The sequence below is a fragment of the Pristiophorus japonicus genome, chromosome 5 (genome assembly GCF_044704955.1).
Source record: "Pristiophorus japonicus isolate sPriJap1 chromosome 5, sPriJap1.hap1, whole genome shotgun sequence".
NCBI lineage: Eukaryota > Metazoa > Chordata > Chondrichthyes > Pristiophoridae > Pristiophorus > Pristiophorus japonicus.
In genome coordinates, this window is record NC_091981.1 from 214,898,859 (window position 1) to 214,970,947 (window position 72,089).

General features: G+C 45.2%; 1 protein-coding gene across 1 annotated transcript; it reads right to left on the reverse strand.

Annotated features, from left to right (window-relative positions):
* Window positions 1–2,011: 2,011 nt before the first annotated feature.
* cmtm8b (CKLF-like MARVEL transmembrane domain containing 8b) lies at window positions 2,012–58,441 on the reverse strand. The gene is made up of 4 exons (XM_070880051.1): window positions 58,319–58,441; window positions 10,868–11,041; window positions 6,196–6,315; window positions 2,012–2,374 (listed from the first exon to the last, which is right to left on the reverse strand). The coding sequence occupies exons 1-4, from the start codon at window positions 58,439–58,441 to the stop codon at window positions 2,288–2,290; spliced, it is 504 nt and encodes a 167-aa protein (XP_070736152.1). The 3' UTR covers window positions 2,012–2,287.
* Window positions 58,442–72,089: the final 13,648 nt, after the last annotated feature.

The following is a 72,089-nucleotide window of genomic DNA, read 5'->3' on the forward strand; positions in this document are numbered from 1 at the left end:
ACCACCAAAATAATGAGTAAGGAATAAGCTATGACCAGGAACTGAAAAATTCTTCAAACACAACAAACCATTTTAAACAAAACTCTAATCTTCACTTGAATTATAAAATAAATTATCAGGTCTGATACAAACTCATTCAATAGATACATGGAAAAAAATCAGCAGCATCTCTGGGGCCACATTTAGTAAGGACAGCCAGTCTCTGATTAAAATATTGCAATTATTCTTAATAGACACATCATCACAATATAAAAGAGAGTTTTCAGACACTGTCAATTTCAGACGAGCTTGTTGCCAAAGTCTATTTAAAGCTGCAACTACTTGGCATTCAACGTACAACTTTTCAGTCTACAACCTATATAATATGGCCAGCAGCATTTAATCATACAATAATTTGATGAAAGCACCTTTATTTTGGGTAGATGTGCTTTTTAGATGGTTTGTGCGTGAACTATACCAACATCTTGGTTATATGAAATATTGAAACACATAAAATGAAAATATTCATTTAATCTCCACACAGAGGAAAACAGGACATACTTTACAGTAAACATTGCAGCAATACAATATTGGAAATTAATTTTAAATGGTTGGAAGGACCAACTTCCTGTTTTACAAACTTGCAGTATTCAAGATCAAAGTAAACATCAATGAACGTGACATTTATTGTTGTTTCACAGCTGTCAACATCAGGGAAACATTCAGAGTGAAATGTCTGATTATTAAAAGAAATTAGGAAAGGGTTTCTCTGGTTGCTATATATGTAAAGATGGGTATCTTATGCACCATAGCAAGTAATAATTCTGTACATTTTCATTTAAAGGCATTTCAATAAACACTTAATTACAGACGGCTGCCATTTACTCCACCATTATTATTGACAGTCATTTCAATTATTGCTGCAGCTTGTGAAAAACATGGACAGCATTATTTTCTGCTACATAAACTATGTTCATTGTTGCCTTAGTTGGTAAAGGTGCTCCCCAGCGTGGAACTGAGATTTACTGATCAGGAAGGTCACAGGTTCAATGCCCTGTCTCTGCTAACATAGCTGATCTCAGATACGGCAGTGGTAGTGATGTTACAATTGGCCTCTCTCAGTAGCTCAGTATGTAAATACACAATGCAAAACTGGAGTTCTAGAGACCAGGAGAGTCCCAGGTTTAATCCTGACTCTTGTGCTAAATTTGCGGAACAAGCACCATGTGCTTGGCTGTTTTGTATTCCATGATCATATTACCTGCCAACACTCACTGTGTAAGTTCACACGTGAAGAATGGACAAGGTACAGGATCGCAGCAGGATTAGTACCCTCAATAGAGGATGGGAGAAAATTGGGAGGGGGAGGGGTAAAGAGAGAGAGAGAGTATGTGATATAGATGCCATTTGTGACAATTTTTGTTTAAACCTCGGGCAGATGGAAATCTTTCAGATCATTTTGCTAAAGCACATCATATCACAGTCACAGTAACAATCAGCTGGCCACAAGTAGCTATGGTTTCTATGGAGAGGGCAAATGCAAGGCAATGATACATGATAAAACTTCCCAGTCGTTAATTTGGCAACACATCAGAACAAAACATGATTAATTCCAGTTTTAACAAAGTGATAACATTCATAAAGTGAAATCTTTATGGTTCAAAACTTAAAAAAATACACAAAAAATCTCTCTGGCCCGGTGGTGAATTCACCGTCTGTGATGCAGGTCCCAGCTTTGATCCACAGTCTTGCTGGGACAGCAGTAGGGACCACGACAATTGGCCACAGCACCCCTTGGTTAGGAAAAGGAAAAATCAGCTCGGATTCTCCCTGCAGATTGTCATTTGGAGGCTCCCACTGAAAGTGTGCATGCTGGGTGTGGACAAGGTGACACACGACTGAGATGTTCCCCATGTTTCCCACAATCAATGGACTGCCACCACGCACCTGCAAGACTCAGATGAATAATGGCCAGTTGGATGAGGTATCAGTGGGAGACCAGCTTTGTGGAACTGTATCCCAGTGAGGATAGCCAATGTTCCAGAAGGGGAGCAGAAGGTGGAAAATGGAGAAATAAGACCCAAGTGTTTATACTCACAACCTGACACGAACATTACACTAATGTTATTTTCAACAGAACATCTTAAATAAAACTATTCTACAGACATAACTATAATGAAACACTGAGCCAAGGTAGCAGTCACATTGGTACAGTACAGTACATATATATTCGTTATAGGGGCTATTCACATTTCCATTGTTCACACTGTGTTTTCCCGAATTACCAACAGGTGCCTTTAGAATACCATTAAGGTCCTTGGTCCCTTGCTCTCCAAGTCTGAAAGCTAAGATATGTGTTGCCAGAGTAACAGAGAGTGACCATGAAAGCAAAAATCTGTAACAGAAAAAACACAAACTTTAATTAACTTCATCCTATTAAAATATACTGATTTTGGCATGTACCTTACTATATTAAAGCATAACAAATAAGAGAGATGTAAAACACCATTTAAAAATGAACTGAAATGCTAAAATGTAACGAGTCTGGCTGAATAGTGATGATATGTATATGCACACAGCCCACCCTCAGGTTGGAAAGGCAAGAGTTTGTACTGAAGAACTTAATTCCTTTACCTCATTGCATTCCAGGCTCAACAGTCTCCGTTTCATTGAACCCGCCCACTTACATTGGGGGGCAACTCCATGAATTTGAAGGTAGAGGCGGGGGTGAGCAGGTGAACCCATGCACTGAATATTCCTAACTTTTGTTCTTTTCTCCACTAATTTTCTTCCCTACTCTCCTGACGGCACTGACTCACATTGGGGTATTGTTCTCTGAGTGCCGAAAGAAAGTCTTGCATTTATATAGTGCCTTTCATGACCACCAGACATCTCAAAGGGCTTTACAGCCAACAGCCCTCCTTTGCAGTTCCACAGTGCTCTAGTACATTGTAGACGTGGCCATTCCTCGTCCATTAATCTAGACAGTGAATGACAACAGACTATTCAACCATGGGAGACTTCACAGCCAAACTAGAGTATCTCTTTACCCGAGATCGGCACATGTGCAACTCCCAGCGGGACTCGCTGGCTAACTACCAGCAGCAGAAATCCTGGTGATTTTTCCCTCCCTAATTTATTTTGGGCATTTTGGTAGCACTGGCTTGGCAGTATTTTTTGCCACAGTAACTATTTGTACTAAGTCTCCCTTCTGCACATGCGTCTCCCGACTGATGAGGAAACTGCTGGGATATTTTATCACTCCTTGCCTGATGATTTTAACCACCATCATCTTTTACTTCACTCCACCTCACTTGGAGTTTGCAAAGTATTACTTGGACAAAAAGGGCGAACAGCACCATGAAGAGCTATGCGCAGAAGCGAGAGTTAGAACAAATATCACAGACTCCGTCCCCTCCCTAGCGCAATTCCTACTAACCCTTTACTGCACATGTGTCCAACACCACGTGGCCTCCAATCCATCCAGCAGCAGCCCCGAGCAGCTGAGCACATCCGCTGAGCCTCCCATAGCACCGAGCCCCGAGCATCCCACAGCTCCAAGCGGGCAGAGAGAGAGGTGGCGGCAGAGAGAGCTTGGGGGCAGGGCAGAGAGCTTGAGGGGGTGTGGGGGGGGGGGGGGGGAAATCAGAGGGGAGAGGGGGAACTCAGAAGATGGATCACATTCTTCCTACACCTTGGTGCGTGCAAGCTTGATGCATGTGTTACAATGGACATTGTTGGGGTGGATGAAATCCAGAAGTCATGACACTGTCACTATTCACTTCATACCCAATAAACCTGTTAATAATCTGCACACAATGCCCCATCTATGGGGAGGGTAAGTTCTTGCGCTTGGGTAAGGGATGCACTTACACTGGGGTAATGGATTTCAGCTGGGGGAGGGAAGCACTTACACAGGGGCAAGGGACTTCGGCTTGAACTTGGCGGCTTTTGAGATCTATCCTCTGTGGCTTCTGAAATCAAAATGGATTGAATTGCAAATTGGAAATTCACTTCGAACTTGGTTGTTTCTGCGACCGCAGGCGTGACTCCAGGATGGTATGTTACCTCCCAGGATCAAGGATGTCACCGAGCGTCTGCAGGGCATTCTGGGGGGAAGAGGGTGAACAGCCAGAGGTCATGGCCCATATCGGGACCAATGACATAGGTAGAAAACATAAGAACATAAGAACATAATACAAGAGAGATGAGGTCCTGCAGGCAGTTTAGGGAGCTAGAAGAGAGATTAAAAAGTAAGACCTCAAAAAGGTAGTAATCTCTGGATTACTCCCAGTGCCATGAGCTAGTTAGTACAGAAATAGGAGGCTAGAGCAGATGAATGTGTGGCTGGAGAGATGGTGCAGGAGGAAGGGCTTTAGATTTCTGAGGCATTGGGACCATTTCTGAGGGAGGTGGGACCTGTACAAGCTGGATGGGTTGCATCTCAATAGATCCGGGACCAATATCCTCGCGGGGGGGGGGGGGGTTTGCTAGTGCTGTTGGGGAGGGTTTAAACTAGCTTGGCAGTGGGGTGGGAACCTGAGAATAGATTCAGTAGGGAGAGGGGTAAAGCTGGAGTTAGAAAGCAAAAATGTAGAAAGTGAGTTTGAAGGACAGAGGAAACGAGCTGGGAAAAAAGGGTAAAAACACAAATTTAAAAGCTCTTTCTCTAAATGCATGTAGCATTATAACAAAATAGATGAGTTAACGGCACAAATAGATACAAATGGATATGATCTGATAGCCATTACAGAGACGTGATTGCAAGGTGACCAGGACTGGGAACTAAATATTATGGGGTATTTGACGATTTGAAAGGACAGACAGAAAGGAAAAGGAGGCGGGGTAGCACTGTTAATAAAGGATGGGATCAGTTCGTTAGTGAGAAACGATATTGGTTCAGAGGATCAAGATAGTGAATCAGTTTGGGTGGAGATAAGGAATAATAAAGGGAAAGAGTCACTGGTGGGTGTAGTCTATAGGCCCCCTAACAGTAGCTGTACAGTTGGACAGAGTATAAATCAAGAAATAATGGAGGCTTGTAATAAAGGAATGGCAATAATAATGGGTGATTTTAAACTTCATATTGATTGGACGAAGCAAATTGGCCAGGGTAGCCTTGAGGAGGAGTTCATAGAGTGCATCCAGGATAGTTGCCTTGAACAGGACATTGTGGAACCAACCAATGAGCAGGCTATCTTAGATCTAGTACTGTGCAGTGAGGCAGGATTAATAAATGATCTCGTAGTAAAAGATCCACTAGGAATGAGTGACCATAATATGGTTGAATTTCAAATTCAGTTGGAGGGTGAGAAAGGTGGTTCTCAAACCAAGGCCAAGGTCCTAAGCTTAAATAAAGGAGACTACAAAGGTATGAGGGCAGAGTTGGCTAAAGTGGACTGGGAAAATAGACTAAAGGGGGCAGTTGATGAGCAGTGGCAGAAACTTAGAGATATTTCATAACTCTCAACAAAAATATATCCCAATGAGAAGGAAAGACTGCAAGAGAAGGGATAACCATCCGTGGCTAACTAAAGAAATAAGGGAGGGTATCAAATTGAAAACAAAGATGTACAATGTAGCCAAGACATACAAAGGGGCCCAGGGGCAGCACGGGCCAGCCCACACTGCGATAAGTGTACGCACTAGGTCCGTGCAGCAGAGCTGGTCTCCAGTCGTCTTGGGTAATTCTTGCCACTGGACCAAGACCTAGCTCTGTCAAGCCCATGTGGTGGCTGGTGTGCAACAGCCACCACACGTTAAAAAAAAATCCATGCACAGGCATCTTCCACCCTTGAGGACGTAGTTCGAATCCTTCATTGAAACACCTGTGAACTCATCCTTTTTTGGCATGGAAGCAAGTTATCCTCGTTTCGAGGGCCCGCTTATGATGATGATGACAAGTTAAGTTGGGGGGAGGAGCGGGGGGCAGACTGTGCAGAAACAGAAGCTGCCAATACGAAGAAGGGAATGATCAGAGAAGAGGCCATCTTTCTTTCTATTAGGAATTTGTCTTACAGCTAGTTCACATGACTGGACTCCATATACCTGCAAACGAGCCTGGTTCAACGGCAACTCTTCAGATGGACATTACTGTCAGTAGTGAGTTTGGCAAATGAGAGTCAGATTTTTAACCTGCTTGGCTCTTGTTCACCCCTAAAGCATGGTATAAGTTCAGAAGGAAGAAAGTATGAGGTGAATCTAGGATGTACTTACTGTGGAAGCCACCCAGCAGTTGTAGTTGTGTGTACCTTCTCCAGCTTGGTTAATTGAAACCGCATCCACAATTGAGGCTAAGAGGTACAACAAAGCAGCGCTGGCATTAAAACACAAACCCTGCAGTTAAAACACACAATATTATTACCCCACTTAAGAACTAGATTACTACGAATATATACATCCTCTCACTAGATACACTTCTCCTGTGGAACTGGGAGAAGAATGTTAAATTAATATGGCATCTTTCACATATTCAGGATATCTTAAAGCACTCACAACCAAAAGAATTACTATTGAAGTGTTGTCACTTATGTAGGCAACATCCACACAGCAAGGCCCGACAAACAACTGATATGAACGACCAGTTAATCTGTTTTTGGTGCTGCTGGTTGAGGAGGCAATGTTGGCCATGACTCTGCTGTTCTTCAAGCAGTTCACGGGTTCTTTTATGTCCACCTGAAAAGGCAGTCAGCTCCTCCGTACTGCACTGAAATTTCAGTCTAGATGATGTGCTCAAGATCTGGAGGAGGCTTTGAACTCTCAACCTTCTGACTCACACTTGAAATGACCAGCTGATGCAAAAAAACAACAGGGGTTGGTGGGAGCTCCCACGCAACTTTGTAAACAACATCCCCAGTAAGCTGCATTACCTCCTGCAGGGCTGCCCCCCCCCCACTGCACAGCCCATTCACATTTTTGCGCATACACGGTATCTACAATGTTATCGTCATAGGTGGTCCCTCAAAGCGAGGATGACTTGCTTCCAGGCCAAAAAGGGATGAGTTCACAGGTGTTTCAATGAAGGACCTAATAGTCCAGATCCCAAATTACATCGTGATGGGTGGAAGATGCCTGTGCGTGGATTTTTTTTTTTATAAAACGTGTGGTGACCGTTGCACACCAGCCACCACACGGGCTTGACAGAGCTAGGTCTTGGTCCAGTGGCAAGGATTACCCAAGACTAACTGGGGACCAGCTCTGCTGCACAGACCGAGCGCACACACATAGTGCAGTGTGGGCTGGCCCGTGCTGCCCCTGGGCCTTCACCTCTTTTGGGTCACAGATTCATGCCTCTCTTGGGCCCCGGTCACTTCCCTCTATGGACTCTTGCTGCTCCTTCGCCCCTCCTGCTGTGCCTGCCTGCACTGCAATCAGCGACCTGGCTTCATAGCCATCACCCTCCTGCAGCAGCACGTGCTGCTCCCTGCAGTGGTATGCCCCTGCACACTGCTCCCTCCAATGGCCCCGGCCTGCTGATGGTCTTGCAGGCCAGGACCACGCTAAAAAACAATGTAAAAGCCAGTGAACGGCCTGCGCAGGACCTTGCAGATGATTGCAGTTGTGCAGTTAGTGGGGACATTGCTTGTAAGGGGCGGAGCCTCTGTCTTCTCCTTTCAAGACCAGTGATGCAAAGGGGGTGGGAATTCCCTACTTTGGCAGTTCCTGATCTCTTACCTCAGTGGGATATGGTGAAAGGTTGGAGGCCACTATCTCCAGTGAGATGTGACATATCGACCTCCAGAAAGGCACATGTCGGCTCCTCCGGGGAGTCCAGGCCAGGGAAGCACTTTTTTGAACTCCAAAAAATAGATTTTAAAACATATTTTCAGCAGGGGCTGAAGGGCAAATAAACTTTTTCTCCAGAGAGGGGAAGACTGGGTAACCACCCCTTCTCACCCCAGGTGGCAGAACATCCAGCAGCATGGTACCAGCAGGTGCCATCTCTCGGACTCTGGATACTTAGATGGAGGCAGCACCTGAGGGAACCAGCGGGTGCAATACCAACATAACTACCATGTAAATCCAGGGGCAGTTTTGAGAATATACACAACCAGACATTTCCTGTGCAAAAATCTTTAGTAATTCCACAAGTTAATATTTCCATTGCTCCTGATGGGATCATTCAATCCAATGAAATTGATCTACAAGATCATGCTGGAATGATGTGTTACTGATTGTCAATCACAAATGGAGGGCATACAAGGGAAATAAGATTTATTAAATTACAATGCGATACTCAACCTTTGCCGGTAGCTGGGACAACAGCCCTGATTTTGTGACACTGAAAATTTTGAGTGTGCATATGCCTGGGGTGCAGGCGCCAGACTGTGTCTCAATTTGCAATACAAGCCTGCTCCCGACTTTGAACAGGCTGCAGGCACAGGATAAAGTTGTCCAAAGAGCGTGGCCTGGGATCACAAAATTGAGCCAAGGAGCATTTCTTAAACAAACAGCAGCAGCTCACCATACAAGGGGAAGTTGTGGTGGGGACAGAAAAGGTGCCCAATTGTTCACAGTGAAGACATGTAGGCAACACTACATGATGCTGAAGAGTTGGAGGTCAAGGTGCAGGACGTGGACCAAGGGAGCATGGGCTGCGGGGGGGGGGGGGGGGGGGGGGTCTATTTATTTAATGTTGAAGTCCACCCTCCAGTAATAGTGCAAGTGCCAGATGAATGACTGACATCGCCGACAGAGTTAATGCAGCTCCTTGTACCTGGCTGCAAATGAGGAAGAAGTGGGCTGGCATCATGAGGACAGTGAAAGGTAACTGTACTCCTCCATTTTGCTCACGTTTCTCGTGGAGCCCCATCAACTCGGTCACAAACTCAAGTTGGAAATTCCCTCCCACCCGAGAGATACCACTTCAAGCAGTGTACACAACCATTGCCTTTTTACATGCACTCTTTCATTGTGTCTAAATTGCATCGCATACTTTTCTTAAAGGTGGAGGTGATGCTGAGGAGTCTAAGCAGTTGTGAGCTTTTTCAGTGGAGTCAGCAGCCACTGATTCAGAGGTGAGGCCTGGTTTCCTGAAGCACTTTACTCAGTGTTTCTTTCCTTTCAAATCATGTGGACACCGTGGACTGTCACAGAATGATGGCACTATGACCTGCTTTCTGGAGAACAGCTACTGACATGCAGGATGATGTTTCCCTTGTTGGATAAAACCTGAATATTCATGAAAGCCATAGGATTGATATGAAGTGCCCGGATGCCCATAATTCCTTACCTCTGGCACCAGGGAGGCAATATACTATTAGGGACTACCAGTCACAAGCGCAAACAAGGCTGAGTATAGAACCGCCCACTACCACAGCCTCTTACTCTTGTAATCTACTTGCCTTTCATCCCTCTGGGTAGTCCATTGCTCCACTGTGTCACTATGCTACTCAAGACCACCGTCCTTTAAGTCCACCTCATACTTATTGCATTATATGTATATATTGGACAATTCCAGCAACTCAGGGGATCCACACACCTGCAAGTCCTGCCTCCCTCTGCTATCCCTGCAGATAGTCACCCACTTCTCTCTTTCCACACTGTCTCCGTGTCCTGAACTGTCTAGCACTGCCTCGAGGGACCACAGTCCAGAGAATACCATCCAGACGCCCCCCCAGCCTCCCATCCTCTGATGTTGCAGAGGGTGAAAAATGTTCTCTACTGCAAAGAAGGTTGAGGGGTGATCTAACCAAAGTCTTTAAAATAATAAAAGGTTTCGATAGGTTAGATACAGAGAAACTATTTCCTCGAACAGGGGAACAATTTTAAAATAGAGCTAGCTATTCAGAAGCAAAATCAGGAAGCACCTTTTCCACATAGAGTAGTGGAACTTTCTTCCAAAAAACTGTTGAGTCGAGACCAATTGAAATTTTCAAGACCAAGATCGATAGATTTTGTTAGGTAAGGGTATAAATGAATATGGATCAACAGCAGGTAAATGGAATTGAAGTACAGATCAGCCAATAGAATGATGTAACAGGCTCGAGGGACTGAATGGCCTACTCCTGTTCTTGTGTTCCTATGACTCAATTTACCAATAGTTACTGCAAATGAGCTGCTCCTGGATACGCTGAAGATCCATGATGGCCCACGTTATGCATTCCACACACATCACAAGGGTTCCCTGCACTACTTAATGCTGCAGATGGTGTTAGCCTGAACTCCCAGTAGCAGTAAACTCTTGCAGGAATCAACCTCCACTTACTCACTTCACATAAGTATTAAGTAAAAAAAATAAAAAACTCATGTCCAACTGTGCCTCTATACTGAACTCTAAGGCTGAACTTTCACTGAGGCTAAACCCCCCACTTTCACACTCCACTGGCCCACCTTCGCTCAAGATTAATACATTTACACATCATGTTATTGGGGGAGCCCTGCTTGAAGGTGCTACTGAACTGGAGTTTGTGGGAGCGGAACTGAGGTCAGTGGATAATCATTGGCCCAAACTTTAGCATTTGCGCAACATATGTTAATTCAGCTGCTCTCACTCTTCCCAGCTACGTCCTCCAGTTAGCTTATCATGAGCTACAGTTTCATTCCCATTCTGCTCTTAACTGATCTCAGCCAAAGCAGAAATTGGGATGCAAAAATCTGACCGGAACTCCCGAGCCAGGGAAAGGAAAATTCAACCAGTGGTCCTGCTCCTGATAGATGTACATGTGCATGTCAAGTGAAGGCAGATCAGGTTCAGCTGCAATGCTCCAACATGGTAGCCTGCTAATGCTCAGCCTCTAAGCTCATACAGGAAGGATGAGGTACAGGAGGGGACCCAGCACTCGGGGAACCATTACCCAACATGAGTCAGTACCTTCAGGACAGCAGGTGAGAACATTGGGGGAAACATCTTGAAGAAATTAGAAAAAGCAAACAGCAAGCCACTCACCACTGTGGTCCATGATACCTGAGGAATCTTAGTATAAGCCATAGTGATGTAGAAGATTAAAAAGAAGACTGTGAGCACCCAGTAAAAGACTGCCACAAACATCACCCAACCAAAGGCAGAGACGGAGAAATACTCTGTACTCGCTATTAATATCCACACCAACAGTCCAAGTACCTGAAAAAAAGAGAATAGTTTTCAGTGAAAGAGTTGCACAAGTTACTAGATCCGTCGCTCACGGTCTATCCTGCCCCTATCTGGATTGGAATGGGAAATGAGCTGGGCTCAACTCATTGCATTCAGACTGCTTGGAAAGAACACATGAACACAAAAATGTTTGCATTTGTTAACAAACACAGGGCAATGACATAAGTCACATTGAACATATCATTACATCTCTTGTCACTTGATGAAAGCAATAGTTCCTATTCCTTCCCAGATAAAAACACCTTTGAACAAATTTTTCATGAAAATAGTCTCCTTTAAGTGAGAGTTCAGCCTTGCTGTTGCTGGATAAAGATCAGGGCAAACACATCGTTTGTGAAATATTTAAAGTATTAATGTGTTAATTCCTCAATGTCACTTATTAGTCACATACAAATAAAGGGGATAAGAAAAAAAAACTGCAAATACTGGAAACAAATAAAAACGGAATGCTCGGCTTTGAGGATTGATGACAGGTGTACATCACAAACGATGTCTTTTCTCGGGAGATTGGCAGGCCTACTGTGGATTCTAGTACTTTGTTTTTGTTTTTATTTTCCGTATTTGCAGTTTGTTTCTTTTTATTAATTAACTTGTGCTTAGTATTAAGTATTGCAACAGACATCTTGGAATTGTTACGAGTGGATGACATATTATAACCAATTTAAACAGTTCCCTATGCAAATGTATGCACTCAAAATATTATTGTTACTGATGACTAAAGCTACATTTACATTGCAGGCTGGGTCTCAGGAGAGCAAGAGAACTGAGCCATTCTTCCCCACTGAGTTTTGTAATGTGCAGCTGGTCTTGTCAACCAATTGCATTATGGGGGGGTCCTCAACAGTCTGTTACATTATGGTTGCACTGATAACATCACAACATCATTTCTGAAACATGCTGCTGCCACCACAGCAGTATGTTTACTGGCCCCTGTAAGATACCATCGGCAGCCTGCAACACCCAGTGAAAAACTGGTCTTCCTTGCATTGTCCTGGTCTATTTAAAAAAAACTGGCAGGTTGCTGTGGCCACTGGCTGTGAAAGACCTTTACGATGGGAGTCAATGGCCGAAGAACAATATAGAAGTAGTTACCCACACCAATAGGCCATATATAAGCAGTTCTGTAATAAGCTAAAGCTCTTGGCGCTGTGAAGTATAACATTTCTTTTCCCCCAGACCACTCTCTTTAAAATATTCATTTCTGCTGGGCTTAGTTCTAAGGATAGCCTCTAGGATTTCCCAACTGTTTATTCTTTGTGTGACAGCTCAGGCAGCGAACACTCGCAGGTTGCTCAATCATGAGAACATTCCTATTGGAAACATTCAATTAACTGCTCTGCAGATGGAACAGATTTAGGAGAGCAGAGAAATCTTCGGAGGAATGTATGACTGAGACATTTGAATATTTAGGAGGTTGCACAAGCTGTGTATAGAGGTGTCATAAGTAGAGCTACTGGTACTGACCTCAGTCACTGGGTCAGACTGCAGTGAGCCAAGTATTAATGTTTGTATAGCTACTTGAACCTTTGAATTTATCTTCTTTCATCTTTACCTGTTTCACGATTTTAATATTTTAATTCATTTTAATCTTTCTCATTTAAAAAAAAAATTCTGCTGCATGTCACAAGCAGAAAATCTTCTAAAGATAAATCTAAAAACTTTCAAATTTGCTCTATTTTTATTTTTGCTGTAATACCTTATTCTTACCGCAATGCATCACTTGGAGTAAAACATTTCGGGGTAGAAATTTAGCCCGCCAGAAACCTGGCGCACCGACCGTTCTCAAAGTGTTTTTACCGTCACATCAGACGAGGTGGACTCTTGATCGATTTTCAGCTCTTTGGCAATTTTTTTGAGAGTGGACCGGAAGTCGGTCATAATGGGGGCAGAAGTGTGGCGGTAAGTACTCTAGAGGGGGCGGAAGTGATGGCGGAACTGAGTCTCCGCTGCTGTCAGTCAGTGGCGGAGAGGTGCCAATGTCAGTGCGCCTGTGCATCACCACGTCTCTCCCCTCATTTAAAGGGGAGAGAACCAGCGATTATTTAGCTTCGGGCCACCAGGGGGCCATAATTGTCCGGCCAATCGGGAAGTCCCCAGCAAAAACAAACATGGCGGCTGCGGCAGTATGCCCTCCCCTTGAAGGGCCGCCGTGGCTCAGGGTGAAAGCAAGGTGTACCGACAGAAAAAGCTACGGCGTTTCCATGATTTTTCCAACTAAATTTCGCGGTGCGTGCCATGGAGATGCAGGAGATTGGCAGTGCGCCCTTTGATGAAGCACTTACGACGGTTGGTAGCAGCGGAGCGGAAGTGGGGACTGCCGGAAACCCCCCCCCCAAGTTAAACTTCGATCGTGGCGGCCATTGGACTGGATGTCAGCGGCCGCTCGACTCCGCCGCCTGGCGGTAAGTGGCCTTTTTGGGAGGCTGAATTTTGGCCCCTTCCACTCACTAGCAGATACAGTACTCCATTGCATTCTGAACAGCACCACCCTGTGGCAGCAACTCCACACTACAATAATCTAAAATCTCAATTGGCTCACCCAGTGGAAATAATCTAGTACTACAGAATCATAATGAAATCTACCATCCTGTTATAATTCAAAACACTTTTCTCCAATTTTGTGCGGCAGCTTTTCTCCTCTCCTCTCCTCTCCTGACATCTGCAATGAAGCCAACTCCCGGCATTCGATAGATGAGCTGTGACAAACTATTGGTTAAGCAGAGTAGAGTCAATTCAGTGAACATTATAGAGGCATACAAGATACCTAATGGGATACACCAAGGAAACAGGACAAGACAGCATCGGTTTAACATTGTGAAGGAGAACTTTAGGACAGATGTCAGGAAGTATCTCTTTATACAGAGGTGAACAGCAGCTGGAACTGCTCATTTGAGATTAGATAGCAATGACTCCATTCAAGATTAAAGTTGGTTAAATCAACCCTGGATACCTGGGTTAATTTAATGGATGAAAGAGGAACATTAAAGCCAGAGGCCTTACAGTATTATAGATGGATGTTGCCCTGTCTCTTTCGATGTTTATTTCCAACACAGTCCCTTCTGCCAAATTACTGAACACTTTCTTTTAATTATAAAAGGTCTCCTGGAGAGAAACACAATAAAACAATATTTATATTCTGCTGTTACAAGTGACGCATGCAGCAGGTTTGAAATAACTGTGATTAAGGCACTGAATAGAACGGTTTGACCCACTCACATTTTCCGCTTTGCGGCCAGACACAAGAAATTCCGTGAACTTCTGATAACGTTATAGGCACCAAGTTGCCTAGAGTGTGACCTGTGGACCAGGGTGAAACTATCATGCAAAATCCAGCAAGCAAAAGGGACGGCACAACTTTCATTCCAATATGCCTGGCAGGAAAGCAATACAAAGGGTTAGAAATACCCACCCAAGTTTTATCCCAGAATATTCTGCTCTCCTTCCCAGCTTGCCCCCAACTCCCTGACTGAATGACCATGAGGACTCTACATTAGCCCTGAAATTCCTCAGGATGTGACCCCATGGAAGTAGGAGAGGGCACTGGATTTGAATGGGGTAGGTGGTCACTGGCACCACAGTGGGCACATCTCTGGTGCTCGTCTGCCCACAGATACTCTTACACTCCAACTTTACCTCCAGGGTGTGCAACAACGGCCTCATCTCCTCTGTATTCCATCGTCAAACAGAGAGCAAAATATGCTCTTTAACCCCTTCTACTCTGCCTCCTGTCCAGAGACATTATCCATGTCCAGCAGCAAGCATCAGGACAAGCTTGGACATCCATGGAGTAGAGGCTAGAGAAGCCAACACAAAATAATCACTGTATGCTGATGAGATCTTACTTTGTGTAATTAACCCCTCCACTTCACTCTCTAGAATCTTCCAAAGAATTGAGGAATTTGTCCAACTATTGCACAAAAGAGGGCATATCCATCACCTAGGGCATCTCCACACTCCTTTGCAGGATCAGGATCTGGCCTCAAATACCCTATGGATTACAGTAACTCCCAAGTTCACTATAAAAAGCAACCCACTCACTCTGGCTGGTGTACTTGCTGATATGGACAGATGGAACAACCTGCCCATTTCAATCTTGGGGACAATAAAAATGAATGCATTCCTCTGCCTACTCTGAACTACTTTTTGAGAAGCAGCGAATATGTCACATCACGTCCAGATCCCCAAACAAGGAAGGCAGGCTCAGCCATCATCATCTCAGGCACTACTGCTGAGTGGCCCAATTGTTAATAGTTAGAACCTGGAATCATACTCCTCATTGGTTCCCCATCCCTTAATGCATAACATTTTAAATCCACGTCCTCATCTTTAAATCATTACCTCATCCTCACCCTATCTTCCAATCTTCTCCAGATCTATATCTTCCCCCTCCAACTAATCCATTCCTCAGACTTTGGCCTTTTGTACATTTCCCTTCCCTTTGTCCCATCATTAGCAGCAGTGTCTTCAGCTGCCCGAGTCCAATTTCCTCAAATTTCCTTCCGAAGCCACTGCACCTCTTCCCTCTTTCTTTAAAAAAAAATTCTCCCCAAAACTCATCTCTTTGACCAAGATTTCCATCACTCCTTCTAACCTTTCCTGGTGTGGCGCTAATTTTCCTGATGCCTATCTCTGAAGCACCTTGGAACGAACAAGAAGGAAAAAAGAAAAGCAAAAAACAGAAAGAAGAGAACAAACTTTCATGCTTCTATATAGTGCCTTTCATGCCACCGTCCTATGAAGGCAAATATATTGGCCAGGTTTTGCAAAATAATTGCATGCCTAATAATTAACAGTATAAGTACCCTTTTAACAATGTGATAATTGTTAATGACTGCCAATCAACCTCACTTGCATAGAAACTAAACAATGAGGAGTATCTCATTCCTTCAGGTTATGAATTGTTTTAGATTAAAAAAAGTCAAGTTTTAACTTTAATTTTTTTCTTACTTTTCCTTTCTGTCTCATTTTTCCTCTCTCTCAATCGATTCTTTCTTTGCCTCGTTTTATTTCTCTTTCTGTACCTGATTTGACATTGAATTCACCCATTCTAATTCACCCTCCCTCTCAGTCCTTTGTTTATTTCTCAATCCTTCTATCTCATTAGTTTAGGAGACAGACTGTTGGTCCTGTTGTTCACCAAACTCCCAGATGCCCTATTGCCCTTGTTGCGCCGTTATCAGCTCACACTTCCAGCAACTTAGTGTGCAAAAAATGTTGAAACCTATACGTGCATGAATAAGTCTAACTAATGGGGCATGCCGTGAGATGCCCCACTCCAGGACCAGGAAAATCTGGTTATTGTTGTTGCCTCGTGACCATATAAGTGGATCGAGGACAATTCCAGTTTCATTCTAGATTCACCAACTCCATTCTGCAATGATCACAGTTCTGGGAGAATTCAACATAATGGGCCCAAGTTTCCACAAGAAAAAAAACGGGCGCCCCTTCGAGCTGGACGCCCGTTTTTCGCGCCTAAAACGGCGCCTAAAAAAATCCTCGGTATTCTCCACCTACCTGTAGGTCCTCTGGCCCTCGGCGCAGTCAGCACGCGCTGTGGGGGGGGGCGGAGCCAGGTCCCTGCGCTGAAAACAGTGCCGGGACCTCTGCACATGCGCACTACAGTCGGCACGCAAGTGCAGTAGCTCCAGGCGCCGAACTGTGTGGGAGGGGCCCGAAGCACGCAGCCCCTAGCCCTGGCCCAATGGCCTCACTGGGGCTCCTCCCACGGCCAGCTCCTGCTCCCCCCGCCCCCGACCAGACCCGACACCTGCTCCCCCCCCTGCCTCTGGACCAGACCCGACACCCGCTCCCCCCCCCCTGCCTCTGGACCAGACCCGACGCCCGCTCCCGCCCCCGCCGACCAGACCCGACACCCACGCTCCCCCCCCCCTGCCTCCGGACCAGACCCGACACCCGCTCCCCCCCCCCTGCCTCTGGACCAGACCCGACACCCGCTCCCCGCCCCCCCCTGCCTCCGGACCAGACCCGACACCCGCTCCCCCCCCTGCCTCTGGACCAGACCCGACACCCGCTCCCCGCCCCCCCCTGCCTCTGGACCAGACCCGACACCCACGCTCCCCCCCCCTGCCTCTGGACCAGACCCGACACCCGCTCCCCCCCCCCCTGCCTCCGGACCAGACCCGACACCCGCTCCCCCCCCCTGCCTCCGGACCAGACCCGACACCCGCTCCCCCCCCCTGCCTCCGGACCAGACCCGACACCCGCTCCCCCCCCCTGCCTCCGGACCAGACCCGACACCCGCTCCCCCCGGACCAGACCCGACACCCGCTCCCCCCCCCCCTGCCTCCGGACCAGACCCGACACCCGCTCCCCCCCCTGCCTCCGGACCAGACCCGACACCCACGCTCCCCCCCCCCTGCCTCCGGACCAGACCCGACACCCGCTCCCGCCCCCGCCGACCAGACCCGACACCCACGCTCCCCCCCCCCTGCCTCCGGACCAGACCCGACACCCGCTCCCGCCCCCGCCGACCAGACCCGACACCCACGCTCCCCCCCCCCTGCCTCCGGACCAGACCCGACACCCGCTCCCGCCCCCGCCGACCAGACCCGACACCCGCTCCCGCCCCCGCCGACCAGACCCGACACCCACGCTCCCCCCCCCCTGCCTCCGGACCAGACCCAACACCCGCTCCCCCCCCCTGCCTCCGGACGAGACCCGACACCCGCTCCCCCCGGACCAGACCCGACACCCGCTCCCCCCCCCCCTGCCTCCGGACCAGACCCGACACCCGCTCCCCCCCCCTGCCTCCGGACCAGACCCGACACCCGCTCCCCGCCCCCTGCCTCCGGACCAGACCCGACACCCGCTCCCCGCCCCCTGCCTCCGGACCAGACCCGACACCCGCTCCCCGCCCCCTGCCTCCGGACCAGACCCGACACCCGCTCCCCGCCCCCTGCCTCCGGACCAGACCCGACACTCGCTCCCCCCCCCGCCTCCGGACCAGACCCGACACCCGCTCCCCGCCCCCTGCCTCCGGACCAGACCCGACACCCGCTCCCCGCCCCCTGCCTCCGGACCAGACCCGACACCCGCTCCCCGCCCCCTGCCTCCGGACCAGACCCGACACCCGCTCCCCCCCCCCTGCCTCCGGACCAGACCCGACACCCGCTGCCCCACCACCCCCCCCCCCCCCCCGACTGACCGGACCCGCGCTCCTGTTCCTGCTCCCCGCCCCCCCCCGACTGGACCCAACCCGACCCACGCTCCCGCCCCCCCCCACTGGACCCGACTCCCGCTCCCGGACTGGATCCAATCCGACCTGACCTCTCCCTCTCCCTCTCCCTCTCCCTCTCCCTCTCCCTCTCCCTCTCCCTCTCCCTCTCCCTCTCTCAGCGGCACGAACGGCTGCAGAATTCTCCCTGGCTGAAGCACTTTCACACAGGTAGGAAGATGGTTTATTTAATCTTTTCTTGGCTTATAAATGTTTATTCAGGTTGGATTTATTTGTATAATATTTGTATAAGTATAAATAAGGATTTATTGTAGAATTTAATGACTTCCCTTCCCCCCCCCCCCCCACCTCGTTCTGGATGCCTAATTTGTAACCTGCGCCTGATTTTATAATGTGTAGAACAGGTTTTTTCAGTTCTACAAAAATCTTCACTTGCTCCATTCTACTTTAGTTTGGAGTACGTTTTCACTGTGGAAACTTTCAAATCAGGCGTCAGTGGCCGGACACGCCCCCTTTTGAAGAAAACATTCTGTTCCAAAGTAGAACTGTTCTACCTGACTAGAACTGCAGAAAAAAAAATGTGGAGAATTGCGATTTCTAAGATAGTCCGTTCTCCACCAGTTGCTCCTAAAAATCAGGCGCAAATTATGTGGAAACTTGGGCCCATAGGAACTTCACATTCATTGCTCGGTCAATTTTAAACATGATCACGCCAGAAGCTGGAAGCATTCGGGTTAACAAAGGACAGCATCAACATAAAAAGGATGTAAAAGCTGAACAGAGATTCAGCAACAAACAAAAGGGCAGGAGCAACAGTTGCTTAGATAAAAATTGCACTGGTAAAAGGTTAATGCATTGAATTGTTTTTTTATTTAGGAAAACAGACTCCCACCATGAATTAGGGAACTGCCTGGAGGCACAACTTCCCTATTCAACAATCTAGTCAATCTCCCCTTTTTAACTATTTCAAATTTCATTAAATGTACAAATATTGTCAAATTGTTGAGACTTGAAAAAGTTATGGAACCTCGACTGACAAAGTTATTGAAATACGTTTTACACATTACTAACCCTGAAGAATCACCTTTACAATAACATACAAGCCTTAAAGGACATTGTGTTCAAACGTTTTGTTTACAAACTCAAAGCTCTAACAGTGGTCAACAGTAAGAACATTTTGGTCAGTTGCCCACTGTAAGTCTTGGGTACTCAATACATGTTTCTGTACAGGTTTACCTTTTTGGAAATAAATTGGCCAAATTGGAAGTAACACGATACCTATAGAGCTCCTTTGTGGGATTTTGTTTTGTGCAAATTCCCAATTTGTAGATTTTCCAACGGCACCAAAGTCAGTGGAAATTACTGCCTATTTAAATCAAAAAGAGCTTACTTCTGCTGGTTTGAGCTTCATGTGGGGGCGTTGATCCCAAGAGCAGACCGTACATTACTTGCAAAGATCAGTGTGTAAATCATAGGTGCTTTATCCAGACGTTTGTTGTACCATTAGGAGGGTGCAGTGCCTCTGCAAACTAGTAGCAAGAACTGTTACCAGCACAAACGCATTATTACAATTAGCATGTCCGCTTGGCTCAGTTGATAGGGTTTCTCAGGAGTGAGTAGGTTGTGGGTTCAAGTCCCAGGATCTGAACACATAAGCTAGGCTGACTGTTCAGTGGAGTACTGGAAAACTGTTGCACTGTTGGAGAAGCTGTCCTTCAACAGCTTGATTGATGTAGCAGTGAATTATTAAGGATGATTTCTAGTGGGTAAAGTAAATTTTAATGGATTGTCCTATCTGTTCCCATTTATCAGCATCTATTGCATATATCCCCTGTTGAAACAAGAGCTCAACAACTATATCTACAGAATCATTAACTTAAAAGAAACGCATTTATTTCATCACAATACTGTTCATTTTTTTTAGTATGGCATTGGTAGTGCCTCAGTGTTGTTTCAATAAATGAATGGTCTGGCATCCACTGAACATTCTGCTTCTTCCCACCGTAAGTGTGGGGTCGGAGTGACGGAAATAGCCAACAGCAGCAAGGCAAGTAGAGGGAGCATCAAAGTCAGTGTCACAAAATATAGGAGAGAGTTATTTCCCCTGCTCCCCCTATGGAACAGTATCTTCAGCTCCCTTCTAACAAACACTCCCTTTAAACAAAATAAAGTTCACCCCAGGAATAAGTACACCCTAACCCTAGTTGTAAGTCTTATTTTAACCCCAACATCAACTTTCCCCAACACTAACTCAGGAAGATTTTATTACAGGGCATTTCTGAAGAGGGCAGATGTATTTTTCAACTTGAGGGAAGGTAGATGATTTTAGTGGCGCAAGACCAGGACCAAGGTCAATGGGGACACAAATAAAGCCAACAGGGGGGAGCAGGGCATGCAAGCAGGCAACAACAAGATTAGTGGAAGAAGCAAAATCAAAACAGTGCAGCAATAAAGCAGGCCAGGCAGCAAGGCAGGTGGGCTCAACAGCAGCAGGACAGTAGGGTTTGGCAACAAAAAACAGGAAGGTTTGCCTGGAAAAACCTGGTAAAAAGGGGAAAGAGATGAAATTACTTATAGTAGTAACAACTGGAAATCACTGGCCTACAAGTGTATGCCGGTACACAAGGTGTCAGCCGTGGCTCAGTGGGAGCACTCTCGTATCCTAGTCAGAAAGTCATGGGTTCAAGTCCCAGTCCAGGGATTTGAGCCTATAATCTAGAGGTTAATGAGAACCAGAACCATCAGTGACAATAGAATGTGAATATAGCCTCAACTCGCCTGAACTTCTTTTTTTTATCATGCAATACAAGGCTGATGGAAAGCACAGCCTCTCAGTGTTATATAATGGGGCAAAAGGATAACACTACCAACTTCTCTAGGTCTTTAGTTGGTCAACCTTTTTGTGCATTTGGTAATTATTGCATTGCAATGACAGAAGTGGTGTTGAAATTTGTCACGGTTCTGCTCGAGTATCTTCTGTTCACTGATAATCGCTTCTAGTTTGATAATATATTGCTGATGCTTTCTATACTGGAATGGAGGCATCACCAATCACTAGAGTTAGAGAGCCAAAAGAATACATTCTCCAAAATGGAGGCATAAATCATAGAAACATAGAAAATAGGTGCAGGAGTAGGCCATTCGGCCCTTCGAGCCTGCACCACCATTCAATATGATCATGGCTGATTATGCAACTTCAGTACCCCATTTCTGCTTTCTCTCCATACCCCTTGATCCCTCTGCATTAATTTCCTCTTTAACCAGCAATGCCATTGAATATTGTGTACAGTTTTGGTCTCCTAATCTGAGGAAGGACATTCTTGCTATTGAGGGAGTGCAGCGAAGGTTCACCAGACTGATTCCCGGGATGGCAGGACTGACATATGAAGAAAAACTGGATCGACTAGGCTTATATTCACTGGAATTTAGAAGGATGAGAGGGAATCTCATAGAAACATACAAGATTCTGATGGACGGGACAGGTTAGATGCGGGTAGATTGTTCCTGATGTTGGGGAAGTCCACAACCAGGGGACAGAGTCTTAGGATAAGGGATAGGCCATTTAGGACTGAGATGAGGAGAAACTTCTTCACTCAGAGTTGTTAACCTGTGGAATTCCCTGCCGCAGAGAGTTGTTGATGCCAGTTCATTGGATATATTCAAGAGGGAGTTAGATATGGCCCTTACGGCTAAGGGGATCAAGGAGTATGGAGAGAAAGCAGGAAAGGGGTACTGAGGGAATGATCAGCCATGATCTTATCGAATGGTGGTACAGGCTCGAAGGGCCGAATGGCTTACTCCTGCACCTATTTTCTATGTTTCAAGGTGTGGTCCTCACCAAGGCCCTTTACAACTGCAGTAAGACCTCCCTGCTCCGATACTCAATTCCTCTCGCTATGAACAAGCCATTTGCCTTCTTCACCGCCTGCTGTACCTGCATGCCAACTTTCAATGAATGATGTACCATAACACCCAGGTCTCGTTGCACCTCCCATTTTCCTAATCTGTCACCATTCAGATAATATTCTGCCTTCCTGTTTTTGCCACCAAAGTGGATAACCTCACATTTATCTGCATTATACTGCATCTGCCATGCATTTGCCCACTCACTTAACCTGTCCAAGTCACCCTGCAGCCTCTTAGCATCCTCCTCACAGCTCACACTGCCACCCAGCTTAGTGTCATCTGCAAACTTGGAGATATTACGTTTAATTCCTTCATCTAAATCATTAATGTATATTTTAAATAGCTGGGGTCCCAGCACTGAACCTTGCGGTACCCCACTAGTCACTGCCTGCCATTCTGAAAAGGACCCGTTTATTCCTACTCTTTGCTTCCTGTCTGCCAACCAGTTCGCTATCCACGTCAGTACATTACCCCCAATACCATGTGCTTTAATTTTGCACACTAATCTCTTGTGTGGGACCTTGTCAAAAGCCTTTTGAAAGTCCAAATACACCACATCCACTGGTTCTCCCTTATCCACTCTATTAGTTACATCCTCAAAAAATTCTAGAAGATTTGTGAAGCATGATTTCCCTTTCGTAAATTCAGACCGATCCCGTCACTGCTTTCCAAATGCGCTACTATTACATCTTTAATAATTGATTCCAGGATTTTCCGCACCACCGATGTCAGGCTAACAATTCCCTGTTTTCTCTCTCCCTCCTTTTTAAAAAAAAGTGGGGTTACATTAACTACCCTCCAATCCATAAGAATTGATCCAGAGTCTATAGAATGTTGGAAAATGACCACCAATGCATCCACTATTTCTAGGGCCACTTCCTTAAGTACTCTGGGATGCAGACTATCAGGCCCTGGGGATTTATCAGCCTTCAATCCCATCAATTTCCCCAACACAATTTCTTGACTAATAAGGATTTCCATCAGTTCCTCCTTCTCGCTGGACCCTTGGTCCCCTAGTATTTCCGGAAGGTTATTTGTGTCGTCCTTAGTGAAGACAGAACCAAAGTATTTGTTCAACTGGTCTGCCATTTCGTTGTTCCCCATTATAAATTCATCTGATTCTGACTGCAAGGGACCTACATTTGTCTTCACTAATTTTTCTCTTCACATATCTATAGAAGCTTTTGCAGTCAGTTTTTATGATCCCTGCAAGCTTACTCTCATACTCTATTTTTCCCCTCCTAATTAAATCCTTAGTCCTCTGCTGAATTCTAAATTTCTCTCAATCCTCAGGTTTGCTGCTTTTTCCGGCCAATTAATATGCCTCTTCCTTGGATTTAACGCTATCCCTAATTTCCCTTGTTAGCCACGGTTGAGCCACCTTCCCAGTTTTATTTTTACACCAGACAGGGATGTACACACTGTGATCTTTAAATGTCTGCCATTGCCTATCCACCGTCAACCCTTTAAGTATCATTCGCCAGTCTATCCTAACCAAGTCACGTCTCATACCATCGAAGTTATCGTTCTTTAAATTCAGCACCCTAGTGTCTGAATTAACTGTGTCACGCTCCATTTTAAGTTTACTCTTCCCCAAGGGGCCTTGCACAACAAGATTGCTAATTAATCCTCTTTCATTACACAACACCCAGTCTAGGATGGCCAGCTCTCTAGTTGGTTCCGCGACTTATTGCTCTAGAAAACCATCCCTTATGCACTCCAGGAAATCCTCCTCTACCGTATTGCTACCAGTTTGGTTAGCCCAATCTATATGTAGATTAAAGTTACCCATGATAATTGCTGTACCTTTATTGCATGCATCCCTAATTTCCTGTTTGATGCCATCCCCAACCTCACTACTACTGTTTGGTGGTCTGTACACAACTCCCACTAGTGTTTTCTGCCCTTTGGTATTCCGCAGCTCTACCCATACAGATTCCATATCATCCAAGCTAATGTCCCTCCTTACTATTGCGTTAATCTCCTCTTTAACCAGCAATGCTACCCCACCTCCTTTTCCTTTCTATCTATCCTTCCTGAATATTGAATACACCTGGATGTTGAGTTCCCAACCTTGGTCACCCTGGAACCATGTCTCCGCAATCCCAATTACATCATATACGTTAACAGCTGTCTGCACAGTTAATTCATCCACTTTATTATGAATGCTCCTCACATTGCTCCTTCAATCTAACACATAAATGAAATGTTCATTCATCAAGTGTTTGTTAAAACAAAATTTAAAATACTAAAATGAATAAATCCTCTCTTGCACAGATACACAAGACCCCACACTCACAAATCTCTTCCACATTTCATAGAATCATAGAAATTTATAGCACAGAAGGAAGCCATTTCGGCCCATCGTGTCCAGGCCAAGAGCTATCCAGCCTAATCCCACTTTCTAGCTCTTGGTCCGTTGCCCTGTAGGTTATGACACTTTAAGTGCACATCCAAGTATTTTTTTTTAAATGTGTTGAGGCTTTCTGCCTCTACCACCCTTTCAGGCAGTGAGTTCCAGACCCCTACCAATCTCTGGGTAAAATAAATTTCCCCTCATATCTCCTCTAAACCTCTACCAATTAATTTAAATCTCTGCCCCCCCCGATTGTTGACCCCTCCACCAAGGGAAACAGGTCCTTCCTATCCACTCTATCCAGGCCCCTCATAATCTTATACACCTCAATCAGGTCTTCCCTCAGCCTCCGCTGTTCCAAAAGAAAACAGACCCAGCATCTCCAGTCTTTCCTCAGCCAAAATTCTCCAGTCCAGGCAACATTCTTGTAAATATCCTCTGCATCCTTTCCACTGCAATCACATCTTTCCTGTAATTTGGTGACCAGAACAGCACACAGTAGCTGCAGCCTAATCAGTGTTTTATACAGTTCAACCATAACCTCTTTGTTCTTGTATTCCACGCCTCGATTAATAAAGGCAAGTATTCCATATGTCTTCTTAGCTACCTTCAGGGATCTGTGGACCTGCACTTCAAGGTCCCTTTGTTCCTCTACACTTTGTCATACCATTTAATTTGTATTCCTTTGCCTTGTTAGAGCTCCCCAAATGCATTACCTCACACTCATCCGGATTGAATTCCATTTGCCACTGTTCTGTCCACCTGACCAGTATATTGATATCTTCCTGCAGTCCGCAGCTTTCTTCTTCATTATCAATCACAGAGCCTATTTTAGTGTCAGCTGCAAACTTCTTAATCATATTCCCAACATTCAAGTCCAAGTCATTGATATATACCACAAAAAGCAAGGGACCCAGCACTGAGCCCTGCGGAACCCCAATGGATACAGCCTTCTAGTCACAAAAACACCCATCAACCATTACCCTTTGCTTCCTGCCTCCAAACCAATTTTGGATCCAACCTGCCACTTTTCCCATGAATCCCATGGGCTTTTACTTTCATGACCAGACTGCTATGTGGGACCTTATCAAAAGCTTTGCAAAATCCATATATACTACATCATGTACACTGCCCTCATCGACCCTCCTGGTTACCTCCTCGAAAAATTCAATCAAGTTGGTCAGACACGACCTTCCCTTAACAAATCCACGCGGACTGTCCTTGATTAATCCATGTCTTTCCAAATGAAGATTTATCCTGTCCCTCAGGAATTTTTCTAATAATTTTCCCACCACTGAGGTTAGTTTGACAGGCCTGCAATTACTCGGTCTATCCATTTCACCCTTTTTAAACAAAGGTACAACATTAGCAGTCCTCCAGTCCTCTGGCACCACACCTGTGGCCAGAGAGGATTGGAAAATGATGATCAGAGCCTCTGCTATTTCCTCTTACTTCTCTTAATAATCTGGGTTACATTTCATCTGGGCCTGGGGATTTATCCTCTTTCAAAGCTGCTAAGCCCCTTATTACTTCCTCTCTCACTATGTTTATCTCGTCTAATATTTCACACTCCTCCTCCCTCACTGCAAAGTCCACCGCCCCTCTCGTGAATACAGATGCAAAGCTTTCATTAAGAATCATATCCACGTCTTCTGCCTCCACACACAGATTTCCTTGATGGTCTCTAATAGGCCCCACTCTTTCTCTAGTTATCCTCTTAATGTATTTATAAAACATCTTTGGGTTTTCACTGATTTTACTTGCCAACAACATTCTTTCATGCTCTCTCTTTGCTTTCTGTATATCTTTAATTGCACCCTGCACTGATACTCCGAGAGTATTGAGTTCTGAGAATCTGTCATAAGCTTTCCTTTTTTTCTTTATCTTACCCTGTGTGTCCCTTGACATTCAGAGGGCTCTAGATTTGTTAGCCCCACCTTTTTTTTTCGGGGAATCATTATCATAGGCAATCGGAATCGAGGAAGACTTGCTTCTACTCTAAAAGTGAGTTCTCAGGTGGCTGTACAGTTCAATGCGGGAATTACAGTCTCCGTCACAGGTGGGGCAGACAATGGTTGAAGGAAACGGTGGATGGGGAGCTTGATTTGCCGCACACTCCTTCCGCTGTCTGCGGTTGATTTCTGCAAGCTCTCAACAATGAGACTAGAGGTGCTCAGCGCCCTCCCGGATGCACTTCCTCCATTTTGGGCGGTCTGGGGCCGGGGATTTTCCCAGGTGCCGGTGGGGATGTTGCATTTTATCAAGGAGGTTTGGAGGGTGTATTTGAAACATTTCCTCTGACCTGGAGCTTGCTTGCCGTGTAGGAGTTCAGAGTAGAGCGCTTGCTTAGGGAATCTTGTGTCAGGCATGTGGACAATGTTGCCCACCCAATGGAGCTGGTCGAGCATGGTCAATGCTTTGATGCTGGGAATGTTGGCCTGAGCGAAAACACATTAGCCAGAAAAAGCAGCAAGCCTGAGGACTGGGAGAAATTTAGAATACAGCAGATGAGAAACCCTTGAGGACAAAGGGTTTAATTAAGAGGGGGAAAATAGAGTACGAGAGGAAGCTTGCTGGAAACAAAAAATGACTTCAAAAGCTTCTATAGATATGTGAAGAGAAAAAGATTAGTGAAGACAAACGTTGATCCCTTGCAGTCGGATTCGGGTGAATTTATAATGGGGAACAAAGAAATGGCTGACCAATTAAACAAGTACTTTGGTTCTGTCTTCACAAAGGAAGACACAAATAACCTTCCCGATGTACTAGGGGACCGAAGGTCTAGTGAGAAGGAGAAACTGAAGGATATCCTTATTAGGCGGGAAATTGTGTTAGGGAAATTGACGGGATTGAAGGCCGATAAATCTCCAAGGCCTGATAGTCTACATCCCAGAGTACTTAAGGAAGTGGCCCTAGAAATAGTGGATGCATTGGTGATCATTTTCCAACAGTCTATCGACTCTGGATCAGTTCCTATGGACTGGAGGGTTGCTAATGTAACACCACTTTTTAAAAAAGGAGGGAGAGGGAAAACGGGTAATTATAGACCAGTTAGCCTGACATCAGTAGTGGGGAAAATTTTGGAATCAATCATTAAGGATGAAATAGCAGCACATTTGGTCCAAGTCAGCATGGATTTATGAAGAGGAAATCATGTTTGACAAATTGTCTGGAATTTTTTGAGGATGTAACTAGTAGAGTGGACAGGGGAGAACCAGTGGATGTGGTGTATTTGGACTTTCAAAAGGCTTTTGACAAGGTCCCACACAAGAGATTGGTGTGCAAAATCACAGCACATGGTATTGGGGGTAATGTACTGACGTGGACAGAGAACTGGTTGGCAGACAGGAAGCAGAGAGTCGGGATTAACGGGTCCTTTTGAGAATGGCAGGCAGTGACTAGTGGAGTGCCGCAGGGCTCAGTGCTGGGACCCCAGCTCTTTACAATATATATTAATGATTTGGATGATGGAATGGAGTGTAATATCTCCAAGTTTGCAGATGACACTAAACTGGGTGGCGGTGTGAGCTGTGAGGAGGACGCTAAGAGGCTGCAGGGTGATTTGGACAGGTTAGGTGAGTGGGCAAATACATGGCAGATGCAGTATAATGTGGATAAATGTGAGGTTATCCACTGGGGCAAAAATACGAAGGCAGAATATTATCTGAATGGCGGCAGATTAGGAAAAGGGGAGGTGCACCGAGACCTGCGTGTCATGGTACATCAGTCATTGAAGGTTGACATGCAGGTACAGCAGGCGGTGAAGGCGGCAAATGGTATGTTGGCCTTCATAGCAAGGGGATTTGAGTATAGGAGCAGGAAAGTCTTACTGCAGTTGTACAGGGCCTTGGTGAGGCCCCACATGGAATATTGTGTTCAGTTTTGGTCTCCTAATCTGAGGATGGATGTTCTTGCTATTGAGGGAGTGTAGCGGAGGTTCACCAGACTGATTCCTGGGATGGCAGAACTGACATATGAGGAGAGACTGGATCGACTGGGCCTGTATTCACTGGAGTTTAGAAGGATGAGAGGGGATCTCATAGAAACATAAAATTCTGACGGGAGTGGACAGGTTAGATGCAGGAAGAATGTTCCCGATTTTGGGGAAGTCCAGAACCAGGGGACATAGTCTTAGGATACGGGGTAAGCCATTTAGGACTGAGATGAGGAGGAACTTCTTCACTCAGAGTTGTTAACCTATGGAATTCCCTACTGCAGAGATTTGTTGATGCCAGTTCATTGGATATATTCAAGAGGGAGTTAGATATGGCCCTTGCGGCTAAAGGGATCAAGGGGTATGGAGAGAAAGCAGGAACGGGGTACTGAAGGAATGACCAGCCATGATCTTATTGAATGGTGGTGCAGGCTCGAAGGGCCAAATGGCCTACTCCTGCACCTATTTTCTATGTTTCTATGTTTCACTGACGTTGGTGCATCTATTCTCCCAGTGCATTTGCAAGTCTCGCAGAGACAGTGTTTGTGGTACTTCTCCAGCGCTTTGAGATGTCTGCTGTATATGCTCCATGTCTCTGAGCCACATAGGAGGGCGGATATCACTACTGCCCTGTAGACCATAAGCTTGGTGCCAGATTTGAGGTCCTGGTCTTCAAACACTGTCTTCCTCAGGTGACCGAAGGCTGTGCTGGCACACTGAAGGAGGTGTTCGACCTGGTCATCGATGTCTGCCCTTGCTGATAGTAGGTTCCCGAGCAATGGAAAATGGTCAATATTATCCAAGGCTGCGCCATGGATTTTGATGACTGGGGGGCGGGGAGCAGTGCTGTGTGGCGGGGTCAGGTTGGCGGAGGATATTTGTCTTACGGATGTTTAGCTTAAGGCCTATGCTTTCGTACGCCTCGGTGAAGGTGTTGACGATGGTTTGGAGTTCGGCCTCTGAGTGTGCACAGACGCAAGCGTCATCCCCGTACTGTAATTCGATGACAGAGGATGGGACGACCTTGGATCTAGCCTGGAGGCGGCGAAGGTTGAACAGGTTCCCATTGGTTCTATAGTTTAGTTCCACTCCAGCGGCTAGCTTGTTTAGATCAAGTAAAGCGTTGGTGCAATAATGCAGCCCTGCTTGACCCTGGTCCGGACGTGGATTGGATCTGTGGTGGATCCGTTGGTCAGGATCACGGCTTGCATGTCATCATGGAGCAGGCGCAGGATGGTGTCAAAGGCCTTTGTGAGGTCAACGAAGGCCATGTACAAGGGTTGATGCTGTTCCCTGCATTTCTCTTGAAGTTGACACACGGTGATCATGCCCCTTAGTGGACGGAATCTGCATTGCGACATTGGGTGGAGTTCTTCAGCCACAGGGAACATACTTTCTCTGTACCCTCAGGATCTCCTCCTTGAATGCCTCCCACTGCTCTGACACTGATTTACCATCAAGTAGTCATTTCCAGTCCACTTTGGCTAAATTCCATCTCAGCTCGGCAAAGTTGGCTTTATCCCAGTTGGGAACTTCTTTTCCTGGTCCAACTTTGTCCAGTTCCATAACTACCCTAAATCTTACTGAATTATGATCACTAGCACCAAAATGCTCTCCCACTGATACCCATTCCACCTGCCCCTTTTCATTTCCCAAAACCAAGTCCAGAACCGCCCCCTAGTTCTCCTGAATGCATTTTAGGAATTCCGCACCCTCAGTACCATTCACACTGCTTTTTTCCCCAGTTAATATTAGGATCGTTGAAATCCCCCACTATCACAGCTCTATAGTTTGTGCACTTCTCAGCAATTTGCCCACATATTTGTTCCTCTTTCTCCCTCTGACTGGGGGTCTATAGTACACTCCCAGTAGTGTGATTGCCCCTTTATTGTTCTTCAATTCAACCCATATGTCCTTATTTGATGACCCCTCTAATATATCCCTTCTCACAGCTGTAATTGTATCTTTAATTAAAACTGCAAACCCCCCTCATTTTTTTTTTAACCCCCCTCTCTATCCCGTCTGAAAATCCTGTAACCAGGAACGCTGAGCTGCCATATCAGTCCTTCTTTCAGCCATGTCTGTCTCAGTAATAGCTATAATATCGTACTCCCAATTGTCTATCTGTGCTCTCAGCTCATTTGCTTTATTTCCTATACTTCTTGCATTGAAGTATATACCATTTAGTGGTGCCAAACTCCCTTGTTGTCTATTTTCCAGCCCGTGTTTCCTCGGTCTTCCAAATTCACTTTCTACATTTTTGCTGCCCAATTCCAGCTTTGCTTCTCTCCCCACTGAATCAATTCTCCGGTTCCCATTCCCCTGCCAAGCTAGTTTAAACCCTCCCCAACAGCACTAGCAAACCCACCCGCGAGGATATTGGTCCCGGCTCTGTTGAGGTCCAACCCTTCCAGCTTGTACAGGTCCCACCTCCCCCAGAAACAGTCCCAATGCCTCAGGAATCTAAAGCCCTGCACCATCTCTCCAGCCATGCATTCATCTTCTTCCTCCTATTTCTGTACTCTCTAGCACATGGCGCCCGTAACCCGGAGATTACTACCTTTGAGGTCCTGCTTTTTAATCTCTCTCCTAGCTCCCTCAACCCTGCCTGCGGAACCTCATCCCTCTTTCTACCTAGGTCATGGGTACCGATATAGATCATAACCTCTGGCTATTCACCCTCGCCCCCATCCCCCCCCCCCACCAGAATGTTTTGCAGCCGTTCGGTGACATCCTTGACCTTGGCACCAGGGAGGCAACATACTATCCTGGAGCCACGTCTGCGGCCGCAGAAATGCCTGTCTGCTCCCAACTAACGAAGAAGAATACCACAATTGCTCTTCCATTTTTCTTCCTTCCCCCTCCCCTCCCGTGCAGCTGAGCCAGCCGTGGTGCCGTGGACTTGGCTCTGGCTGCACTCCCCAGAGCCACCATCACCCTCACCAGTACTCAGAACATTGGCGAGCGAGATGCACTCAGGGGACTCCTGCCCTACCTGCCTCGTCGTCTTCTGTCTGGTGGTCCCCCACTCCCTCTCTGCCTGCACATTCTTTCACTGTGAGGTGACCACTTCTAGAAATGTGCTATCCACATAGCTCTCAGTCTCGCGGATGCACCGCAGTGACTCCAGCCACCGCTCAAGCTCCGAAACGCAGAGCTCGAGTTGCTGCAGCTGGAGACACTTACTGCACACATGGTCGTCCAAGCTACGTGAAGCGTCCAGGACTTCCCATATGCCACAGGATGTGCGCTCCATGGGACTGAGCTGTCCTGCCATGCCTCTAGTTAATTGACTATAAACTAAACTATGAAATAAACTTAATACTCGAAGGCAAAAAAAAACTCACCGGCAACTCACCATTCAGCTCCTTCTCTTGTGCCGGCGTCACTTTTTGCTTCTGACGTCACTCCTGTGTTGAGTTGCTATTGGCTCTCCGCCTGCTCGCTGCCACCACTGCGCTGTCTCTGGGCCTCCCGCTCAATTTATACACCGCCCACTCACTGCTGCGGTCTGCCCCTCTTTCTTCCCTCTCTTCTCCGAATTCCCACTCTTTCCAAATAAACCACTGTTTAAGAACGCTCTGTGCAGATCATTTTATGAAAAATGTTGGGATTTAGAATCAGTGGTTTGTGGGATTTTTTCAATATCTAACATGTTTTCTTGCATAAACAAAAGGCACATCCAATCGGTCTGGAATGAGATAATTAATTACACAAATTTATTTTATTTAAACATCTTCCAAGTAGCAGAGGTGCTATCTAAATGGCCAGGCTTTGGTTTCTTAACAATAATCACCAGAAGGAAATCCTGCTCATCTTTCCTATTAATTTAGGTTAATGATTAAACAGACAGCAAAAGGCACACAGCTGCGATGGAAAAATATTGCTTAGCAATTGGACATTAATGAACCTGCTTGAGTGTAATTGTTCAGTTCAGTGCTTTTGCAGGTCAAACCAACTATTAAGATTGCAAAGAGCAGGAGTTTTAGCTTATTGTGCTCTCCAGTGCTCTCAATCGCTCATCATTATTGGATCTGCATGGCATTTACTGGAAACTGTGTGTATTGTCTCCATGCTTTGTACATTAGTCAGTGCTGACAATGAACATTTACACAATACGACTTTTGTAACTGGATGAAAATGCACATGGAACCACTATCGTGTTCGCCAGAGAGCCTAGTGAATTTATCACTGAATACAAACCACCCAGGCCCCATGTCAGATTCCCAGCATGTGCCGAGTTAACTGATCTGAGTAAGGGCTCCACAATTTGCCTCACCTCCCCTGGGTTAGGGAGAGAAGAGGATAGGGCTCAACTGAAATGTGCAAGGTAGTCAAACAGCCTATCGCACTCAGTGCCGGGGCTCATACATGAATAACAGATGAGGTACCAGACATAAGCCAGGGAGCTGTATCCCAGCAGGGAGTTAACATTTTCATGACAGAAGAGGGGAGAAAATTGGTAAGAAAAGATAATAAAATCTACACCAATGAATAAAAGAGGCTGCTAAATAGAGAGTGGACCCTTTTCTGTTGACTCATAATACTTCATGGTTAAATCTTATTAACTTTCTTCTCACTCCTCCCTCCTTGCATGCCACTCATCACCATGATACCTCCCTTTGCAGACTCAGATGATCATTAGCTGTGGCAATCTATGATCAGTCAGCGATTTGAGGGTGAGGAGTTCATTCATATGGAGTTCTCACATTTGGTACTTTAATGCACAAACAACTAGCACAGAAGGAGAAAAATGAAGCATAATTCCCTCAGTTTGGGGGAGCTCTGCAAGCCCACACACCTTCTAAAGGTTTCAATGGTAGGTAAATACTGCTCTTTTCTGTATACGGTAAATTTAAAATGCCTTAAGCAAGATTATGTCTCCTCACCTGATGGCTCAGCTGCTTTGCCCAGTGAGTAACTGAACCATACAAAATCAGGAATGGCTCAAGTTAGCTGATCTCAGCCAAGGTTATAGCACAGAGTGCTTCAATTGGCCTCAGCAGCACGAGGGAAGGGGTGGGGGAAAATTGGCTAAAACTCCCCCTACCAATCATTATCCGTGAGATCGACAGGTGCCGGAAAATGGGCATCAGATATACACAGTCACAAAAGCCTGCCCACACAAGCCGAAACAAAGTACTCTGTATTTTACAAAATCACACAAGATTAAATGGAATGTTGGCCTTTATTGCAAGTGGGATCGAGTATAAAAGCAGAGAAGTCCTGCTACAACTGTACAGGGTATTGGAGGACCACACCTAGAGTACTGCGTACAGTTTTGGTCTCCGTATTTAAGGAAGGATATACTTGCATTGGAGGCTGTTCAGAGAAGGTTCACTGATTCTGGAGATGAGGGGTTGACTTATGAAGATAGGCCCAACCAACACACATTGGAGTTCAGAAGAGAGGTGAACTTATTGAAACATAAGATAATGAGGGGGCTCAACAACGTGGATGCAGAGAGGATAATTCCAATCATATGGGAAACTAAAACTAGGGGACTTAGTCTCAGAATAAGGGGCCACCCATTTAAAATTGAGATGAGGAGAAATTTCCTGTGAGGGTTGTAAATCTATGGAATTCTCTGCCCCAGAGAGCTGTGGAGGCTGGGTCATTGAATATATTTAAGGTGGAGATAGACAGATTTTTGAGCAATAAGGGAGTAAAGGGTTATGGGGAGCAGGCAGGGAAGTGGAGCTGAGTCCATGATCAGATCATCCATGATCTTATTGAATGGCGGAGCAGGCTCGAGGGGCCATACGGCCTATTCCAGCTCCTATTTTTTATGTTCTCATGAAGTACGGGGAGGAGTAGAAAGAGAGGAGGATATAAAAGACAGCACATTGTTGGTTATGCACCAAAACCAACTCAAACCCACATACATATTTGCATTCAACCTGAACCTTTAGTAGGCTCTTCATGTTTCCTTCGATACAGTTTTCAATTTAGTTTGGGTGTGTATTCTGGTTTGTGTGGTATTCCTCCTTGCCCTTCTAGACCTTTTCACAGCACTCAACATGGTCAATGCTCCATGGTCCACCTCCATGCAACTTGTTGGTTCTTGATCCTAAATTAAAAAGTAGGACCTCAAAAGTAGTAATCTCGGGATTGCTACCAGTGCCACGAGCTAGTCAGAGTAGGAATCGCAGGATAGCTCAGATGAAATCGTGGCTTGAGCAGTGGTGCAGCAGGGAAGGATTCAAATTCCTGGGGCATTGGAACCGGTTCTGGGGAAGATGGGACCAGTACAAACCGGACGGTCTGCACCTGGGCAGGACTGGAACCAATGTCCTAGGGGGAGTGTTTGCTAGTGCTGTTGGGGAGGAGTTAAACTAATATGGCAGGGGGATGGGAACCAATGCAGGGAGACAGAGGGAAACAAAATGGAGACAGAAGCAAAAGACAGAAGCAAAAGACAGAAAGGAGATGAGTAAAAGTGGAGGGCAGAGAAACCCAAGGCAAAAAACAAAAAGGGCCACTGTACAGCAAAATTCTAAAGGGTCAAAGTCTAATTAAAAGGCAAGCCTGAAAGCTCGGTGCCTCAATGCGAGGAGTATTCGGAACCCTGGAGAGGGCTCTGAGCTAGTTAGAGTGGATGAGAGCTCAAATGAACAGGACCCCAAGAAAGAATGCAAAAGGCAGGAGGCAACAGAGTAGAGTAGCACTGGGGTAAGTATAAACCACAAGGTGATAGGAAGGGACAATATGTATGAATATAAAGGGGCTGCAGGAGGGGTCAAAACTAAAAATCATGGTTTAAAAACGAGTATTAAAACACTCTACATAAATGCACGCAGCATTCGAAATAAAGTAAATGAGTTGACGCCACAAATCATTACAAATGGGTATGATTTGGTGGCCATTACAGAAACGTGGTTGCAGGGTGGCCAAGACTGGGAATTAAACATACAGGAGTATCTGACAATTCGGAAGGATAGACAAGAAGGGAAAGGAGGTGGGGTAGCTCTGTTAATAAAAGGATGATATCAGGGCAGTTGTGAGATGATATTGGCTCTAATGAACAAAATGTTGAATCATTGTGGGTGGAGATTAGAGATAGTAAGGGGAAAAAGTCACTGGTGGGTGTAGTTTATAGGCCCCCAAATAATAACTTCACGGTGGGGCGGACAATAATCAAGGGAATAATGGAGGCATGTGAAAAAGGAACGGCAATAATCATGGGGGATTTTAACCTACATATCGATTGGTCAAATCAAATCGTACGGGGTAGCCTGGAGGAGGAATTCATAGAATGCATACGGGATTGTTTCTTAGGACAGTATGTTACAGAACCTACAAGGGAGCAAGCTATCTTAGATCTGGTCCTGTGTAATGAGTCAGGAATAATAAACGATCTCCTAGTAAAAGATCCTCTCGGAATGAGTTATCACAGTATAGTTGAATTTGTATACAGATTGAGGGTGAGGAAGTAGTGTCTCAAACGAGCGTACTATGCTTAAACAAAGAGGACGACAGTGGGATGAGGGCAGAGTTGGCTAAAGTAGACTGGGAACACAGACTAAATGGTGGCACAATTGAGGAACAGTGGAGGACTTTTAAGGAGCTCTTTCATAGTGCTCAACAAAAATATATTCCAGTGATAAAGAAGGGCGGTAAGAGAAGGGATAACTAGCCGTGGATAACCAAGGAAATAAAGGAGAGTATTAAATTAAAAACCAATGCGTATAAGGTGGCCAAGGTTAGTGGGAAACTAGAAGATTGGGAAAATTTTAAACGACAGCAAAGAATGACTAAGAAAGCAATAAAGAAAGGAAAGATAGATTACGACAGTAAACTTGCGCAAAACATAAAAACAGATAGTAAAAGCTTTTACTGATATATAAAACGGAAAAGAGTGACTAAAGTAAATGTTGGTCCCTTAGAAGATGAGAAGGGAGATTTAAAAATGGGAAATGTGGAAATGGCTGAGACCATAAACAATTATTTTGCTTCGGTCTTCACAGTGGAAGACACAAAAACCATGCCAAAAATTGCTGGTCACGGGAATGTGGGAAGGGAGGACCTTGAGACAATCACTGTCACTAGGGGGGTAGTGCTGGACAGGCTAATGGGACTCAAGGTAGACAAGTCCCCTGGTCCTGATGAAATGCATCCCAGGGTATTAAAAGAGATGGCGGAAGTTATAGCAGAAGCATTTGTTATATCTACCAAAATTCTCTGAACTCTGGGGAGGTACCAGCGGATTGGAAAGCAGCTAATGTAACGCCTCTGATTAAAAAAAGGGGGCAGACAAAAGGCAGGTAACTATAGGCTGGTTAGTTTAACATCTGTAGTGGGGAAAATGCTTGAAGCTATCATTAAGGAAGAAATAGCGGGACATCTAGATAGGAATAGTGAAATCAAGCAGACGCAACATGGATTCATGAAGGGGAAATCATGTTTAACTAATTTACTGGCATTCTTTGAGGATATAACGAGCATGGTGGATAGAGGTGTACCGATGGATGTGGTGTATTTAGATTTCCAAAAGGCATTCGATAAGGTGCCACACAAAAGGTTACTGCAGAAGATAAAGTACGCGGAGTCAGAGGAAATGTATTAGCGTGGATTGAGAATTGGCTGGCTAACAGAAAGCAGAGAGTCGGGATAAATGGGTCCTTTTTGGGTTGGAAATCAGTGGTTAGTGGTGTGCCACAAGGATCGGTGCTGGGACCACAACTGTTTACAATATACATAGATGACATGGAAGAGGGGGCAGAGTGTAGTGTAACAAAATTTGCAGATGACACAAAGATTAGTGGGAAAGCGGGTTGTGTAGAGGACACAGAGAGGCTGCAAAGAGATTTAGATAGATTAAGCGAATGGGCTAAGGTTTGGCAGATGGAATACAATGTCGGAAAATGTGAGGTCATCCACCTTGGAAAAAAAAACAATAAAAATGGGATTATTATTTGAATGGGGAGAAATTACAACATGTTGCGGTGCAGAGGGACCAGGGGGTCCTTGTGCATGAATCCCAAAAAGTTAGTTTGCAGATGCAGCAGGTAATCAGGAAGGCGAATGGAATGTTGGCCTTCATTGCGAGAGGGATGGAGTACAAAAGCAGGGAGGTCCTGCTGCAACTGTAGAGAGTATTGGTGAGGCCGCACCTGAAGTACTGCGTGCAGTTTTGGTCACCTTACTTAAGGAAGGATATACTAGCTTTGGAGGGGGTACAGAGACGATTCACTAGGCTGATTCCGGAGATGAGGGGGTTACCTTATGATGATAGATTGAGTAGACTGGGTCTTTACTCGTTGGAGTTCAGAAGGATGAGGGGTGATCTTATAGAAACATTTAAAATAATGAAAGGGATAGACAAGATAGAGGCAGAGAGGTTGTTTCCACTGGTCGGGGAGACTAGAACTAGGGGGCACAGCCTCAAAATACGGGGGAGCCAATTTAAAACCGAGTTGAGAAGAAATTTCTTCTCCCAGAGGGTTGTGAATCTGTGGAATTCTCTGCCCAAGGAAGCAGTTGAGGCTAGCTCATTGAATGTATTCAAAATCACAGATAGATATAGATTTTTAACCAATAGGGGAATTAAGGGTTATGGGGAGCGGGCGGATAAGTGGAGCTGAGTCCACGGCCAGATCAGCATTGATCTTTTTGAATGGCGGAGCAGGCTCGAGGGGCTAGATGGCCTACTCCTGTTCCTAATTCTTATGTTCTTATGTTTCCCAATACAACTAACACATCTCTTGCAATGGTTTCTCCTCCCTTCCACAGTCACCTCGGGTGTACCTGAAGTTACCTCCTTTTCCATCCCCGGAGCATCATCCGTACATGAGGGATCTGCTTCCCAACCACAGCTCTTGATTCTGCAACTGCCAATGTGCTGTCTAACTATTTGTCCAATATCAAGTCGTGGGATGACCAACAATTAATAATTGCTGACAGTGAGGCCATAATGTGGCAAGGAGCTCCATTTCACAGTACTGACAGATCTCAGGATAATTAGGTTTTATTTCTTGAGCCGTGTGCATTTATTTGGCACTGTAGTAGAAATATTTCAATGTTACCAAATTTGCCACCAGCAAGCTGTCAAATTTAAATCCTACTAGAGGGGCTCCGAATAACTGAATACTTCAACAGAGGGGAGAAAATTGGAACTACTTTAAACATTTTGTTCAGGAACCAGGAAATTCAAAAGCCAAGCTTATTTTGTTCAGGAAATTCAAAAGCCAAGCACATTTACTAAAATTTATTGCGAATTGTACTTTTTTGAATAAATTGAAATTCTTGTTACAAATGGCCAATGTGAACAATAGAAATATGAAAGTAAAATATTAGACATTGAGAACCTTTGGCATTTTGTTCTGAAAAAATCTCCGAAGTTATAATGCAATGATACTGCATTGTAGGAAAAGCCGTTGGCCCAGAATTTGTTGAAAACATAATGGTGTCTAAACAATGCACACTGTTATTAATGTGCAAATTGGCCAGCAACTTTTGGTGAGGAAGAGATAGCCCATGAATTGCAGATCGCCAGAAATTGCAGGATGATTAGTGCTGCTTCGCGGAAACAGCATTTCACCCTTAACCTCCCTTTGATTTTTATGATGTTGCTGTCTTTGTACATTAATTGCCCATTAAACTCACCACAAAATGTGATTAACAGTGGAAATGCCCATTTAATTACCTGATAATTGTTAATGACTGCCAATCAATCTCTTGCCCAGAAAGTGAACAATGAAAAGTTTGGTGTCTCATTCCTTCAGGTTGTAAATTATTTTTGAGATTTTGGTGGAGCAATGAAAATCGACAAGAGGCAAGAATTGGAGGAGCGCAGAGATCTCGGAGAAGAGCTGGAGGATATTGCAGAGATAGGGAGAGGCATGGCTACAGAGGGATTTGAAAACAAGAAAAAACATCTTAAAATCAAAGTTTTTAAAAACGGGGATCAGACTCTTGGCTCTTCTCTGTACTGCCTCCAGCAGTTGAATGTCTCAGTCACCAGAACTGGCGCAGTGGCCAGATAACTGTTAAGTGTGATCATTGCTTCCACTGTTTTGGTGATGGAGTTCAACATCATATTGGCTTTGTTAATTGCTACTTGGTTGGACAAGTTGAACCTCAAGTCTACTAAGACTCCCATGTCTTATTCAACTTCATCCTTAATTGGTGCAGCCCTACTCATGGAGGGACTGAAACTGGTATGTACAGCTCAGGTGCCCAAGGCCTGCACCACCGGAATTGTCGGTGGACGATCCCTCTCATTTGCAATACTAGTACGAGGGGCTTGACACATCGCTACTTGTGCAGACTGACAACCCGGCACTGCGTAAATAAAATAGTCAGACATTCCCCAAAACTGGATTTCTAATGGGCTTGAATAACCAGGGATCACTGCAAAACTAGGAATCATAAACCAAAACTACGGGCAGTAACTATAAGGCAGTCACTCATAAATCCAATAGTGAATTCTATAAGGCAGTCACTCATAAATCCAATAGTGAATTCAAGAGGATAATGCACTTGCGCTGGTATAAGGAGGGACTTTGGCTGGGGGAGGCATGCACTTGGACTGGGTAAGGCACTTTGGCTGGCACCTTGCTGTCTTCTGGGGAGCTCTGTCCTCAGTCGCTTCAGGGAGTCAAAGTGGATCGAGTTACAATTTGCAAAGTCAGTGAGACCTTGGGATGGGCAGTTCCAGTTACACATTCCAGTGAAACTTCAGGGTGTGGCTTATCCTCCATGGGGACCAATCGTAGACAAAGGGTGGAGCATGTTGGCCATTTTGGCAGTACAAATAAGCGTGTCCTTATTTATTACAGCCAAACAGTGCATGAGTCAGTGTTCCAACAGGTTAAAGAGCCCTTTGACCAGTCCACCTGTCTATTCCAATGACACACATTAAGTGTATCCACGAAGGTCTGTTTGAATAACAGTATCAGTTAGAAGGTCAAGTACAATCAACTAAGATCTGTACAAGCAAAGATGCTATCTTAAAATTAACCAACCAGTACAGATTAGTCCATGAGTGTCATGTATGCAATAACGGTTCAAACTGAGTACTGTTTAACTAAGCAAGGTATAACATTGCTTCTGCTTTATTTTGGCCCAGTGTCTGACTCACAAAATGGCTGGCCTTTTATACCAGAGCAGCACCATGTGCGTGCTGCACAGTGGCCTCCAGCAATGACACCATCAGGTGGTTACAAACAGCATGTACTTACATGACAATGAGCTTGGAAGTCATGGCAACAGAATAACTTTTCTTTAAAACATTAATTTCTCCAAGTAACCCCATCCATAATGTTTGGTACACATGGAGGTATACCCTACTCTATCTCCTACTCCGAGAATGTCACTAATTACTTTTGTTGCCCACTGCCAGGAACATTAGGTACTACTCAAGACTGACTCTCCCCTCTAAACTCCCCTCCTCCCTGCAAAGCAGCACCAGAGCTTGCACTCAGCAGGTCTCCAATCAGGAACTGAGGGGAGTGAAAAGCAGATCTAAAAAAAAAACAGGGAGAAGTAATATGACTTCTAAAATTCTGAAAATTAAATAGATTGAGACCAGAGTTCTTGGTCAAACCTTTAGTCACAGCCCACGTCAAAACATTCAAAATGTGTAAACTGACTTTCTCATCCATCTGTTATTCAAGTAAGAAACAACAGATTTTGAATACCTTACAGAAGGAAAGGATTAGCTATCGCTCTTCCCCACCAACCCCATCTCTTTACACTCATTGCAAATATATACACCAAAGTAGACAGTCGAGACAACATGTCCACATCACTCCTGGGACAAGAAAGCATAACAAAGGTGACTGTGCTATCCCAGTGCAAAGCTAAGATCCTTTGGGTAGGTTAACAAGCAAAAATATTCCTTGGATGTCTACAATTCCCCAAGCACAAGGAGATTGCGCTCCTAAACCTTAGTGTCTATTGACACCACTGTGTCAGCCAATGGGTTGGAGGTGGAGAGCACTTACAGCAGTGTATATAACAGCAAACAAAGTCTATTTAAAAAGGAGTCTCTTTCAACGGTAGCAAACAGAATTCATGCATGACCGAAACTGCAGCAACTTCTCCCGATAAAAGCGCGGTGATTTCTCCAGCAAAATGCAGTCAAAGGGGGAAATTACCCAATCATCTCTATTCTGGCTGGGAATAGTAGTGTCACTATATGCAGCCGTCAATGGAGGCAAGTTACATGTTACAAACCGATTATTTCTCCAGCAAAATTCAGTGAGTGGAGGATAGTTACACAAATTATGTGAGTAAAATCAATCTCAGTCACTTACAGCAGTGATTGAAACATAGAAACATAGAAAATAGGTGCAGCAGTAGGCCATTCAGCCCTTCGAGCCTGCACCGCCATTCAATAAGATCATGGCTGATCATTCACCTCAGTACCCCTTTCCTGCTTTCTCTCCATACCCCTTGACTCCCTCTAACTCCCTCTTGAATATCGCCAATGAACTGGCATCAACAAATCTCTGCGGCAGGGAACTCCACAGCTTAACAACTCAGTGAAGAAGTTTCTCCTCATCTCAGTCCGAAATGGCCTACCCCTTATCCTAACACTATGTCCCCTGGTTCTGGACTTCAACATCGGGAACATTCTTCCCGCATCTAACCGGTCCAGTCCCATCAGAATCTTATACGTTACTATGAGATCCCCTCTCATCCTTCTAAACTCCAGTGAATAAAGGCCCAGTTGATCCAGTTTCTCCTCATATGACAGTCCAGCCATCCCTGGAATTAGTCTGGTGAACCTTCGCTGCACTCCCTCAATAGCAAAAACGTCCTTCCTCAGATTATGAGACCAAAACTGAACACAATATTCCAGGTGAGGCCTCACTATGGCCCTGTACAACTGCAGTAAGACCTCCCTGCTCCTATACTCAAATCCCCTAGCTATGAAGGCCAACATACCATTTGCCTTCTTCACTGCCTGCTGTACCTGCATGCCAACCTTCAATGACTGATGAACCATGACACCCAGGTCTCGTTGCACCTCCCCTTTTCCTAATCTGCCGCCATTCAGATAATATTCTGCCTTCGTGTTTTTGCCCCCAAAATGGATAACCTCACATTTATCCACATTATACTGCATCTGCCATGCATTTGCCCACTCACCTAACCTGTCCAAGTCACCCTGCAGCCTCTTAGTGTCCCCCTCACAGCTCACACTGCCACCAGTTTAGTGTCATCTGCAAACTTGGACATATTACACTCAATTCCTTCATCCAAATCGTTAACGTATATTGTAAAGAGCTGGGTCCCAGCACGGAGCCCTGCGGCACTCCACTAGTCACTGCCTGCCATTCTGAAAAGGACCTGTTCATCCCAACTCTCCACTTCCTGTCTGCCAACTAGTTCTCTATCCACGTTAATACATTACCCCCAATACCATGCGCTTTGATTTTGCACATCAATCTCTTTTGCGGGACTCTACTAGTTACATCCTCAAGAAATTCCAGAAGATTCGTCAAGCATGATTTCCCTTTCATAAATCCATGCTGACTTGGACTGATCCTGTCACTGCTTTCCAAATGCACTGCTATTTCATCCTTAATGATTGATTCCAACATTTTCCCCACTACTGATGTCAGGCTAACCAGTCTATAATTATATGTTTTTTCTCTCCCTCCTTTTTTAAAAAGTGGTGTTACATTAGCTACCCTCCAGTCCATAGGAACTGATCCAGAGTCGATAGACTGTTGGAAAATGATCACCAATGCATCCACTATTTCTAGGGCCACTTCCTTAAGTACTCTGGGATGCAGACTATCAGGCACCGGGGATTTATCAGCCTTCAATCCCATCAATTTCCCTAACACAATTTCCGGCCAAATAAGGATATCCTTCAGTACCTCCTTCTCACTAGACCCATGAAGACAGAACCGAAGTATTTGTTCAATTGGTCTGCCATTTCTTTGTTCCCCATTATAAAATTCACCTGAATCCGACTGCAAGGGACCCACATTTGTCTTCACTAATCTTTTTCTCTTCACATATTTATAAAGGCTTTTGCAGTCAGTTTTATGTTCCCTGCAAGCTTCCTCTTGTGCTCTATTTTCCCCCTCTTAATTAAATCCTTTGTCCTCCTCTGCTGAATTCTAAATTTCTCCCAGTCCTCAGGTTTGTTACTTTTTCTAGCCAATTTATAAATCTCTTCCTTGGTTTTAACACTGTCCTTAAATTTCCCTTGTTAGCCACGGTTGAGCCACCTTCCCAGTTTTATTTTTACTCCAGACAGGGATGTACAGTTCATCCATGTGATCTTTAAATGTTTGTCATTGCTTATCCACCGTCAACCCTTTAAGTATCCTTTGCCAGTCTATTCTAATCAATTCACGCCTCATACCGTCGAAGTTACCTTTCCTTAGTTTCCGAATTAACTGGGTCACTCTCCATCTTAATAAAGAATTCTACCATATTATGGTCACTCTTCCCCAAGGGGCCTCGCACAACAAGATTGCTAATTAGTCCCTTCTCATTACACATCACCCAGTCTAGGATGGCCAGCTCTCTGGTTGGTTCCTCGACATATTGGTCAAGAAAACCATCCCTAATACACTCCAGGAAATCCTCCTCCACCACATTGCTACCAGTTTGGTTAGCCCAATCAATATGTATTTAAAGTCGCCCATGACAACTGCTGTACCTTTATTGCACATGATACGTCCTTACTACACAGTATAAATGCACACGAGGCCCATGCTTGAGAGGTCAGTCTGTGACCTGTCCTTTATTCCTTAGCACTCAAGGGATGAAGCTTCCCCTTTTATACCTGAAGGTCCAGGTTAGGAGTGTCTCCCACCTAGTGGTCAGTGTTCTCACGGTGTACAACTTAGGTCAGTTTATACATGGGTTACAATGCTGGTTGAATACATGACATCACCTCCCCCCCCAAAAAGTCTTATTGGGATCACAGGTTGAGTCTCTCTGGTGGTTTACGCTCCCTTGTAGAGCGCCTGAGTTGGGGCTCCGGTTGTTGGGCGCTGGCCTGAGTGTCTGCTGTTTGCAGTGCCTCAGGCCTGTCCGGACTGCCCACAGTGACTGGGCTCTCCTCCCTTTGGTTCCGGTGTTCGGTCACCTGTGATGGAGTGAACTCTATATCGTGTTCTTTCTCTGCTTCTTCTATGGGGTTGCTGAACCTCCTTTTTGTTTGAGCCACATGTTTGCGGCAGATTTGTCCATTGGTAAGTTTAACTACCAGAATCCTATTTCCCTCTTTGGCAACCACAGTGCCTGCGAGCCATTTGGGCCCTGCAGCATAGTCGAGGACAAAAACAGGATCATTTACATCAATACATCGCGCCCTCGCATTCCTGTCATGGTAGTGATATTGTGACTGGCGCCTGCTCTCGACAATTTCTTTCATGGTGGGGTGTATAAGGATAATCGGGTTTTGAGCATCCTTTTCATTAGTAGCTCTGCGGGTGGAACCCCTGTGAGCGAGTGTGGTCGGGATCTATAGGCCAACAGGAGGCGTGATAAGCGGGTTTGTAGGGAACCCCCTTGGAATCTGAGCATTCCCCGTTTGATTATCTGCACTGCTCGTTCTGCCTGGCCGTTTGAGGCCGGCTTGAACGGTGCCATTCTAACATGGTTAATTCCATTGCCTGCCATGAAGTCCTGGAATTCAGTGCTTGTGAAGCACGGGCCATTGTCGCTGACCAAGATGTCCGGTAGACCGTGGGCGGCGAACATTGCCTGTAGGCTTTCTACCGTGGCAGAGGATGTGCTTGAATTTAAAATGTCACACTCGATCCATTTGGAGTAGGCGTCTACTACAACCAAAAACATTTTCCCTATGAAAGGACCTGTGTAGTCCACATGGATGCGTGACCAAGGCTTGGCAGGCCATGGCCAGGGGCTAAGGGGGGCTTCCCTGGGCACATGGCCCAGCTGGGCACACGTGTTGCACCTGCGAACACAAAGTTCCAGATCTGCGTCTACCCCTGGCCACCAAACATGTGACCTGGCAATTGCCTTCATCGTGACAATGCCCGGGTGCCCATTGTGGAGTTCTCTGATGAACACCTCTCTGCCCATCTGGGGCATGACTACGCGGTTTCCCCACAGTAAGCAATCGGCCTGAATCGAGAGTTCATCCTTGCACCTGTGAAATGGTTTAAATTTCTCAGGGCATGCCCTGTACGTGGCTGCCCACTCCCCATTCAGGACACATTTCTTGACTAGAGACAATAGCCGGTCTCTATTTGTCCAGACTTTAATCTGACGGGCTGTCACGGGTGAGCCTTTGCTTCTGAAAGCTTCAACAGCCATGACCATCTCAGCACCATGCTCGGTAGCCCCCTCAGTGGTGGCTAGTGGGAGCCTGCTGAGTGCATCGGCGCAGTTTTCGTGCCCGGTCTGTGCCGAATTGTGTAGTCATAGGCAGCCAACGTGAGTGCCCACCTCTGTATGCGGGCCGATGCGTTTGCATTTATGGTCTTGTTGTCAGCTAAAAGGGGACGTTAGGGGTTTGTGATCTGTCTCCAGCTCAAATTTCCTGCCAAACAGCTACTGGTGCATTTTCTTTACCGCATATACACATGCGAGCGCCTCCTTTTCTACCATCCCGTAGCTCCTTTCTGCCTGGGACAGGCTCCTGGAGGCATAAGCTACTGGCTGTAACTGACCCTTGGCATTGACATGCTGCAACACACACCCGACACCATAGGACGACGCATCGCACGTTAACACAAGTTTCTTACATGGGTCATATAGCGTTAACAGATTGTTGGAACATAACAAATTGCGTGCTCTATTAAAAGCCCTTTCCTGGCTGTCCCCCCAGACCCATTCGCGACCTTTGCGTAGGAGCACATGTAGCGGCTCTAGCAGCGTGCTCAATTTGGGAAGAAAGTTACCAAAATAGTTCAGGACCCCCAGGAACGAACGCAGCTCCGTCGTGTTACGGGGTCTGGGTGCTCTCTGGATCGCTTCCGTCTTGGATGCAGTAGGGCTGATCCCGTCTGCTGCTACCCTCATCCCCAGGAATTCTACCTCGGGAGCTAGGAAGATGCACTTCGCCTTTTTCAGTCGCAGACCTACCCGGTCCAGTCTGCGTAGCACCTCCTCCAGGTTGTGGAGGCGTTCTTCAGTATCGTAACCCGTAATGAGGATGTCGTCCTGAAAAACCACCGTCCCTGGAATCGACTTGAGGAGGCTTTCCATATTTCGTTGGAAGATCGCGGCGGCCGAGCGAATCCCGAACGGACATCTGTTGTACTCAAACAACCCCTTGTGTGTCGTGATGGTGGTCAGCTTCTTCAACTCACTCGCCAGCTCCTGGGTCATGTAAGCTGAGGTCAGGTCCAATTTTGAAAAAAGTTTGCCACCGGATAGCGTCGCAAAGAGGTCCTCCGCTCTCGGTAGCGGGTACTGGTCTTGGAGTGACACCCGATTGATGGTGGCCTTGTAATCGCCACATATCCTGACCGACCCATCCGCCTTGAGCACCGGCACAATCGGGCTCGCCCAGTCACTGAATTCGACTAGCGAGATGATGCCTTCCCTCAACAGGCGGTCCAATTCGCCTTCTATCTTTTCCCGCATCACGTTCGGCACCGCTCTGGCCTTGTGGTGTACTGGTCTGGCGTCCGGGTTTATGTGAATCACTACCTTGGCCTCCATGAAAGTGCCAATGCCGGGTTGAAATAATGAGTCAAATTTGTCCAGGACCTGTGAGCATGATACTCGCTCCACAGAGGAAATTGCATTGACATCGCCCCATTTCCAGTTCATGACAGCAAGCCAACTCCTCCCCATAGTGCGGGACTGTCCCCTGGGACAATCCAGAGTGGCAACCTGTTCTCCGAATCTTTGTGGGTCACGACTACCGTGGCGCTGCCTAGCACCGGAATGATCTGCTTTGTGTAAGTCCATTGCTGTGCGTCAATCGGCGATAATTTTGGCCTCCTGGCCTTGGATGCCCACAACTTTTCGAACTGTTTGATACCCATCAGGGACTGGCTGACACCCGTGTCTAACTCCATTGATACTGGGATGCCATTGAGGAGCACTTTCATCATTATCGGTGGCGTCCTGGTGTATGAACTGTATACGTGCTCCACATGAACTCGCTGAACTTCAGCTTCCAGCGATTTCCCCCAGTGTCCAGTTCTGCAATTTCTGCAGGTATTTTGCTCATCTCTGCAAACTCCGGCTGAGTGTGTACCTCCACGCCTCCAGCATGAGTTGCGGTTTGAAACAAAAGGTCCCTTGCCAGTCGATCGTCCCTGACTGTCCCTGTTATTGTCCTTGAGTGCACCATTAACAGGTGTTGATGGCCCCATTACTGGCCGCATTGTCCCTTGCAATGGCTGTTCAGCTTGCCATTGTCTCTGTCGAACTCCCCCTCTGGGTTCGACTACATGTTGGGGCATGCCTGACTGCCCTTGTCTGCCTGGAGAACTGTGTGCTGCTTTAACAATGTTGAATCTCTGTCCCAACCATTCCTTAACACAGTACCTCTCGTCTGTTCTGTTAGTGGCCATGTTCGCGTGGTTTAAATCCCAGTTTCTTGTCGCCATTGATACGTCCTTACTACACAGTATAAATGCACACGAGGCCCATGCTTGAGAGAAGGTCAGTCTGTGACCTGTCCTTTATTCCTTAGCACTCAAGGGATGAAGGTGGGTGGAGCTTCCCCTTTTATACCTGAAGGTCCAGGTTAGGAGTGTCTCCCACCTAGTGGTCAGTGTTCTCACAGTGTACAACTTAGGTCAGTTTATACATGGGTTACAATGCTGGTTGAATACATGACAGCACACATCCCTTATTTCTTGTTTGATGCTGTCCCCAACCTCACTATTACTGTTTGGTGGTCTGTACACAACTCCCACTAGCGTTTTCTGCCCTTTGGTATTCCGCAGCTCCACCCATGCCGATTCCACATCATCCAGGCTAATGTCCCTCCTTACTATTTCATTAATTTCCTCTTTAACCAGCAATGCCACCCCGCCTCCTTTTCCTCTCTGCCTATCCTTCCTAAATGTTGAATATCCCTGGATATTGAGTTCCCAGCCTTGGTCACCCTGGAGCCATGTCTCCGTGATGCCAATTACATCAGATCCGTTAACTGCTGTCTGCCCAGTTAATTCGTCCACCTTATTCCGAATACTCCTCGCATTGAGGCACAGAGCCTTCAGGCTTGTCTTTTTAACACACTTTGCCCCTTTAGAATTTTGCTGTAATGTGGCCCTTTTTGTTTTTTGCCTTGGGTTTCTCTGCCCTCCACTTTTACTATTCTCCTTTCGATCTTTTGCTTCTGCCTCCATTTTATTTTCCTCTGTCTCCCTGCCATGTTAGTTTAACCCCTCCCCAACAGCATTAGCAAGCACTCCCCCTAGGACTTTGGTTCCGCTTCTGCCCAGTTGCAGACCGTCCGGTTTGTACTGGTCCCACCTCCCCCAGAACCGGTTCCAATGTTGCAGGAATTTGATCCCTCCCTTTTGCACCACTCCTCAAGCCACATATTCATCTGGGCTATCCTGCGATTCCTAGCATGTGGCACTGGTAGCAATCCTGAGATGACTACTTTTGAGGTCCTACTTTTTAAATTTAGCTCCTAGCTCTCTAAATTAATTAGTCTCGTAGGACCTCATCCCATTTGTTACCTATATCGTTGGAACCTATGTGCACCACGACAACTGGCTGTTCACCCTCCCTTTTCAGAATGTCCTGCACCTGCTCTGAGACATCCTTGACCCTTGCACCAGGGAGGCAACATCCTGGAGTCTCGGTTGCGGCCGCAGAAACACCTATCTATTCCCCTTACAATCGAATCCCACATCATTATAGCTCCCTCACTTTTTTTCCTGCCCTCCTGTGCAGCAGAACCACCCACGGTGCCATGAACTTGGCTGCTGTTGCCCTCCCCTGATGAGTCATCCCCCTCAACAGTACCTAAAGCGGTGTAGCTGTTTTTCAGGGGGATGACCGCAGGGGACCCCTGCACTGCTCTTCCTGTTGGTCATCGTTTTACTATCTGGCTGTGTACACTTTACCTGCGGTGAGACCAACTCGCTAAACATGCTATTCACATCATTCTCAGCATTGTGGATGCTCCAGAGCAAATCCACCCGCAATGCGGTCCATCAGGAGCTGGAGGCGGATACACTTCCCGCACATATAGTCGTCAGGGACACCGGAAGCGTCCCTGACTTCCCACATAGTACAGGATGAGCATAACACATGTCCCAGCTCTCCTGTCATGATTTAACCCTTAGATAAACTTAATTTGGCAACAACAATGCTAAAGGTTACTTACTGATATAGAAAAGAAAAAGAAAAACTACTTACCAATCACTTACCCCCTTGGCTGTGACGTCACCTTTCAATTTCTTTCTACTTTTTTGCCTCCCTGCTGCAGCTACACCAGCTGGGCCTTTATAGGCCTCCCGAAATCCCTGGACTCGCGCTGCTCCGAGCTCCCGCCTCTCCGACTGACTGACAGGGTAATTACCCAATCATTTCTATTCTGGCCAGGAATAGTGGTGTCACTACAACTAGCCTACGACTACAGGGTGGACCATCTAAGAGTAGCTGTGGCTTGGATCATGGCCTCATCACCCAACCCATGGAACCTCCCAACCCTCATGGGAACAGTAGCATAGTGGTTATGCTACTGGACTAGGGGCTTGGACTAATGATCTGGAGACAGGAGTTCAAATCCGACCACAACAGTTGTGGAATTTAAATTCAGTTAATTAAATAAATCTGAAATTTAAAAACAAAAGCTAGTATCAGTAACCATGAAACTACCGGATTGTTGTAAAAACCCATCTGGTTCACTAATGTCCTTTAGGTCGCTTATGTGTGACTCCAAACCCACAGCAATGTGGTTGACTCTTAAATGCCCCTGAGAGGGTTTGACAACTTAGGAGGCAGCTCACCATCATCAACTTCTTAAGGGTAATTAGGGATGGGTAATAAATGCTGGCCTTGCTAGCAACGCCCAAATCCCCGGAATTAATTTTATTTTAACTCTCCTATTGCATCTGGCACGAGACCAGAAGGTGTCTGGAAGCACAATATAGTGGCATTAACAACATTGTTCTGGAATGAATTATACTAAAGATGCCACCAGTTATGTCAGCCCACTCCTGAACTTGGCACAATAAAGATTCACCAGGGGCACTTGCCACAAGTGGATTCTGAGCTTGGCATGTGAAGGGCATCGTCAGCTTCTCCCCAAGAGGAAGACGCAATCCTTTCAGCAGGTGACAGGCAAATTCAGGCTTACCCAGTAGAATCTGTTCAGGTACCTCAAAATTATGTACTTACTCCAAGTAAATTGCCAGAATAACTCTTCTGCCCCAGCAAACCCCCCCCTGCCCAGGCCCTTAGCCAGAGCTACCCAACCCTCGCCCGCTCCACACCGACAGGCTCCACACAAAGTCCAAAGGGAGACCCAAGCTGCCAATAAGAGAGAATGGAGGAAAATATGGAAACAAACCCTCATAACTACCACTTACAGCAAAATAGTGGAGGACAAACTCAACAGCAAATTTACACATTACTGTCCTCGTTGTTGGAAGAACACTAGAGGATGCAGCTTGATTGGAAAATACCTGCACATTCAGTCCGGGTTACATTACGAAAGTTATGTTTTGCTCCATCCTACACTGCCAAATTTGTGCTGGAAAAATTGACCTAATTTGCAATTGCCTGGCAGGAATATCACTGGCTAAATCCTGCCAAAGCTCATACGAAGATGAAAATTACCCCAACAGGATTTCATGCTAGAATGTGTTTGGCGACACTGGATACTAAATCCAGCAGAACACAGGCTATGTTTATTAGTTAACCAGAGGTAAACATGCTGCATACCACAGTGCCTGTATCACAACTCTCCACATTACCCACCACTGTGGATTACAAACACTATGGACACCCAGCAGAGCTGCAGCTGAAGGATTGTAACTGACATTAGGGCCTTTACATTGGGAGGTAGGTGGGGTGGGGAACACAAGAACATAAGAAATAGGAGGAGTAGGCCATTTGGCCCATCGAGCCAGCTCCGTCATTCAATAAGATCATGGCTGATCTGATCATGGACTCAGCTCCACTTCCCTGTCTGCTCACCAAAACCCTTTACTTCCTTATTGCTCAAAAATCTGTCTATCTCTACCTTAAATATATTCAATGACCCAGCCTCCAGAGCTCTCTGGGGCAGAGAATTCCACACATTTACAAACCTTTGAGAGAAGAAATTCCTCCTCATCTCAGTTTTAAATGGGCGGCCCCTTATTCTGAGACTATGTCCCCTAGGTTTAGTTTCCCCTATGAGTGGAAATATCCTCTCTGCATTCACCTTGTCAAGCCCCCTCATTATTTGATATGTTTCGATAAGATTACCTCTCATTCTTCTGAACTCCAATGTATATAGGCCCAACCTACCTTCAGAAGTCAACCTTCTCATCTCCGGAATCAACCTAGTGAACTTTCTCTGAACAGCCTCCAATGCAAGTATATCCTTCCTTAAATACGGAGACCAAAACTGTACGCAGTACTCCAGGTATGACCTTCTCAATAGCCTGTACAGTTGTAGCAGGACTTCGCTGTTTTTATACTCTATCCCCCTTGCAATAAAGGCCAACATTTCATTTGCCTTCCTGATTACTTGCTGTTCCTGCATACTAACTTTTTGTGTTTCATGCACGAGGATCCCCAGGTCTCTTTGTACTGCAGCACTTTGCAATTTTTCGCCATTTAAAATTATAATTTGCTTTTCTATTATTTCTGCCAAAGTCAACCTCACATTTTCCCACATTATACTCCATCTGCCAAATTTTTGCCCACTCAGTAGCCTGTCTATATCCTTTGCAGATTTTGTGTGTCCTCCTTTCAATTTGCTTTCCCACCCATTTTTGTATCATCTGCAAACTTGGCTACATTACACTCGGTCCCTTCATCGAAGTCATTAATATAGATTATACATAGCTGAGGACCCAGCACCAATTCCTGCGGCACCCCAGTAGTTATTATTTGCCAATCGAAAAATGACCCATTTATCCCAACTCTCTGTTTTCGGTTAGTTAGCCAATCCTCTATCCATGCTAACATATTACCCCCAACCCCGTGAACTTTTATCTTGTGCAGTAACATTCTTATGTGGCACTTTATCAAATGCCTTCTGGAAATCCAAATACACCACATCCACTGGTTCCCCCTTATCCATCCTTCTTATTACATCCTCAAAGAACTCCAGATTTGTCAAACATAATTTCCCTTTCATAAAACTATGCTGACTCTGCTTGATTGAATCATGCTTTTCCAAATGTCCCACTACTGCTTCCTTAGTAATGGACTCCAACATTTTCCCAATGACAGATGTTAGGCTAACTGATCTATAGTTTCCTGCTTTTTGTCTGCCTCTTTTTTTTTTAAATAGGGGCGTGACATTTGTGGTTTTCCAATCCGCTGGGACCACCCCAGAATCCAGGGAATTTTGGTAGATTACAACCAATGCATCCATTATCTCTGCAGCCACTTCTTTTAAGACCCTAGGATGTAAGGCATCAGGGAAGAATTTTAAAAATACACAACTAATGTTCCAATTCCCTATTGCTATTCTGTCTCGGGCTGGAGCATGCTCGAGTGGATGTCAGTGTTGGCTGTGATGTCCTACATAGATTGCACAGCACAGAAACTGCCAGTCTTGATGCTCCATATGAGCCTCCTCCCACTCCTCTTCATCTAATCCTTTCAGCATAACCCTCTATATGATAAAACCATTTGCTGATACTCCCTGTTCAGACTCAAATATTAAGAATGGCCACTTGGGCAAGCTACTAGCTCCTGTACAACTGTACCTCAGCTGCAGCCAGTACCTGCAGGAGAGGGAAAGAGGAGACAATGTGGAAAAATAAATAATTGTATAGCAGGAACAAGTACGGGAGGCACAAGTGAGAAAAATGATCACAGTTTTGTGAAACAATTAGAAAATATTACAGGTCCATAAAATATTAACTTGTAGAAAAGTAATATGCATTCATTATATATGAGATAATCTCTGAATAGATGTGTCCAAAACCATGCAAAAATATTATAAAACATCAACAGTATCTCTCGAACAACAATAACTAGACTTCACTTTTTTTTTTCCTGACTTCAATTCCAAAAATTGGGTGCAGTTATGAGCAAATATATGTTTTTCCCAACAGAAAAGCAAGACAAAATGGTTGTAATCAGAAAACTTGAAGCATAATCAGCTTTTGGGCAAAACAATAGCAAACACTTCCAGCTGTCTTCACAATGTATAATGCTAAAAGAATTTACTGCGCATCATTAGCTACATCCTCAGTGCCTCCCCCACCGGAACTTCATGCAGTTACCTGTATGTGATGTAGATGACTGAAGATGTACTTGTACGTTGATGCTACCAGTTAGTCCAGTGAGATAATTAAGCACTCACTGCACCAATGGAAGCACCTGTATGTGTTACAGCAGAACTGCAGTACGCCAACCTTGAGGGTTTTGCATTGTGCCCGAATTAGGAATTCATCTTTCTGGAGAGGAGAGTTCATTATTAAGTTTAATAAGGTTGAACCGCAAAATCAGAGGTTTTAGATACAAGATCAGTGTTAAGTATAATACTAATATAACTCTTCTTACATACTTTTAGAATGAACAATTAGATGCAGAACTTTGGGAACATCTCTCTGTTGAAGGATGCCTCAAGATGGAGCCAACTTAACCAGATAAAGCAGACACTAGCCTACACACCATGTCGAAAGGTCTTGAGGTATCTCCGGAACTCAGAATGGCCATCTCCGGAAACAATGTGGAGAAGAGTTATTGGTTATGCAGCAGTATGGAGAGAGTATGAAAAGATAATCTATCTGCTATGCCAAACCTACCCAGTCCAATTGTATAATATTATGTAGGTGAACCATAGTAATATAATTTGGGAGTTGCCCAATTGTGTATTGACATGGACGGTGTCTACAGCTTCTTTCAGTTATTGCATATGTTCCTCTCTGAGGCTCTGATGTCAGGGTGGAGTGTGAAAAGATTGGTGTCTTCCTTTGCAGCTGATGTGTCTGCTGTCCTACTAGTGTAGAACCTGGAAACAGTGTGCCGCTTCTCTGACAGATCTTCTGGTCTGGTGACAGGTCTTCCTAATGCTCTGGGTGGGTAGAGTTCACTGGCTGCAGATAACGATTTCTTCTTGCCAGTTTTATGTGTTACATTCTCAGTGCCTGCTATAATGGTTGTGGCCTCTGAAATGGATGAAGTGGAGCAACAAGAAGAAAAATCTGGTGGGTTCCATTACTGGGATGGGATCCTCCCTGCCAGATCGCCCTCTCTGCCTATGCCCAGTCAGAGCTTAATGCCCAGGCAATGTTGGTAATTTACCAAAATTCCCTGGATTCTGGGGAGATCCCAGAAGATTGGAAAACTGCAAATGTAATGCCCCTATTTAAAAAAGGAGGCAGACAAAAAGCAGGAATCTGTAGACCAGTCAGCCTAACATCTGTGATTGGAAAAATGTTGGAATCTATTATTAAAGAAGCAGAAGCAGGACTTTTGGGCAAGCAAAATTTGGTCAGGCAGAGTCAGCATGGATTTATGAAGGGGAAGTCATGTTTGACAAATTTGCTGGAGTTCTTTGAGGATGTAACGAACAGGGTGGATAAAGGGGGAACCAGTGAATGTGGTGGATTGGACTTCCATGGGGCATTTGACAAGGTGCCACATAAAAGGTTACTGCACAAAATAAAAGTTCACGGGTTGGGGGTAATATATTAGCATGGATAGAGGATTGGCTAACGAACAGAAAACAGAGAGTCAAGATAAATGGTTCATTCTCGGGTTGGCAATCAGTAACCAGTGGGGTGCTGCAGGGATCAATGCTGGGACCCCAACTATTTACAATCTATATTAACGACTTGGAAAAAGGGACCGAGTGTAACGTAGCCAAGTTTGCTGACAATACAAAGATGGGAGGAAAAGCAATGTGTGAGGAGGACACACAAAATCTGCAAAAGGACATAGACAGGCTAAGTGAGTGGGCAAAATTTTGGCAGATGGAGTATAATGTTGGAAAGTGTGAGGTCATGCACTTTGGCAGAAAAAAAATCAAAGAGCAAGTTATTATTTAAATGGAGAAAGATTGCAAAGTGCTGCAGTCTAGCAGGACCTGGGGGTACTTATGCATGAAATACAAAAGGTTAGTATGCAGGTATAGCAAGTGGAATCTTGGCCTTTATTGCAAAGGGGTTGGAGTATAAAAGCAGGGAAGTCTTGCTACAGTTATACAGGGTATTGGTGAGGCCAAACCTGGAATACTGCATGCAGTTTTGGTTTCCATATTTACAAAAGGATATACTTGCTTTGGAGGCAGTTCAGAGAAGGTTCACTAGGTTGAGGGGGTTTGACTTATGAGGAAAGGTTGAGTAGGTTGGGCCTCTACTCATTGGAATTCAAAAGAATGAGAGGTGATCTTATCGAAACGTGTAAGATTATGAGGGGGCTTAACAAGGTGGATGCAGAGAGGATGTTTCCACTGATAGGGGAGACTAGAACTAGGGGGCATAACCTTAGAATAAGGGGCCGCCCATTTAAAACTGAGGAGGAGGAGAAATTTCTTCTCTCAGAGGGTTGTAAATCTGTGGCATTCGCTGCCTCAGAGAGCTGTGGAAGCTGGGACATTGAATAAATTTAAGACAGAAATAGAAAGTTTCTTAAATGATAAGGGAATAAGGGTTTACGGGGAGCAGGCAGGGAAGTGGATCAGAGTCCATGATTGGATCAGCCATGACCGTATTAAATGGCGCAGCAGGCTCAAGGGGCCTTATGGCCTACTCCTGCTCCTATTTCTTATGTTCTTATGTTTACCCATAGTAACAAGCTGGCTTGGTGAGGCATGTATAGCATCTACCTCACCAATCAAAAAGATCACCTGCCATCACTGATGATTGAGCCAAGGACACTGCACCTGAGGATCTCCTGCAATAATGTCCTGGGGCTGTGATGATTGGCCTCCAACAATCACAACCATCTTCTTTTGTGTCAAGTATGTTTCCAGCCACTGGAGGGTTTTCCTTTTGACCCCCATTGACCTCAGTTTTGTGGGGCTCTTTGGTGTCCTACTCAGTCAAATACTGCCTTGATTTCAAGGGCAGTTACTCTCAATTCACCTCTGGCAGTCAGCTCATGTCCATTCCTGGATCAAGGCTGTAACAAGGTCTGGAGTCAAGTGATTCTGGTAGAACCTGAACTGAGTACCTGGACTCTGTTTTGGGACGGTGCCATCAACATGTCACATTAATTTGCATTTCTTTTCCTTTCTGACTGCGTGAGGTATATGCAAAGAAAAACCATAAAAGTCAACAAAAGAAAAAGGAACAAACCATGATTCTCAGAACTCCAAGCAAAACGTAAATGCTTTGCTGTGAAAAACATGTCAAAGTTAGAAACGAATATATTGTGCTCTACACATTGCACAAGCATATTAAATCATGGTTGCCATTTACACATCATTGCTGATAATCAACCTCACGGATACTGCTCAGATAATAATATACAGTGACTCTAATCATTCCACTGTGGGTTGAAGAGCACTCCAGCTACTTAAAAAACTCCCACCCAAGGCACCCACCAAGGTGCAAGCTCAAAGGGCCGAATGGCCTACTCCTGCACCTATTTTCTATGTTTCTATCCGCAATTCATCCACGCTGCACGGCTGTTGCTTACATTTCACTAATGCTGCACAGTTACAGCCTTGTGCTCAAAGAGTGACGCACTCTTTATGATTCATTATAAACAGAACAATTAACCCTTACCTTGCTGAATAAACAAACCCCGGGGATACATTTTCTGATATCCATTAACCCTAACAAAACATTTGAAGTGAGTATTAAGCAAGACAGCCCAGTTCATATCTTGTGTGCACTTCCTCTACAATTATTGCAACGCCAAAATATATACCAGATGCTTGGAACAAGTGATTAGTGCTTTAAAGAGTTAATTTTCACCAAACAGGGGACTTAAATATTATTTGGGGCTGCAAATATTTTGAAAAAGGACATTACCTGGTGCCTGTGGGGGAGGGGTAAAGGGAGCACATTTAAAAGCTGTGGGCCCTATTTTCAGAATCCGTGCTCCTTCCATGTAACGTTTCCATCTACTTCATTTGTGCTGTAAAATTCTGAAACACTCGTCATATTTAATAGACTCGGGTTTCTTTTACTTTTATTTATCTTAAGTTTTTTTTTTAATTCCTCTTTGCCTGAACCCAGAAACTCAAGTGGATTCTGGCCCACTGATACCAGGAACCCTCCAGTTGATCGCCTGTGGCCAATCTTCACATGTGAAGCTGGTAAATGAGTGATAATAGGCTATTCCACTACATGAGCCATCACAAGAAACCCCAACCCTCTCATCATTCAAAATCCACATACATATATTTCTAGTAGGTTATAGATAGTGATCAGGAGCAAGAACCTTGTTCAAGTTTTTCCCCCATGCTGGCCCAATGTACTGAGGCCAACATTAGTGCTCGAAAGTTGTCCCAACTGCAATCGGCTAACTTGGTGTAGACCAGGGGGGGACCAGAGAGAGAGGTCTGCATGGCTCAGTCTCGTACCATACAGTGGATTCACCCACTGATCCAATTATTCCCACCCCTGTTCATCTCAAGATGACATTCAGTCTCCATTTGCCATTTGCAAAGCCATGGGACATGGACTATCTTTATAAACGTGCCTGCAGAAAATAAAGCTCTTCATTTAAGATCAGCCTCAAAGAAAATGAGAGGATTTTGGCCCTTTTTAATTTTTACCCACCTTCTGGTTACAAAGCAACTTACAACGGGAATACAAAGTTTGCCTCTAAACTCCTTTCTATACCAACCCTCTCACAATCACTTACAATCTCCGCGATCATGAGGAGTCCCGGAAGGGTCTTGAGGAAAGCTCTGTCGTAGCTCCTCGAGCTGAAGGACACGGTGTAAGTGCTGCTCGTTGTGCTGATGGTCCGAGGGCGATCTTCCATCTTTGATCTGAACGCAAAAAAGGTTCACTTTTGGAAACTTTGCCGGTGTGTAACTGGGGAGGAGCGGGGTGCACGGCGGTGAAGTCAGAGCTCCGATGTGCCCATGGTATTGAAGAGCTGCAGAGGTTGAGTGCTGGGGACAATGCAGGAGCGCTGGCAGTCAGCAAGCTGCACTCCCTCAGGTGTCTCTGTGACTAAGTCAGGTAACCTTAGCAAAGCTCCCTCTCAGCCCAATGTTAGCACACACACCCCTTTAAGGCTACAAAATGGAAACATCCCTCATTAGTTCTTAAAGAGACAGTCCACTGAAACTCTGTTGAGGCTTTCAGTGCACAATGCCTGTTTCCATAAACCCAAAATCCAACAGTCGTGATTCTATCGCGTTTTGGATTCTGCTGCGATTATGCGTGTAATTTACATAATCTTATAAAATGGCCTGAAATTTACATGTTTGTTTTCTCAGAGAAAATCCATATTTAGGCGCCACAAGTAAAATAATGACTAGAACTGGCATTTGCATGTTATGAAATTGAACTTTGTTTGAGGTTTTTTTGTCAGTTAAGTATCCCACACGTGCGAAAACCCATCACTATGTTTAAGAATTCTCAAACCAAACTACTGAGAAATTTGTATGACTCTTTCATCATCATCATAGGACCTGATAAGGACTACACATTCTCTTCCCGTAGGGATGCAACCCACAAAACTCAGACTGGTGAAAGCCAAGGCAGCCCTAAATGTGAGAACAACAACAACTTGCTGCTATATAGCACCTTTAACGTAGTAAAGCGTTAGTACAGTACTGCTAGGGTTTAACTAGCTAAAATCATGCATTTACCAGTAAACTGCTTCTGGGTGCTGGTCCAACTAACTGTGGTCCTAAACATTACAGTACTGGAATGAATGGTGGCTGTACAGTCCAATGTGGGAATTACAGTCTCTGGAACAGGTGGGGCAGGCAGTGGTTGAAGGAAAGAACATAAGAACATAAGAAATAGGAGCAAGAGTAGGCCATACGGCCCCTCGAGCCTGGCTGATCCGATCATGGACTCTGATCCACTTCCTTGCCCGCTCGCCATAACCCTTTCCCTTATCGTTTAAGAAACTGTCTATTTTTGTCTTTAACTTATTCAATGTCCCAGCTTCCACAGCTCTCTGAGGCAGCGATTTCCACAGATCCACAATCCTCTGAGAGAAGAAATTTCTCATCTCAGTTTTAAATGGGCAGCACCTTATTTTAAGATTATGCCCCCTAGTTCTAGTCTTCCCCATCAGTGGAAACATCTTCTCTGCATCCACCTTGTCAAGCCTCCTCATAATCTTATATGTTTCGATAAGATCACCCCTCAATCTTCTGAATTCCAATAAGTAGAGGCCAAACCTACTCAACCTTCCCTCATAAGTCAACCACCTCATCTCTGGAATCAACCTAGTGAACCTTCTCTGAACTGCCTCCAAAGCAAGTATATTCTTTCGTAAATACGGAAACCAAAACTGCATGCAGTATCCCAGGTGTGGCCTCACCAATACCCTGTATAACTGTAGCAAGACTTCCCTGCTTTTATACTCCATCCCCTTTGCATAAAGGCCAAGATTTCATTGGCCTTCCTGATCACTTGCTGTACCTGCATACTAACCTTTTGTGTTTCATGCACAAGTACCCGCAGGTCCCATTGAACTGCAGCACTTTGGGTGGGTGGAGAGCCTGGTTTGCTGCACGTTCCTTCTGCTGTCTGCGCTTGGTTTCTGCTTGCTCTCAGCAATGAGACTCGAGGTGCTCAGCGCCCTCCCGGATGCTCTTCCTCCACTTTGGGCAGTCTTTGGCCAGGGATTCCTGGGTGCTGGTGGGGATGTTGCACTTTATCAAGGAAGCTTTGAGGGTGTTCTTGAAGTGTTTCCTCTGCCGCATTGGACTGTACAGCCACCTGAGAACTCATTTTTGGAGTGGGAGCAAGTCTTTCTCAATTTTGAGGGACTGCCTATGATGATGGAATGATTGATCATATGATGTGGAGTGTGAAGAACTCAATTACTCGATTTCCAAGTAGCTGGAGTACTGCTGACGTGCCTAGCTCAGTTATCAGATTACTGAGTCTACCACAGATTTGGTTCCAATTTCTCATCACAGGAGTATCACCTTGGATTGATCTCAATCCCAAAGAGCTAGCATTTACCTCTCCATTCTCCTTAAGGCATTGGTCAAATAAAATAGTGACCTGCAGACTTCCCAACTCACCCTCATAATCATTTACCTTGCACATTTAATACATGTGCACTTATCTCAAGATTTAGTTCACTGGCAGAATAAAGCAATAGTTTGTGATAACCCAAAGATTCTGTGGGCCTAAAGCAACTCTTCAAAAAGTTCTTCAGATTAGAGGTTGACTTTCAGTGGGGAAATAAATTGTTTAGGACAGGTCACTTTTAGTCAAAATATCAGCTTAAATTCCACTATATGACTGATCATAGTCGAACCATGGCTTATTTGAATACTGAACTCTGCTGAAGGATGCTGAGTAATTAATTTCTGTTGAAGGACAGCAGCTAAGTTGAGGATCGATGATGATGCCAATGATTCAAGCATGCAGTATTGGAGAAGACTCCGATGCAAAGTTGACAAGTTTAACAAAATTTTCCTGTGGTTTCGATGGAAGAGGTTGGAAGATTGTTCAAAAAGCAATCACTTATTATAAGAAGAAATTACATAGAGATACGTACCTTGTTGTGAGCTGAAAGGGTATCAGTGTTCAACCCCCCACCCCCACTATTCTCATGTGCCACAAAATGTTTCTCCTTTATACCAATGGTGCTATTTTGAAAGGTGCTGTGGGAATGGTAACATAGTGGTTATGTTACTGGACTAGAAATCCCGAGGCCTGAATTAATGATCCAGAGACATGAGTTCCAATCCCAGCACGGCAATTGGGGAATTTAAATTCAATTAAGTAAATCTGGACTAAAAAGCTCGTATCAGTAACAGTGACCATGAAGCTACTGGATTGTTGTAAAAACCTATCTGGTTCACTAATGTCCTTTAGGGAGGGAAATCTGCCATCCTTACCTGGCCTGGCCTATATGTGACTCCAGACACACAGCAATGTAGATGACTCTTAACTGCCTGCTGAAATGGCCTAGCTAGCCATTCAGTTTCAAGAATGCAGCTCACCACCACCTTCTCAATGGCAATTAGGAATAGGCAATAAATGCTGGCCTTGCCAGCGACTCTCACATACCATGAACAAATAAATAAAAATACATTTATGCTGCGGCTAAGTGACTGGATAATTTTGGCAAGATTAAAATTATTTACCATCTCATCATGCAAATATATTGACAAAGGAAATGAATTGCCTCAGAAATGTAATTAAAATAATTTCTTTTTTGCAATTACTCCTCCCGCCTATCCAATGTCTCCCCTCCTGTCCCATATAAGAACATAAGAAATAGGAGCAGGAGAAGGCCATGAGGCCCCTTGAGCCTGCTCCGCCATTTAATATGATCATGGCTGGTCCGATCATGGACTCAGATCCACTTCCCTGCCCGCTCTCCATAACCCCTTATTCCTTTATCGTTTAAGAAACTGACTATTTCTGTCTTAAATGTATTTAATGTCCCAGCTTCCACAGCTCTCTGAGGCAGCAAATTCCACAAATCCACAACCCTCTGAGAGAAGAAATTTCTCCTCATCTCAGTTTTAAATGGGCGACCCTTTATTCTAAGATTATGCCCCCTAGTTCTAGTCTCCCCTATCAGTGGAAACATCCTCTCTACATCCACGTTATCAAGCCCCCTCATAATCCTATACGTTTCGATAAGATCACCTCTCATTCTTTTGAATTCCAATGAGTAGAGGCCCAAACTACTCAACCTTTCCTCATAAGTCAACCCTCTCATCTCTGGAATCAACCTTGTGAACCTTCTCTGAACTGCCTCCAAAGCAAGTATATTCTTTCGTAAATATAGAAACCAAAACTGCACGCAGTATTCCAGGTGTGGCCTCACCAATACCCTGTACAACTGTAGCAAGACCTCCCTGCTTTTATACTCCATCCCCTTTGCAATAAAGGCCAAGATTCCATTGGCCTTCCTGATCACTTGCTGTATCTGCATACTATCCTTTTGTGTTTCATGAGTACCCCCAGGTCCCGCTGTACTGCTGCACTTTGCAATCTTTCTCCATTTAAATAATAACTTGCTCTTTGATTTTTTTCTGCCAAAGTGCATGACGTCACACTTTCCAATATTATACTCTATCTGCCAAATTTTTGCACACTCACTTAGCCTGCCTATGTCCTTTTGCAGATTTTGTGTGTCCTCCTCACACACTGCCTTTCCTCCCATCTTTGTATCGTCGGCAAACTTGGCTACATCACACTCAGTCCCTTTTCCAAGTCATTAATATAGATTATAAATAGTTGGGGTCTCAGCACTGATCCCTGCGGCACCCCACTGGTTACTGATTGCCAATCAGAGAATGAACCATTTATCTCGACTCTCTGTTTTCTGTTCATTAGCCAATCTTCTATGTCCTGACTCTTGCTGAACAGCAAGAAAAGAAAAAGAAAGACTTGCATTCATATAGTCCTTCCATGTCCCAAAGCACTTTACAGCCAATGAAGTACTTTTTGAAGTGTAGTCACTGTTGCAATGTGGGAAATTTACACACAACAAGCTCTCACATGTGATTATGACTAAATAATCTGTTTTAGTAGTGTTGATTGAGGGATAAATATTGGCCAGGACACCAGAGATAACTCCCCTGTTCTTCTTTGAAATAGTGCCATGGGATCTTTTACATCCACCTGAGAGAGCAGACAGTGCCTCAGTTTAACGTTTCTTTTGAAAGACAGCACCTCCAATAGTACAGCACTCCACTGGAGTGTCAGCCTAGAATTATATGCACAAGTCTCTGGAATGGGACTTGAACCCACAACCTTCTGACTCAGAGGTAAGGGTGTTACCAACTGAGCCACAGCTGACACTTGTATTTATATAATGCCTTTAATGTAGTAAAAAAATCCAATGAAACACTCCTTTCTTTCAATTTTTATCTCCCACTCTTGTGAAGGTACTGACAGATGCTACAATGCAGCTCTGTAGCCATCTTGTGCCTTGCTGAATAGACTATTTTTCACATGTAAACATAGGCAGTAAATATTGACCAGCTATTCAACTGTGGGTGGCATCACCACTGAACTTGATCGTGTCCTCACCAAATGTTCACCCATCCAATCTTTCCAGCAGGAATCATGGGACAGTGGGGTTTCAACAACTGGATCATTTGAGGTATTAACTGGCAATAATGTAGACACAGAAGGAAGTTTGGCCAGATTACAGCCCAGCACTAACGCTGGCCGTCTGTGCATGTTCCTTTTCCCCCTCTCCCTAACTCCCCCACAACACCAATAGCAGTGCCTTTAAATTCTGAAATTCTTTAGCCAAGCCCCTCCACCTTGCTACCTCTTTGCCCACCTTGAAAAACCTTCTCAAAACTCCCCGAACCTTCTCCTATTTGCTGCTTGCTTTTCTCTGATCCCTTATACAATGCTTAGGGATGTTCTGTTTTGTGAAAAGCAAGTTGTTGTTGTCGTTACCTGGTGTCCATGCACACACACTTAAGTAGTGTTTACTGGTTAGTGATCAGGCGCATGATTTATGGCTGAATTTTTCCCTCGCTAGGCCAGGCACACTGAAACTAGAGACTCCCAGCTGCTCTAACTGATATCAAATCGTTTGACACAGAATGAAAATTGTCACTTCACTGCTTGGTTTGGCTCAGCATCACAACACATGGTGCATTTATCCACTGTGCCATCAGGGAAGAACAATATACAGGGCTCAGTGAATTTACCAAGTGTGCAGCTGAGCTACACACATCGGGAAGATCCCTGGTCTGTGCTGATTTTGTCGCTTTGTGCCCACATGGTAGTTGGTGAGTGGGGCTGGGGGTGGGGGGAGGGAGGCCTACAATTGGATTCAGTACCTTTGGATTGGGCATAGGTAAAAAATCAACAGGGTTTCCATTCCTGACTACTGTTCAGTGACTCCCACTGAAAGTGCATGTGTATGGACATTGGGAGAATATAGGGTCAAGGTTGGCTGCGATGGTCCTCAAATTTGAATAGCCTGCTGACACTCGCTGTCAAAATTCACTCGAGTAATAGCCAATTGGGCGACATACTGCATGGTGCCTGTCACTGATGGAACAATATCCCAGCAGGAGGATTGTATCCTGAATTTTCCTTTAAAGACACAAGTTCTAACATTATAAAATCAGACCACTCTCCTATGGTTCTCACTGTGCTTTCCAATCTTTTAATGGCACCGATGCAGCTCCTATTTGATGTGTTCATTTCTTCTATACTGAACAAAAGTCTTTTACATTTTTCTTAAGATTAAATAACATCTCTCTTGTAGTTCACTGGATTGTACCGCAATTACTTTACAATTCCTGTGATGCTTTGTATCAGCTTTAAGTTCATGCACTTTGTCAATCATCCTGATTCATTAATAATCTTTTTAACTAAGTATAATAAATCGGAGGCTATGCATGGAGGACAGAGGTCAATTTAAAACAATGGATTCCATTTATAGCAGCTCAATGAAACCTAAACTTAAAGAATCTGTCACTCCTTGACAGGTCAGCATCGGCTGTAACTCAAAACCATCAGAAATCAAATACTTTCTGTCTCCCCCATGGCTCAGTGAGTTTATCCACCTGAGCTGTACAGTCTACCAAGGTCCCAGGTTTGATTCCCAGATTGTGCGCGTTAGCTGATTTTAACTGGGGCAGATGTCGGGTTTCTACAATTGCTCTGCAGCACCTGGGCTAAGGAGGGAAAAAACAATCAGGATTCTCACTCCTGGTCACTAATCAGTGGCTCCGACTGGGAGTCAACATGTGGACATCCGATGAGCACTGGCTCAACTGTGATGACCCCTGCGATCAAAGAGTCTACCATCATACACAGTAATGGCTCACACATCGATAATGGTGACTTGTGGGCCGATTTACAGTCATGGAACTGGGCAAGGAGTCAATGAGGAGAGGAGGGCAGGGGGAAATGGCAAAAGAAGAAAAGAAAGATACTTTCTAAACGTGATTCAACTTCTTGTTTACATTTCCTCAGAGATCAAAAGATAGAACAAACTTCAGTCTCCCTGACTCCACACTGGGGGCTCACTACTTGGGTCTGCAGTGCTGCAGGATTTCCACATCTGCAGCAACTTAAAAGGCCAAGCATAACCAAGAAAACATATTTTTGCGAAGGATTGCAAATGATTGGATAATGAGTAAAAGGTTTGCTGCAAGGTACAGAACTCCCAAGGTTTCAGAGTCTTCAGTGGAGGTGCTTTTGACCTGTTTAAGGTGGAGATGAGGGGGCCATCAAATGAAATGGCTAGGCCCATTACCTCACTATCTTAAACTGCTTGGAGAGCTTACCATTAACATGCAGAAGTTACCACGGGGCTTCTTGCTCCTCCTCATCTTCACTCACAATCACAGCCTTACATGCATGGACCCCATTAAAATCTGTCATCGCCTTCACAATCCTAACAACTGGGTGAGACTGCAGAAGCTATTGCCATTTTTTGTCAAAGACAGCCCATAACACAAGAGAGATATTGGCCACAGGTGGTGGACCCCCCCAAATTTCCAGCCTCTTAGCCCCTATCCACAGGAAGCATTAGATCTCCTGGGGATATAACCGGGAGTCAGAGACAGGGATGTTGAAGGTTAGGTGTCAACCAGAGGCTCATCATGACATTTTGTTTCTCTGCCTTCTCATGCTATTGGACCACACATAACCCATCAACAAACTAGATGATAAAGCCCTAAAACCTGACTTTCTACTGAAAGTCGTGTGAACTCTGCTGTTGAGCAACCCATTCCACCTTGTATTCCCTTTCTCCTATTTATGTGACAGAGCAACAAAGAGCAGAGGAGCCTGATGATGAACAAGATCCCCTTATGGCACACGTCATCACGCACCCACCCCTTGAAAAGCACCAGTACACAGACATCCACATAAAGGGCATTAGAGAGTAAGCTTGAGGGGAGTGCACAGGGTGAGGCACAGTGCATGAGTGGGCAGGTGGAGCTGGGGTGGTAGATAAGGAGACAGACATTGCTGACCAAATGGTAAGGAGACGTCAGTTCTCAGCTGAAAAGCCACAGGACCTCGATCTCATTGGTTGTGCTTTTAAAACTAAAGATCCTTGCAAGGCATTAAACATGTGCAGTGTTGGCAGGACTGGAAGTAGAGGGTCCTGGTTCATCATCATTCTCTTCCGCCTTGAATGTGGAGCAGGTAGCCAGTCAACTGGAGAAGCCCACTACCAGCCTCTGCCGCACCATGATGAACAGATTCAGAGCACTGCAGTCCACCCTGGAGTGTGTGTGACAGTTCCAGGCTGACCTATGGTGGAGCTCCCCACTACAGAGGCCACAAGGACTAAGCTTCTGTCATGAATGCTCAGACACCTGCTCTGGGGCCTGGCGCTGTATCTTGCAGCTTTGACCAATTGAATCTCTCAGGGCTTCGCTGATCTGATTGGTCCCATTCAATCTGCTTTCCTGCTGATCAATGGCCATCCAGAGCCAGGTCCAGTGCAGTGCAAGAAATGTGCTCACATGGCACATGTGCTCACGTGAGCCCCTCAGTTTCCTGTACATATGGGGAAAAGAAGGCAGGGCTAGGCTGTTCTCACACCAGCATGAGATGCAGCCTGTAGAAAGGCCATCTCAAGACTTAGCTTCCTGAAAATGAAGGTCACCTCAGTGCCAAGATGCACTGACACTTTGGGGAAATCCTATCAATGAATTTGCAGTGCCATTATATTGTGGCCAGTTGCTCAATGAGAAGCCAATGAACTGGCTCTTTAGCAAAGAGTGCATGTTTGACTTGCTTGAGGCAGCTGTGCTCAGCTGCTTGTCTAATGTTACTGATGTCCTCAGCAGCAGCCTGGAAAGGCGCCGTAATTCAAAAATTCAGGGTGTTGGTGATCTTTACAGCCACTGGCAGTGCAGTGTGTGCAGTAAAGGTGGGCTACAGGTCAGGCTGCAGCATGAGCCATCACACATCAATCCCTTCCCTTGTGAACTGTAGCGTCCACAAGCATTGCTTGTGGGTCAGCTGGAGGTAGGAGTGCATTGGTCTGTATCTACTAGAGTGGGGAACCAGCAGATAGGTTGCATACTCCACCTGTGATGCTCACTCATTGTCCTTTAATAGAAAAATTAAGGGTTATCCCCAGTGGAAAACCATTGTGGCCTCTTTAGAATGGGGAGTAGCAAAAACATGAAATATCCATAGCAGAAGGTACAAAGGTAAATGTTGAAACCACATTCAATAGTGGGAAAAATTGGGAACATTTAGAAATCAGGATTTCAGATTTCATTTTAATCAGTACCTGCTGTTGTGCAAGAGATTTATTCCACCTTTTACTTTGCACTGAGCCATTATACAAAGGGAGTGTACATTTAGTGCACATGATTTGAATATAGGTTTAGAGAGAGTGGTATCAAAATTTGTGTGTTATCAAAATAGGAGATATAGTTAATTTCTTAGAAAGTCAAAGGAAGCTGCAAAGTGATATTGATATGAGGGAATTGGCTACAAAGTGGCAGATGGAAATCAGTGTCACTAAGTGTGAAGTGATACATTTTGGTTTAAAAAATAGCAGCAGTAATTATACTCTGATTGGAATTAAGCTCAGTTCTGTGAGCTGCGAGGAGGATGCTATTAGGCTGCAGAGTGACTTGGATAGGTTAGGTGAGTGGGCAAATGCATGGCAGATGAAGTATAATGTGGATAAATGTGAGGTTATCCACTTTGGTGGTAAAAACAGAGAGACAGACTATTATCTGAATGGTGACAGATTAGGAAAAGGGAAGGTGCAACGAGACCTGGGTGTCATGGTACATCAGTCATTTAAGGTTAGCATGCAGGTACAGCAGGCGGTTAAGAAAGCAAATGGCATGTTTGCCTTCATAGCGAGGGGATTTGAATACAGGGGCAGGAAGGTGTTGCTACAGTTGTACAGGGCCTTGGTGAGGCCACACCTGGAGTATTGTGTACAGTTTTGGTCTCCTAACTTGAGGAAGGACATTCTTGCTATTGAGGGAGTGCAGCGAAGATTCACCAGACTGATTCCCGGGATGGCGGGACTGACCTATCAAGAAAGACTGGATCAACTGGGCTTGTATTCACTGGAGTTCAGAAGAATGAGAGGGGACCTCATAGAAACGTTTAAAATTCTGACGGGTTTAGACAGGTTAGATGCAGGAAGAATGTTCCCAATGTTGGGGAAGTCCAGAACCAGGGGTCACAGTCTGAGGATAAGGGGTAAGCCATTTAGGACCGAGATGAGGAGAAACTTCTTCACCCAGAGAGTGGTGAACCTGTGGAATTCTCTATCACAGAAAGTAGTTGAGGCCAATTCACTAAATATATTCAAAAGGGAGTTAGATGAAGTCCTTACTACTCGGGGGATCAAGGGTTATGGCGAGAAAGCAGGAAGGGGGTACTGAAGTTTCATGTTCAGCCATGAACTCATTGAATGGCGGTGCAGGCTAGAAGGGCTGAATGGCCTGCTCCTGCACCTATTTTCTATGTTTCTATGTTTCTATGTACTGTGGAAGGGCATAGGAATTTGAGTACAGCTTCACAGAAAATTAATAGCAGCACTTCAGGTTCATAAGGCCGTATAAAAAGCTGATGACATTCTAAGTTTTATCACAAGGTATATAGAATATAAAAGCTAAGAGGTAATCATTAGTCTATATAAAATCTTAATCAGACTTCAGTTGGAATACTGCGTGAAGTATTGGGCTCCACATGTTAGAAAGGGTATTGAGGTTTTAGGGAGGATACAATGCAGATTCAATTCAGTGCTGCCTTGTGTGAGGAAATGCAAATAAAGAAAGACTTGAAAAATGTTTTTTTTTTAATTCATTCTGGAATGTGGATGTTGCTGTATTGCCCATCCCTAATTGCCCTTGAGAAAGTGAGCCACCTTCTTCAACCACTGCAGTCTGTGTGGCGAAGGTACTTCCACAGTGCTGTTAAGGAGGAAGTTCTAGGATTTTGACCCAGCGACGATGCAGGAATGGCGATATATTTCAAAGTCAGAATGGTGTGTGGCTTCAAGGGGAACTTAGAAGTGGTGGTGTTCCCTGTCATGTATCTTACATGGCTACTGTTGGTACTATCTCAAGGTGTGCCACCAGAGGGCACAGCAGTAGGAGACTTGTAGGTTACCTGTATAGAAACATAGAAACATAGAAAATAGGTGCAGGAGTAGGCCATTCGGCCCTTTGAGCTTTGAGCCTGCACCACCATTCAATAAGATCATGGCTGATCATTCCATCAGTACCCCTTTCCTGCTTTCTCTCCATACCCCTTCATCCTTTTAGCCGCAAGGGCATATCTAACTCCCTCTTGAATATATCCAATGAACTGGCATCAACAACTCTCTGCGGCAGGGAATTCCACAGGTTAACAACTCTCTGAGTGAAGAAGTTTCTCCTCATCTCAGTCCTGAATGGCCTGCCCCTTATCCTAAGACTGTGTCCCCTGGTTCTGGACTTCCCCAACATAGGGAACATTCTTCCCGCATCTAACCTGTCCAGTCCCGTCAGAATCGTATATGTTTCTATGAGATCCCCTCTCATCCTTCCAAACTCCAGTGTATAAAGGCCCAGTTGATCCAGTCTCTCCTCATATGTCAGTCCAGCCATCCCTGGAATCAGTCTGGTGAACCTTTGCTGCACTCCCTCAATAGCAAGAATGTCCTTCCTCAGATTAGGAGACCAAAACTGAACACAATATTCCAGGTGGGGCCTCACCAAGGCCGTGTACAACTGCAGTAAGACTTCCCTGCTCCTATACTCAAATCCCCTTGCTATGAAGGCCAACATACCATTTGCCTTCTTCACCGCCTGCTGTACCTGCATGCCAACTTTCAATGACTGATGAACCATGACACGCAGGTCTCGCTGCACCTCCCCTTTTCCTAATCTTCCGCCATTCAGATAATATTCTGCCTTCCTGTTTTTGCCCCCAAAGTGGATAACCTCACATTTATCCACATTGTACTGCATCTGCCATGTATTTGCCCACTCGCCTAACCTTGTCCAAGTCACCCTGCAGCCTCTTAGCGTCCTCCTCACAGCTCACACCGCCACCAAAGTTAGTGTCATCTGCAAACTTGGAGATATTATACTCAATTCCATCATCTAAATCATTAATATATATTGTAAAGAGCTGGGGTCCCAGCACTGAGCCCTGCGGCACTCCACTAGTCACTGCCTGCCATTCTGAAAAGGACCCGTTTATCCCGACTCTCTGCTTCCTGTCTGCCAACAAGTTCTCTATCCACGTCAGTACATTACCCCCAATACCATGTGCTTTGATTTTGCACACCAATCTCTTGTGTGGGACCTTGTCAAAAGCCTTTTGAAAGTCCAAATACACCACATCCATGGATTCTCCCCTGTCCACTCTACTAGTTACATCCTCAAAAAATTCCAGAAGATTTGTCAAGCATGATTTCCCTTTCATAAATCCATGCTGACTTGGACCAATCCTATCACTGCTTTCCAAATGCGCTGCTATTTCATCCTTAATGATTGATTCCAACATTTTCCTCACTACTGATGTTGGGTTAACCAGTCTATAATTACCCATTTTCTCTCTCCCTCCTTTTTTAAAAAGTGGTGTTATATTAGCAATCCTCCAGTCCAGAGGAACTGATCCAGAGTCGATAGATTGTTGGAAAATGATCACCAATGCATCCACTATTTCTAGGGCCACTTCCTTAAGTACTCTGGGATGTAGACTATCAGGCCCTGGGGAATTATTAGCCTTCAATCCCGTCAATTTCCCTAACACAATTTCCCGCCTAATAAGGATATCCTTCAGTTCCTCCTTCTCACTAGACCCTCGGTCCCCTAGTACATGCGGAAGGTTATTTGTGTCTTCCTTCGTGAAGACAGAACCAAAGTACTTGTTCAATTGGTCTGCCATTTCTTTGTTCCCCATTATAAATTCACCCGAATCCGACTGCAAGGGACCTATGTTTGTCTTCACTAATCTTTTTCTCTTCACATATCTATAGAAGCTTTTGCAGTCAGTTTTTATGTTCCCAGCAAGCTTCCTCTCGTACTCTATTTTCCCCCTCTTAATTAAACCCTTTGTCCTCCTCTGCTGAATTAACTTTGTCATCTCTCCATCTTAATAAAGAATTCTACCATATTATGGTCACTCTTCCCCAAGGGGCCTCGCACAACAAGATTGCTAATTAGCCCCTTCTCATTACACATCACCCAGTGTAGGATGGCCAGCTCTCTGGTTGGTTCCTCGACATATTGGTCTAGAAAACCATCCCTAATACTCTCCAGGAAATCCTCCTCCACTGCATTGCTACCAGTTTGGTTAGCCCAATCAGTATGTAGATTAAAGTCGCCCATGATTACTGTTGTACCTTTATTGCACACATCCCTTATTTCTTGTTTGTTGCTGTCCCCAACCTCACTACTACTATTTGGTGGCCTGTACACAACTCCCACTAGCATTTCCTGCCCTTTGGTATTCCGTAGCTCCACCCATATCGATTCCACATCATCCAAGCTAATGTCCTTCCT

Coding starts and splice junctions, on each gene's coding strand:
- cmtm8b (XM_070880051.1), bottom strand. CDS start 58,441: ATGGAAGATCGCCCTCGGACCATCAGCACAACGAGCAGCACTTACACC. Junction 6,316..10,867: donor AGGTATCATGGACCACAGTG/GTGAGTGGCTTG, acceptor TTTTAACTGCAG/GGTTTGTGTTTTAATGCCAG. Junction 2,375..6,195: donor ACTGCTGGGTGGCTTCCACA/GTAAGTACATCC, acceptor TTTCTGTTACAG/ATTTTTGCTTTCATGGTCAC.